The 71,073-nt window shown below is 37.8% G+C and overlaps 6 protein-coding genes and 1 long non-coding RNA gene across 10 annotated transcripts; 4 read left to right on the top strand and 3 right to left on the bottom strand.

Annotated features, from left to right (window-relative positions):
• Positions 1 to 2,531: 2,531 nt before the first annotated feature.
• On the bottom strand, positions 2,532 to 6,307 carry LOC110798136 (pentatricopeptide repeat-containing protein At3g49170, chloroplastic). Its single transcript, XM_022003285.2, has one exon. It carries the CDS (start codon positions 6,272 to 6,274, stop codon positions 3,716 to 3,718), a length of 2,559 nt encoding a protein of 852 aa, XP_021858977.2. The 5' UTR covers positions 6,275 to 6,307; the 3' UTR covers positions 2,532 to 3,715.
• Positions 6,308 to 12,531: 6,224 nt separating this feature from the next.
• LOC110798134 (nibrin homolog) lies at positions 12,532 to 33,588 on the top strand. Of its 4 annotated transcripts, none has more exons than XM_022003283.2 (15): positions 12,532 to 12,696; positions 13,051 to 13,178; positions 16,411 to 16,464; positions 17,939 to 18,200; positions 18,721 to 18,809; positions 20,939 to 21,069; positions 23,048 to 23,094; positions 23,204 to 23,312; positions 25,261 to 25,341; positions 25,433 to 25,574; positions 27,153 to 27,613; positions 29,007 to 29,068; positions 29,213 to 29,312; positions 29,391 to 29,449; positions 31,112 to 33,588. In XM_022003283.2, the coding sequence occupies exons 2-14, from the start codon at positions 13,142 to 13,144 to the stop codon at positions 29,442 to 29,444; spliced, it is 1,629 nt and encodes a 542-aa protein (XP_021858975.2). In that variant the 5' UTR covers positions 12,532 to 12,696; positions 13,051 to 13,141; the 3' UTR covers positions 29,445 to 29,449; positions 31,112 to 33,588. The 4 variants fall into 4 exon arrangements, with proteins under 4 accessions (XP_021858975.2, XP_021858976.2, XP_056686594.1 ...); XM_022003284.2 differs by having other exon boundaries at positions 12,539 to 12,696; positions 27,156 to 27,613; XM_056830615.1 differs by having other exon boundaries at positions 12,560 to 12,696; positions 13,064 to 13,178.
• A 2,348-nt stretch (positions 33,589 to 35,936) lies between these two features.
• LOC130462424 (uncharacterized) lies at positions 35,937 to 46,844 on the top strand. Its single transcript, XR_008922607.1, has 3 exons — positions 35,937 to 41,777; positions 45,089 to 45,153; positions 45,916 to 46,844. It is a non-coding gene; the product is annotated as an uncharacterized lncRNA (long non-coding RNA).
• An 8,758-nt stretch (positions 46,845 to 55,602) lies between these two features.
• On the bottom strand, positions 55,603 to 56,664 carry LOC130463636 (probable nucleoredoxin 2). The gene is made up of 3 exons (XM_056832826.1): positions 56,425 to 56,664; positions 56,276 to 56,341; positions 55,603 to 55,929 (listed from the first exon to the last, which is right to left on the bottom strand). Exons 1-3 carry the CDS (start codon positions 56,662 to 56,664, stop codon positions 55,603 to 55,605), a joined length of 633 nt encoding a protein of 210 aa, XP_056688804.1.
• A 964-nt stretch (positions 56,665 to 57,628) lies between these two features.
• On the top strand, positions 57,629 to 60,260 carry LOC130463980 (uncharacterized). Its single transcript, XM_056833302.1, has 3 exons — positions 57,629 to 58,142; positions 58,329 to 59,352; positions 59,472 to 60,260. Exons 1-3 carry the CDS (start codon positions 57,963 to 57,965, stop codon positions 60,179 to 60,181), a joined length of 1,914 nt encoding a protein of 637 aa, XP_056689280.1. The 5' UTR covers positions 57,629 to 57,962; the 3' UTR covers positions 60,182 to 60,260.
• LOC130463982 (uncharacterized) lies at positions 60,174 to 61,410 on the top strand. Its single transcript, XM_056833304.1, has 2 exons — positions 60,174 to 60,484; positions 60,568 to 61,410. Exons 1-2 carry the CDS (start codon positions 60,209 to 60,211, stop codon positions 61,171 to 61,173), a joined length of 882 nt encoding a protein of 293 aa, XP_056689282.1. The 5' UTR covers positions 60,174 to 60,208; the 3' UTR covers positions 61,174 to 61,410.
• Positions 61,411 to 62,183: 773 nt separating this feature from the next.
• Positions 62,184 to 69,086, bottom strand: LOC130463635 (uncharacterized). Its single transcript, XM_056832825.1, has 2 exons — positions 68,526 to 69,086; positions 62,184 to 68,048 (listed from the first exon to the last, which is right to left on the bottom strand). The coding sequence occupies exons 1-2, from the start codon at positions 69,084 to 69,086 to the stop codon at positions 62,184 to 62,186; spliced, it is 6,426 nt and encodes a 2,141-aa protein (XP_056688803.1).
• Positions 69,087 to 71,073: the final 1,987 nt, after the last annotated feature.

Raw genomic sequence — 71,073 nt, 5'->3', positions numbered from 1 at the left:
CATTCAGTATGTAGTACTCCTTTATATTTTTGTAGAAGTTATTTACAATTACTATTTGCGGCCGTACTTCTTAAGAGTTACAATTCAGTTTTGGTAACCATTACACCTAGGGCTTAGCAAAAATATACGAAAAACCAAAAACTCGAACCTGAACCGGTATCCGATCTGAAAAAGTGGGTACCCGAACCGATATGGTCAGTCCCGAATCGGATATCCGGACCAAAATTCAGGTATTGGATATGATTACGGATATCGTTTTATAAATAACGGGTACCCGATAATGATCCGATAAACCCTTTTTTTAAGTTTTCTCAATTTAAATATTTTTTTCCCAATAGCTCAATATCCTTAATGTTACTAATCAATGTATAATTTTAGTAAACTTTAATTTCATTAGTAATGTAGTCAAAATCATGTACTGATGTTGGTATTTAGTGTTGAATAATGTTACAATAATCTAGTTATAATGTCTAATTTTTTTCAATTGGATATCATAACGGGTACCCGGTATCCGATCCAAAAGTTTGGGTACCTGGAGTACGGGTACCCTAACTTAACGGTTCGGTTCATGGATAGTTGTTGCATTGGTTATCGATTCTCCGATCCAATAATGCTATTGGTTCGGGTACCCGACTCATGCTCACCCCTAATTACACCCATTCTCCAATTGATTTATTATTGGCTAATTCCCTATGCGCCCACTTAAATCATAAATAATTACATTTTTTGTAACTTTTACGTCGACATGCTTTTTTTCTATTTCTTTATTGTCAACTACCTTTACATCATTTTAAGTCAAATTCAAATATATTTCCTTAATATAATACTTGTGTCGATCAACATGTAACTTTTAAAATAATACACGGAGGGAGTATTATTTTCTTCATAGTGAAACCCGTGTGAGACGCTTTTATAATTTTCCCGTGGAAGATGATGTTAAGTATCTAAACATGATTGGTTAGTGTGGATGCCAAATAACTTAGTTGATAAAGTGCTACCCAGGACCTGGATTCAAATCTCATCTACATCATTTGTTGGTTTGCCCTTTATGGCTCTCTATAACTAAAAAAAACAATGATTGACAACTATGGAAATATTCTTCCACGATATATTAGTGTGAACCCAATACTATCGGGTTTTTTTTGTCAGATTGTGGGAAAGTACTTGATTGGAGAATTTTCATTAACCGATATTTATATGTTATTACAATATATGTCAGTTTTAATTAGGGATGTCAACGAGCCGAGCCGAGTATTTGGCTGTTCGAGCTAGGCTTGATAAGAAATTTCCGAGCTCGAGCTCGAGTCGAGCTTAATCGAGTTTTCATTTTCCCTGTTCGAGCTTGGCTCATTTAAATTTTTCGTTGTTCGAGCTTAGCTCACGAGTAGCTTGTTTAAGTTCAAGCTCGAGCCGAGCCGAGCCGAGCTATTAACAAATGAGTTTTTAATAAACGAGCCTTAATGAACAAGCAAGATCGAATTTAAACGATCATATTTATAAACGAAATATTATTTTAAAAAAATTATAAAACATAAAAACATAACCAAACCCAAATAATAAAAAAGTTAACATAGTATACTTACTAATACTATTTTATAAATTATAATCTCCTAAAATCAAAATACTCTAAAATCAAAATCTAACAAAACAATTGCAACTTATGTTTACTTTAAATAAAAATTAGTCATATTTTTTTAGAAATTTAATATAAACGAGCTTGAACGAGCTTTTAATTAAACGAGCTTATAAACGAACACGAACGAGCTTGGAAACGAACATGAACGAGTTGTTCGTGAGCCTAAACGAGCCGAACACTAGGTTGTTCGAGCTAGTATCATTTATTAAACGAGCTTAAATTTTTTGTTCAAACTCGTTTATTTATTAATGAACGAGTTTTGACCGACCTTTAAGCGAGCTTGTTCATAAGTTGTTCACGAACGTATCGGACATCCCTAGTTTTACCTCGTGTGAACTTTTTTTCGCCAGGTTTCATAACTATATTACACATATAAGTGGTTGTGCTATTTATGAACTTTAGAGAGTTAGATCGAGGTATTGCTAGTCTGCTAGTATATCACTTCTTGGCCATGACGAAGAAGAAGATGACAGCAATTTTAATCCACATTAATTCTCATAGTCATACAGTGACTTCAGAAGATATAAAACTGTCAGAATAGGAACTCGAAGCTGTAAAATCAAATACTTCGTATGTAGTACTTCATATATAGTTGAGATCTTGCAGTAGGTTTTGTAAAGCCGAATTTTCCGACTTAATAGAGTTACAAACTGCTGGTTTTAACTCAATGCTATAAGAGTTAAGAAGTACCATATAATCAAGCTCTTTGAGAGTTCTTGGAAATTTTGGTGAACAGCACCAGGGAACTTGCAAATTCGCAACACTTATATTTATTTATACTTCAAGGCTAAAAAAAAACCATATCTAGCTACTGATGTTACGACATTGCAGCCGTATAGACATATTTGCAAGCATATACTTCGTGTTCTTTTGTCATAACTCGAGAAACTATCTTTATATATGTAAACTTAATCTTAAAATGTTCAATATCTGATGAACTGATATTACCAAAATGCTGAATAACTATTACAAGAGTTACATGATAAAGTTGTAACAATATCAATCTACAACATAACATGTACTTCCATTATTCAATTCCTTGATCTGATAAACATAACTTTTCCGAATTCTACACCAAGGAACGGAGGGAGTACATGACTACATGTTATTGAGACTTATGACAGGCTAAATCGTACTCCTATCAAAGATAAACCTAACGTTCACCAACTAAAAATATAGCAAGGGAAGCAGGGATCGTATCCACAGGGAAACATGCGTTCTTTCTACTATTAAATTACTAATCTAGACTACCGGTAACAAGAGGTTGGATTGGGTTGTGTATTAAACTAAAGCAAATAATCAAATCGGATAATAACAATATTAAAGGAATCTAGGGCAGCAGTTCACCATAAATGCAGACCGGGATTGGACAACGAACAATGACAATCAATTAACAATCATAACTAGGAAAACATGCATCTCTCGAATCTTATGAATTCCTTAGGATAGAACAACTAGCGGGCTCTCGCTACGTACTAGAAATAATTCCTATCTACGGGTCTAAAACGACCAATTTCTCATAATCAAACCTGAAACTCAAGGCACAGTCAATAGCACACATTAGTACTAGAAACGGCTCCTAAGAGCACGTTTGATACATAAAAGTACTAAGGGACGGGGGTGAAAACTCTATATAAAACGCATATATCAACTTAACAGAGTGTATGTTAACTCACAGTGACAATCAGAAAAACCAGAGTCAAGCTTTGTCAAGTGAGGAGGACTGACAGTAATTTGTTTATGAGGCAACTTAGAAGAAGTTTCTGTACTTATGAGGGATAATTATCGTTTGTTAGCCCAAATTTCACGTGCTCTTTCATTCAATCTAGAATGATCTAGAATATCTCCAAGTTGTTTCACATAGCAATAACAGAAACATCACAGATGCATGTCATGCATCCCTGTATGAGATTTACATGTCAGTAACTCTGAACACTGGAGTGTGCCGTGTGCATATGGATCATTTTGCAGCATACATCTTGTAAACCTCTCACAAAAATGTGGACTGATCAAGTAGTTTAGAGGAAACAAACAGTGGAATACATATACCTCTTGTCTTCATAAGGCAATCTAATATAATCACCAGTAGTCTCCACAAGAGCATGAACCATTTCTGAAGTGATGAAACCGATTTGAATCCCTCACGACTATTTCTCTTTCTGTTGCCTTTGAAAAGTATTTCATTGCCATATGGCAATCCCCACACACACGTAGGTTTTTGAAGATCCTAATAGGTTTCAACCTCGGCGTGCTTATAAGACCATACACTACAGCCAATTTTTCACTATGCTGTAATACGTACTTCTCCTTTTGCTCCTTTTCAATGTCATGAAGAACAAAATCTGTATTAGGGATATAACCCATCTTTTTTATTTCGTGAATCAAGTCACCCAATTTCTCATATATCTTTTTTGCTTGAGGATGTGACGTATCCCCCACAAAGAACTTGTGCAATTGATTTTCAGTCTCAATCCAGCTGCATCCACCTTCTTTCTGCAAGTTCTTTTCTTTCATTCGTTTTCTGGTCTGTCGCACATCTTCCCACCGACCTTTAGATGCATAGAGATTTGAGAGCAAAGTGTATGAAGCAGGATCGTCAGGATCTTTCTCCATAACCATTTTTGCAGCGTGCTCTCCTATCTCAGTGTTTCCGTGCACTAGGCAGGCTCCCAGCAATGATCTCCAAACAAGAGCATTTGCCATGAATGGCATTGAGTTGATTAATTCCTGAGCTTCTACAAGAAAACCAGATCTTCCAAGCAAATCAACCATGCATGCATAATGTTCCATCGTTGGAACAACTCTGTAATCTCTGTACATTGAATCAAAATGTCTCCATCCTTCAGAAACCAAGCCCACATGGCTACAAGCTGATAGAACAGCAGTGAAAGTGACCTCATTTGGTTTTACACCGTCATGAATCATCTTATCAAACATCTCCAAAGCCTTTCTAGCAAACCCATGTTTTGCAAAACCTGTGATCATTGCTGTCCATGATATAATATTCCGATTTTCCATGTCATTAAACACCGAAAGAGCAGCTTCGATATTGCCACACCTTGAGTACATTGAAATTAATGCGTTGCAGATATGTTGATTTGATTCTAATCCTGCTTTCACAATTTGTCCGTGAATTTGCTCTCCCTTTCTGCCAGCACCAATGGAGGCAATTCCACTTAATAGACTACTGAATGTGTATGCATTTGGCCTCACCTTAGCATTCCCAATTTGGCAAAACAGTTCAAATGCTTCATCAACATTCAGGTTTCTGACATATCCATCCACCATTGCATTATAGGAAACTAGATTCTTCTCAATTTGCACATCAAAGGCTTTCCTTGCTTTCTCCATTGCACCGGATCGGGAAAACATACTAATAAGAGAATTTCCCACACAAATATCTGAAGCATGACCTAGCTTCACTGCTTGGCCATACATCTGTTCACCAATACGTGGATCACAAAGATTTCCGCACGCTTTAATGATACTAGCAAATGTAAAATGATTGGGTGTCACTAGGCCTTTAATCATATCGATGTAAAGTTCAACAGCTTCTCTTTCATGCCCTTCACTTTGAGCGTGTGCTGAGATCATGGCAGTCCAAGACATTACACTATGGTCAAGTATCTGATCAAATATTTTCCTAGCACAAGAAAGAGAATCATGATCACCAGACTTTGAATACATCTCCACTAAACCACATCCAACACTAGCATTATTCATCAACCTGGACCAAACAACTCTAGAATGTAGCTGCTTCCCAAACGAGAACCATTCGAGATCAGAACAAGCAGAAATCACACTGGTAAATGTAAAACAATCCGGCTCACATCCACTCCGTTCCATTTCAAGAAACAATCGAATTGCCTGCTCGGGATAACCCATTTGCACAAATCTTGTAATCATAAGAGTCCATACAACCACATTTCTCTCAGTCATTTTATCAAACACCTTCTTTGCACAATCAATGTCCTGAAAACCCTTCACATACATGTCAATCAACGCACACCCAACACATAAATTATCAAAATTTCCTGTTTTCAATGCAAATCCATGAATTATATCCCCAACCCTAGCCCATTCACCGTTAGAACAAGCCCTAACTGCGGCCACTAAGCAAAATTCATTCGGGCAAAAACCGAAACCCAACATCTCTACAAACATTTGAATAGCCTTCAATTCCATACCATTGATCAAAAAACAGGAAATCATAGCAGTCCAAGATACCAAATTCCTCGTTTTTCCTCCCATTTCATCAAAAATTTCAGTCGCTTTCCGCCAATCCCCGGATTTAGAGTACAAGGTAATGAGCGAATTGAGCGTGACCGAGTCGAGCGCGAGTCCTGTGTCAGTGATTCTGGAGTGAAGGAGCTTTCCAATGTTAAAATCGCGGGTTCTAATGGCGGATTTGAGGAGAAGAGAAAAAGTAGAGAGGTCAGGGTTGAACCCATGCTGGGACATGAGATCAAGAGTGGAGATTGCTTGATGAAGTTGGCCCACATTGGCTTGATGAACCAGACGGCTGTTGAGGTGGTCAAAGGTGGGAACTTTGATTGAAATTGCAGGTGGGTGGTACTGGTTATGGTAGGAAGATGGAGAGAGAAAGTTGGCGGGAGGAAGAAGAGAGAATGTCAACATTGCCTTTCACTGACATTAACGGCTATGTTTCTGGGGTCTCTACGAGTTTGAGAAATTCCTAACGATATTATTGCAAAATTTATAAGGCCCTGTTATTTAGAGCTGAACTGAACTGAATTGAACTGAATGCTCCTGAATTGAACTGAATGCTCCTGAACTGAACTTAATTTGACTGAACTTAACAGTATATATTATCGAAATAAATAATAAATAATAAATAATAAATAATAAGTAAAAAGTAAACAATAATAAATAATAAATAATAAATAATAAATAATAAATAATAAATAATAAATAATAAATAATAAATAATAAATAATAAATAATAAATAATAATAATAAATAATAAATAATAAATAATATATAATAAATAATAAATCGGAGTAATAAATAATAAATCCGGAGTAATAAATAATAAATAATAAATAATAAGTAATAAGTAATAAGTAACAAAAAATAAATAATAAATAATAATAATTAATAATTAATAATTGATCAATAATAATTAATAAATAATAATAAAAATATTAACTAATAACCAAAGAATAATTAATAATTAATAACTAAATAACAATAATCAGTAATTGATTACTCAACAATTACAATAAATGATAAATATAAATAATAATAATAATTCATATTTAATAACTACTCCCTCCGTTTCTTTTTTATCTTCCTGTTTGGAGTTTTGGGTGGAAATTAAGAAACTGGAATCTTTTAATGATTGGGTGTAAGAGTAATGATTGGGTGTAAGAGAAAGTAATAAAGAAATGAAGGAGAGAGAAGATATTTTTATGAAAGTAATAAAAAATCATAAAAGTGGGGTTGGGTGGGTGAATAGGGAAATGTGAATGAATTAAATAAGGGATGGTGGGGAAATTTATGGTAAAAAGTCATGTCCCAAAATAGAAACAGGAAGATCAAATAGAAACGACATTTATAGAAACAGGAAGATCAAAAAGAAATGGAGGGAGTAATAACTAAATAATTAATAACTAATAATCCGTAATTAATAAATAAATAATAATAAATTATATTAATTATTAATAAATAATAAATAATTAGTTATAAATAATAATAATAATAATAAGTAATATAATAATATAAATATAAATATAAATAATAAGTAATATAATAATATTATAATATAAATATAAATAATAAGTAATACAATAATATAAATAATAATATAAGTAATATTAATAATAATAATAATAAAATTATTATTATTATTATTATTATTATTATTAAATTAAATTGAATTAAACTGAATTAAGCTGAACTGAAATTAATGCTCCTGAACTGAACTGAACTGAACTGAACTGAATGCTCCTGAACTGAACTGAACTAAACTGAACTGCCAAATAAGTCCTGAACTTGAAATTAAGCCAAAAAGAACAGGGCCTAAGAAAAATTTGCAAAACTTACTACTAGATCTTTTGGCACGGTTCTTTTTTGCTTAATTGTAGTTTCAGAAATTATTTCACAGTTTAGTTAAGTTTAATTCAATTATTATTATTATTATTATTATTATTATTATTATTATTATTATTATTATTATTATTATTATTATAAAATCAAATGCTAACAAAGTTAATCAAAGTTAAAAAAAGTTAGTGGGAAGTCGAGATACCAATTGGGTCCCACTCCTCTAGCTATAACAAAACCTATCCTCCTGAAGATATGAGCAGCAGCACGATCCCCAATGTCTTGAGTCTTAGAGAACTTCTGAACCTGCTTCAACAACACAACAAGCCAACAACATCCTTATCCAGCCCCTCTGAGAAGAAAATTATTATTATTATTATTATTATTATTATTATTATTATTTTAAATAATCCAACCTTTTGACGATTTTCCATTAATAATAATCAAAAGTTTGATAATTAATGGAAAATCGTCGAAATGATGGATTATTTAAAGTAATTTTTCCTGTATTTTATCCTAATTTGTTTTCTTTCATATTAATTTAATATAAAAATAATTTTTAGTTTGTGGATGTACAATCCTACGTGGACGCTTTAAATGCTCTTTAAGAAACCCCACTATATAAATTTACTAGATTTTAGCCCGTGCAATGCACGGATTTTATTAAATTGTTAAGTTAAACTATTAAAGCAGGCATATTTGCTGACCTATTAGAGCACCATATAGGAAAACTAATGGTTTCGGCCAATGAAAAATAAGATTTCTAATTTTTTGAATTAAAAAAATCGAGTGCCACGTAGATATTTTAATAAATTAATTATTATATTAGTTAATTAGAATATCTACGTGTCACCTAATTATTTATTTATGGCACTTGACTTTTTAATTAAAAAATAATTTTAAAATCTTATTTTTCATTGGCCGAAACTATTAGATTTCCTACGTGGCACTCTAATTTGGATTAGTGTTTGATTTTGGATAGAATTTTACTTCATATATTAGTGTTTTATTTTGGATTGAATTTTATTTTACATTTTTTTTTACGGTTTTTTCATGAAATGCCCCTGAGGTTTGCAAAAACGCACCAAATACCCTCGCGTCTTTTGAATCACATAATATACCCCTATTTTTTCATACTGTTCATGAGATGCACTTGGAGTTAACGGACGTTAGTCCTCCGTTAGCTGCAGTTTACCATTTTGCCCTTAATATATATTTTTCGACCTAAAATCAAAAAAAAAAAAAATCTCAAACTTCTCTCCAAACTCTTCCTTCGATTCCCTAACCTCAAACATATCTCCCTTTCCGATTTCCATGGCGAACCCACTTCAATTCTTCAATTCATTTCACTTTCCTTGGCCTATCTAATCACACCGATTTCCCTTCGAATTCGATTCAACAATTTCCCAATTCATCTCTCAAGTCGATTAAATCGCTCAAGTTGCACAATTTTTCAATTGTTACTGATTCCGATTTGGGGGTTATTTCCCAGTTCATCACAAATTTGGAGGAGTTGGATGTAAGTAATCCAAAGGATGATTACTGCGTTACTGGTGTTTCTGGTGGTGGTGGTGCTGCTTTAGGGATCACTGATGAAGGCGTTGATTTGATTGCTTCGAAGCTCCCTCATCTCAGAAAAGTTAATTTGTCTAGTAATTACTTCATTTCTGATAAATCTCTTATTAATCTTTCTGAGAAATGCTTAAATTTGGAGGAGATTATAGTAAACAATTGCAATTTCGTGACTCAAACTGGGTTTGCTTTGCTTTACAAAATTGCCAGAATTTGAATTCTATATCTGTTCTAGGGATGGATTTGGTTTTTTGAGGTTTAGTTCTGAACATTTCAACCGTATATGGGGATCAGATTCAACAGGGGATAGTGCTGTTGAATTAGATACAGTTCCTGCAATGTATGGAATAGTTCTCAAGTTCTCATCCTCAGCTCCATATGGTTCTATACCATCATATCATATCCCATTTCTTCTTGGCGAATCGGCTTTTGAGATCCCCCACAAGAAAGAGTCATTGGACATTGTCCCAGCTGGAATTCAGTCCAATGAAAAGTCAGTTTCTAGTTCACTTGTTACCATTGAATTGGAACCCCGAGAACCTGTGCCAGGTCTTGTGGATGTTTCCATTAACGCGAATGCAGAAAATGGTCAGGTTGTTAATGGGAAGCTTCAGGGGGTCTCAGTTGGCATCGAGGACATGTTTCTCAAGGCTGCTGCCCCAGCTGAGATTCTAGAAGACACAGTTCCAGGATATTACTCCGCCCTTTTTGATGCTTTGTGGGAGGTATGTGGTGCCTCTTCCAGTGCAGGTCGGGAAACATTTTCACTAAAAGGAGGTAAGGGGTTTGCAGCAATCCATGGAACACAATCAGTTAAGCTTCTCGAAGTTCCTTCAACCTTAGCAATTCGTGTTGTTGAAAGATATTTAGCCCCCTTTGTTGTTGGTGTGATTGGTAGACCGCTGGTGGAGGTTGTGAAGGACGGTGGCTTAATCCAGGATGTGGCATGGATAGATATGTTTTTAGGTTCTGCTAATGAGAATAACTCGGTTGCGAATTTTGATGGTGGTCCACTATATTTGACATACTTTGAAAATGAAGATGGTAAGATCAACATTGGTAAGACAAACATGGGTTGCTTTCTTGTGTTGATATTCCTACCACCCAGGTATCATCTTCTCTTTCGGATGGAAGTTTCTGATATTTCAACATTGGTCCGAATTAGAACAGATCACTGGCCTTGTTTAGCCTACATTGATGATTATTTGGAAGCTCTTTTTTCTTTGTAACCGGGGTTAGTCTTTTCTGCTGCTATATACTCATTCCATTGAGAAAGGAGTATGTTCTGTTCTCTTTTGTTTGCGTTACAGCAGTTGGTTACATATTTTCTGTTCAAATTCTTTTCCCAGATTGTTTTTTACTTGGGAAAATATTCTTTTTGCATCAGAAATAAAAAAATGTATATATTCTAGTGTCAATCATTCACCAGCTGCACTTTTGTACAAGAAATTTATACAATCAGTTCTGAGAGGTGAAATACTTGTATTTTGGTTGTATACTTCTCTGAGAGTATGATGTTAACATGTAATTCTACAATTAGTGTTTAGCTTCTGGCTGTTTGGTTGTCAGGTGCCTTTTGTTTCGAACTTCAGCTGAGATGTGAGATCATTTGATCAAAATCTAACGAAGGCCCAATATGTTATACTTGTATGTTTTTTGTTAGGATTCTGGGTATTGTTCCTTGATTAAGAATCTACAAACTATACAAGCAGCAAGTTTGGATGAAGAAAACATGGTTGTTACGCAACTTTCTTTCTTTTGATAGTATAAAACTTACTGGACTAGCCATTTGAATCAAATTCTGCCGTTTAAAAGCAGTTTGGGTATTTCGTGCAAATAAGTTTACAAGTAGGTGTATATTGTGTAATACGTTTATAAATAGGTGCATTTGATGAATTATAAACATGACTTAACGGAGGACTAACGGAAGGTCGGCTTAGGGGTATTTGGTGCAAACTAAGGCAAAAATAGGGGTATATTATGTGATTCAAAAGACGCGAGGGTATTTGGTGCGTTTTTGCAAACCTCAGGGGCATTTCATGAAAAAACCGTTTTTTTTAATTATTAGAGTATTTGATTTTGGATGGAGTTGTATATATTATTAATTAATTAAAATATCTACATGGAAGCTATTTAATATTTATCTACGTGACACTCGGCTTTGATAATTCAAAAATAAATTTAAAATCTTATTTTTCATTGGCCGAAATCATTAGATTTCCTATGTGGTGCACTAATATTGGATTAGTGTTTGATTTTGGATATAATTTATTTTAGATTAATGTGTGATTTTGGATTGAATTTTATTTTAGATTTATTTTTTAATTATTAAAGTATTTGATTTTGGATGGAGTAATATATTCCTAATTAATTAAAATATCTATGTGGCACCTAATTAGTTATTTTCGTGGAACTCGGCTTTTTTAATTCATAATAAATTAATAATCTTATTTTCATTGGCCGAAACCAATAGATTTCCTACGTGGCGCTCTAATAATTTACGTGGCACCTAATTATTTATCTACGTGACACTCTGCTTTTTTAATTCAAAAATAAATTAGAAATCTTATTTTTCATTGGATGAAACCAATAGATTTCCTATGCGGCGCTCTAATAATTCAGCAACTATATTTATATATATATATATATATATATATATATATATATATAAAATAATAATAATAATAATAATAATAATAATAATAATAAAAGAGTGTACATCTAATTCACAGGTAAATATGCATGTATAGTTCGTTATCCTAACCGTCTTCTCTGCTTCACCATCTCATCTGTCCCTATTATTTTTTTTCACATTTGGTAAAGTTCCTTCTTTTTTTATTTAAAAATGTAACTTACGTTTATTGATAATGCTTTCTCTTTTATTCAAAATATGACATTGGAAAAGTGTGACAGATTTAAAGTCTTAGTGGGAAAGTGCAAAATTTTTAGTGTCTCATAAATTTTAATTATTACAATAATGACTTGCACGATTTTGATCAAATATTAAGTACATTTATACTATAATATAACTTAAAATGTAAATATCCAAAACGTAATACTCCGTTTAATTAAGAAAATTCTCACCCAATTGTATGTTGGTTCAGTGGTGATTGAGACTGAACTTGGTAGGAAAGACCCATGTTATATCCCTCGCAACAACATTTGGGAGAGAACTGAAACCTATCCACCCAGTAGGCACCCACAACTCGCCCCAAATCTGAATTAACTTAAAGGATGAACCTCATGGTAACAATTACCAACAATAAAAAAACAAAAGAAAACAAGGCTCCCAAAACCCAAATCAATTACGATTTACGAGTACTCCGTAGCTGAAACAAAATAAGAGTAAAGGACGAATTGGAGCGCCAACATCAGAAGCAAGTCAAGCAACTCAAGCAAGGCAACTGCTTTCTTTCAACAAGGTAATTCATGGGCGCCAACTGGTTCTTCCATTTTCCATTTCATACTTTTTTAAAATTATTTATTTATTTTAATTTTCAATTTGTAAAATTAGGGTTAAACTTAATAATATTCGCTGCAAACATTGGAATCTCTCTTATTTATTTGGGCATGATTTAGGCTTCTGTTCTTCATCTCTGCTATTATACTTCTGGAACGATGAATTGTTTTAATTCTAACCTACCTCGTAATTTACTTGTATCTAGATGCTAAAATCAATTTTGAAAAAAGGGCTGCTTTAAATTTCCCGCTATTTCAATAAATTGCATGTTCTTGTCAAACTTCCATAATTTACTTGCTATGAAATGGAAATATAGATTTTGGTTGCAGTAGAAGCTAAATTCTTGGAGCTGGCGCTATTGAGCTTGGATTTCGCCAACGAAATTTGGAAGAAATTTGTCGGAAAATATGGTCTGGGGGCTCTTTCCTGTTAACCCACTTTCAGGTTTATAATCCCCCCTTTTTTTTCCTTCTTCTTCTTTTTGGTTAAATAGGGTTTAATTTATAATTGTATGTTCGAAAGTTGTTGGATTTAAGGATTAGAGCCATCATATACTTATTTTAGCTTTCCTTTTTGCTCATTGGATTGTCGTTGTCTGCACCATTTTCCTGTCTTTTCCTGCCGTTTTTATCCTTTGGCTTTTTGGAATCTCGTTGCATCCATGAAATCATTGTCTCAAAGCCATTTATTAAAGTAAAGAATACGAAGCATCACAATCTTATTCTGGTCTTACATGGGCTAGTTAATTTTATAATTATCTTTGTTAATATATATACTGATACTAGATTTTCAATTAGGTTCAAGATGTTCTTTTTCAATTAAACGCAATTCTCATGCAGAATGATGGAAACATTCTTATATATCCAAGAGCAACTAGAAAAAAAAATTATTTGTCATTTGATTGCAGACCAAAACATGCTTAAATCACAACAGTTGACGTATATTCCTTCAAAATAACTTTTGAAATTACAGCTGCATTCACTTCATTTGAAAAAAAGGGGATTCCACTTAACGAGGAGGAAGTTAGGAGAGAATGATAAAAAGAATAGAAGATAAATAGCAATTATGAGCTCAGATCTTCGAATTTAATATATAGAGGACAATTATAAGCTAGGAAATGGTTCTTTTCCTTGTCTCTTGGACAAATGTTTATGGTTAATATATTAATTTTGTACCCTCTCTACAAACTGTCCCTGTCTATAATCGTTAAACCAGTAACCTTTGCTAGAAGCATCTCATTTTGAAGTGAGGAAACATGGGAATGGGATAAATCTCATTGAGAACTATGACGGATATTATTTGGAACAAGGAGAAAGAATTCTTTAATTTGGGGTTCAACTATAATTTTTGGTTACCTTATATCAGTGGGAGTAATATGCTGTCTGTTGATGGTTACGAGCGTGTTTCTAATGGGTATGTACTGGACCATGTTGGTGGCTCCACGTGTGCCCAAAATTAAGGCTACATTTGGTCCTTGGTCCACCATCTAGGATTATGGAGCTTCCAATAAGCAGAAATTATCACATATACTTAAGTAACTGTGATGCAAGTGTTATTCGGAAATCAAAGTTCCCATTTGTTGTCTTTTTTCCTTGTGTATGCGAATTAAATTGCCTAATAGAGGAATGTAAGTTGCTCTTAGTTCCATGTAATTGTTAGTCATGCTATAAAAAGGAGAGGAAGGTATGTTGCACGACGTTGCTTGTAGTTGGCATTGACCTTCAAGAAAGGGAAACATATGCTTCTTGTTTTCATGTTAAACTCAACATATTCCATATACATTTTTAGGAGGTCACAAGTTAACCACCATAACTTGGATCATGAAAAATTAACTCCTATGTTCGTCTAGCTTGAATAGTACGTTGCTGTTTGAGATGGTAGTTTCATATGGAAGGCTAATGTTCATTTAAGGTACATGCTTTCCTATGAATGCTGGTTCGTGTTGTTAAAACATAATTGGTGTACTCTTTCCCAAGCCATCTTACCAGTTCACTTACTGTCTTTTATATGGATTCCTTATCTGTTAAAGATAATTATGCTCCGAGCTCGTGGTTTTATAGTGAGAAGTTCCTTAGAACTTTGTTCAAAAACAAAGGGATAAGGTAAGGGAAGACGGTATGATAAATAGTCATAAAATCAGGATAAAATGAAGTGTAAGGTCTGCTTCCCTACAGTACAGAGCACCTCCTACACCGAGGGATAGGCCCTGAGGTGAAAGATGGAGCCGAATCAATGTGGTCCAATTTTGGCAGGGGCTTTCCGGTGTTACCTAATTTTGTAGATTTTAGAGAACTTGAGTTAATTTATGATAGATGTTTCTGATAAGTACAGCTTGTCTTACTTTGCACTCTTTTGTTGCTGTTAATATTTATATCATTTCTTGCAATGAAAAAGAGAACTTGGGAAGTTCACAAAGAAAGTGAGCCTATTTTAAATAAATGGGGCGTATAATGTCTTTTTGCTTTGTTTATAATGCTTTGGTAACACCATGGCACCAGGCTATGCCATCAAAATAGGAAAGTAGAACGACTTCACTGATAGGTCAATAAGTCACATTTGAATAAAATTTTCTACAGTATTGGTATGAAGCGTAACTAATGGTGGCATATTGGTAGTTTGATACTGCCCCGCTCCGTATTAATCAGAAGATTTTATTTTTTCATCTGTTTCGCATTTAATTGAACACTTCCTTATTTGGAAAGGACCAACTATTGTTATATTGCTACACTAACTCCGCTTATATAAAATATTCCACTCTCCTTTTTCTTACAATATAGGATTGCCGCACTTACTACTCTTTATATTAATCAATTTGCGCAAGCTAATGTTGCGATTAATACGGGACTTGAGGTAGATAAAAGTATAAAACATAACAATTGACGACATTAAGGTCCTTTATTTTTTGGTTGGAGCTTCCAACTAACTTACTATGTTATACTAGTTTCATCCGTTTTTTTTCTCTTTTCCTTTTGGCTTTTTCACCCTGCTACATTTTTCATAAACAAAATACAGATTACGAAGTATGTTTCTTAAGTGCATCTTTCAATCTCATTTTCCTTCTCTCCCTCTCCTCCAGTCTAATTCCCCATCCCCACCCTTATAGTTTATGCACTAATTCTCTATATGAGGAATTGTGTTAGTATTCTTAACTGCTTACTGCTTACTGCTTAGTGCTTACTGCTTAGTCCCTAGTAACTTGCAGAATTCATCCTAGACATGTTTTCTGTTTCAAGATCAAATCCCAGAACTTGTCCCCAATCACCACTGTCGAGATCTAAATTTCCTTATTTGTTATGTTTTATACCAATTTGACCATTGGGAATGTATTTTTTTAAACCTATGTATCAGGTCGGCGCTAAGTTTTATATCATTATGGCTAATTAGCCCTTGGTAACATATACTATATCCTCAAAAGTAAGACACAAAGATTCAACATAAATTTACGGAAGATGCTCCTTTGCAAAATAGTGTATTTAGTTCCCTTTCTCATGTATTTAGTGGATATAATATCGAAGAGAATGCTCCTTTGACACACTTTAAACACTATAGGATTTTATTTGTGTAATATTTTTAGCAGGCATTGGCAAATAAAGACACTGAGCAATAGACATTATACACATTTGAATATCAGATCAATGTTTTTCTAACACATTGTTGTTTCATAATCATGTACCAGGGGAAGAGAAGTACTATATATACACAAAGGGAACATTCAAAGTGGGAAGGAAAGGTACTTTGGAAATGTTTATTACGTCTTGTGTTACGTAGCCGTGTGTATGGGTGTTGACATACCAGAGTGTCAAACTTGTCAAGGCTTAAATTGAGGACAAGGGACACTGCCAAGATTTGGACATGGGTACAGGGATACAACGTTCTAAATTCTCGAATACAGTTTTATCAAGAATAATCTGATTATAAAACATTAAACGAATTTTATTAGGAAATTGAGAATGGGATAACTCTCATGTACAACTTGGTTTGATGTCAAATTTATTTTCTTCTAAACCTTTTAGATCCATGTATATATTGTACCACTATATCCCAGAACTTATAAATTGCTTCTGGTAACTAGATACTTGACCTTGTAACCACACACCCCATACTACTACAAACAACAGTAAAAGCGAGAAGGTGAGAGAGCAAAGAAGACTAGCTGCAAGAAAAACAAATACGACCTACCTTGTTGGTCCATACTTCGTAGCAGTAAGATTGTTGTTTCTTTGTTATCTTGTCAGGCCTCTGGACTGGTTTATGTGGAACGATTCAATGTGAAAAAAAAGCAAACTTAGGAAAATCCAGTTTAAAGGGCGAGCCTCTTTTTTTTTTTGGGTAACCTAGAAAGAAGCGTGTTTCACAAGGCCCTCACAACATTAACCAACTCTCTAAGTTCCTCTCTCCAAACTCACCCGACATCCCCTTAAAGGAAAGTTTGTATACAGGGCAGAACCTAGGTTGCGCACCTGGCAGTTGAGAAATGTGCCATTAGGATGAATCTCTTCGTATGTTCCACTGGTGAATACTATTCAGTTTTCTCAAAATTTAGTTATGTGCACAATTCGTGTGGTAAGTAGATCTACGCTTCTCCTAACGATTTAAGTTCGTTCATAAATCTATAATCTTCTTGAATCCTTCATATTTTCTCCTGTCATTGTGCAAGTATGATCTGTATATTTTCTGTTTACACTTGACTTCTTTATGGAACAAATGGTTATCTTAATTCATTAGAACTTGAGCTTTGGTGCTGTAGTTAGGTAACATTTTTTTGAGGATCTTAAATTTTCTTTTGTTTACACCGATTTTTAGGTTTTTGAGTATATAGTCATCTTCTTTTCTGGGTGTTTGTTAACATTTTATTTCCATTTGTTGATTGGAAGTTTCACTATATAGTTCAGATAATAGGTACCTAATTCGCTAGTTTGGGATTGGTTATGGGTTCATAATTCGCTACCTAATATGTTAAATTGGGTTAAAAATGTACCACAATCATGTTATAATTCTCTTTTCGGTTCGTGGGGGTTTGGGGAATTAGGTAACACTGGTTCAGATGCAGACGGTTAGATTTGTCTGTATGGTTTTGTATATGGTAGGAAAATAAAGTATTACTCGATGTTTTTTTGTAAATCCCATCTATGACATTGTTTGCTGTTTGGTGTCATCTTGACTACAATATCTGTTCTTTTGACTTTTTTTCTTAATACTTGCAGGGTGCGATGTAATATGCAATGATAAAGGTGTCTCACGTATACATGCTGAGATCATTGTAGAAGCAATGGAATCTTTGGAACCTATCGAGAACAGATCATCTAGATTAACCTCTAAAGTTCGGATAAAAGATTCCTCCAAGTATGGAACATTTATTGTAAGAAATTCTGGCATAAAGGAAAAAGTTCATGATTGCCCTGGCAAAGAAACATATTTGAAAGATGGGGACACGGTAAAATTTGGCACCGGGGATCTGACATATAGGTATTCCTTAGTTCCTTAGTTTTTTTTTCTTCTTCTGTTGCTTCCTTTTCTTTGGTTGGTGGGAAGTTTTCTTCTGGTATCTTTAGAAAGAGACAGGTATGCTGATGCATGCTTTATCGCAACTGCATATGAGCAAAGGCCTTTAGTTTTAAATACAAGTTTTAATGCTGTTTGCAACCTATGGAACAAGGTGTCTAGTCTGGTTTTTCTGCCCATTTAAATTTTACAATGTTGTAGAAATGTAGATACTGAAGGCATTACCGAAGAGCTGAGCTTTGTTCTTATTAGTTTTGGTTGATTCTTATGAGCTTTCTCTCATAGTAAGCCTTCTCATACTTTTTGCACCTTAAATGAAGCTATTTTTCTTTTTGTTGGGGCTACTGTATATGTCTGAAATTTTTAATCCTTCTAAGGTTTTTCCATTACATGCTTTGCGCTTCCATTTGTGTACTGTCCCATTGTGAAATCAACCATCCTTGATGTAACGATTTCATTTGCTGTCTTTCTAAAATTTGTGCAGATTTTCGTATGTCCCGCTAATTTTCTACCTTTGCAATTTCACAAGCTCGCAAGGAGTTCCTTTCACTCAAGATAAAATATCCTCTATAGGTTGGTTTATCTTCTATGGTCATTATTTTCTTTATAATGGGTTGCTTTATTATGGATTATAAGTTTGGTGGTGCATGTCTCAATAAGTCAATAGCATTTAGCTCTTTCCTCTGCATTGTTTTGCAAATGTCTTCTTAGTGTTCATACCAATCACACTTGAAACCACTGGTCATTTGACTCATGTGCATCCACACATGCAGGGATCTTGTATATACTTCGTATAAGGTTTCTAGTGTGTGTGTGTGTGAGAGAGAGAGAGAGTGTAGAGTTTATTAACTTAAGTACTGGATTGTGTTAGAATATCTGTGGATTCTCAAGCTATTGAATGTGAACAGAGGAATAAACACTGAAAACTAAAGATATTATCTCAGTTGTCGAGTTAGGAATGGGCCGATCGCAATGGATCAAAGCTACAATAGGGGTGCTTCTCCCTTACCCATACCTACCAGGCCACCACCCACTATACATAGCGAGTAGGGAGTCGAAATCCAAATCTACATGTTACCCTTTAATAAATTTTTAATATGGAGCATTTTAACTTTTATTAAATTCAAATGTTAGTTTGGGCATTGCGCTCCAAATTCAATCCGAAATTCGTCTGTTTTCAGTATCATATTCATTCTATAACAGACTGGATTGGGAGCTTTTCAATCTCACTTGATGTTTGTGAGGGATCCTTGTGGTGTAGGGAAACTTTCACGATATTTTTCCTTTCGTCTTTTAAACTAACTAGATTAGATCCCGTGCACGCACGGATTTTGATAATTTTTTTCACAAAATATTCAACTAAATATCCCCCAAACTACTGCATAGTTATATCATTTTTAACATACTCATTTAAATTTATTCATCTACAATATGCATATTTAAAATGCTAATATGATAATTTGACCAAAAAATTGAGGGATATATTTTCCATTATTAATATAGCGATTTGACTAAAATATTACCAATTTAGAATAATTATTATTACGTCGTATATATTATTGCCGTAATTTATAAACTAAATTTTGTTTCCATACATAAATAGTTTATAAAAAGGTAGAGAATAAAATAAAATAAAATAAAACAGAAACTCTTTTTTGGGAAAGTGGTTTTTGGCGGGAAAAAATCGCACCAGGAATTGATATGTGTCATTCCTGGTGTTTCTTTTAGTATATAGTAATAGATCTTTTTTTTTGGGAGGGGGTGGGAGGGGGGGGGGGGGGGGGGGGGGGGGGCGCTCAAACAAAATTAGCGAATACAGCCACAGATTTAGATATTTTGGTGCTCCTATTCTTGAATAGCTGTAAATCGGGGACCGGTTTCCTCGAACATGCTATTCCTGACTGGAGTTTCTGGGAACTATTGGTCTTTCCATAAACTTGTTTGCAACGTTCCTGGTTAGAGGGAGACAAAGCTTTTTGGAGGTCATAGCACAGACTCTGGTTGCTATAGATTATCACTTAAATTTTAGAAGATAAAAACATTTGAAATTGAAAGGTAACAACTGTTATAGTCTAAATCTAGTGCTTTCAGTAACTAATGGGATACTCAAGAGTAAGTACCTCTAATAGCCAAGTACTCCGTACTTACTAATGATCGCTGATGTTTGCTATTTAGATCAATGCTCAGTCTTCAGTGAGGCTTCAACCTCTTCTCTAGCAGTTACCTTTTACTTTATACTGCTTATGAGCTCTTCTGCTCGGGACTAAATGCAATGTGATTTGACTAGGGGTACTGTTGTAGAGGAAAGCTAGATGCTTTTTTCTCTGTCTGGAACTGTTAACCTCTCTCTTCTTTTACGTCAGATACCCCCCCCCCCCCCCCCCAAAGTAAGATAAATTGTTTTGTCATGAACTGCTTCCTCTGTTTTTTTAGTTTCACCAATTCTCTTTTCCCGGTGAAACTTTGACCTTATATTTCTACTAATTACATACAAAAAAGTTATTATGGGGAATCTTGTCAGATTCATCATGATGTATATTACCAGAATATCAACTTTATACCACATTATTTAAAAAAAGTAGAACTAAAGATGGTAAGTTGCACTTTTGCAGTTCTATCTATTTTCTTTAATTAAGCCTGGTGAACTGACAGGTGTAATTGGGCCATATGCGTCATGAATGACTCATATGCTTCTCTTCTAGGTGCTCGTGTTGCACATAAGTGGACAACAGAATGCACGCATGTAATTGTGGATCCATTCATGCCTGTGAACGAGGAAATAATTGATATCATTTTGTCTAAGAAACCACTAATACCAAGTACTTGGTTGGAGGTATGGTTACTTTCTATTTCTTTTTATTTTTTCAGCCACCAATTACGTTAGTAGAATATATAGTATTATAGTGGTATAGTACAGACTGCAGACATTGAAAAGAAAAGAAAAGAAACAGCCCATTACACCCGGCATGCCTTGCAATATCATGAGCTTGAAGCACAAAAACTCCCCGCTTCCTAATTTAATCGTCAAACCAAGCTTTCCACAAAGTTCATTCGATAAGTTGTTGGCCTATCTGTTACTAATTAATATATTTTACTAAAAAAACAGATCAAATGGAAGAATTTTTGTTTTTTAATGAGAGAGGGCATTGGACCCTAACCTTTGGTAGTGGGGAGAGAGAGATAATAAAATATTAGTGGGTCTATGTCATAAAAGGACGAGTGACCATTAAATTGGGATGGATGTAAAAGAAAAGTGTGACAATCTAATCACACCAAATCTACATGTACAATTCATACTTGTATTCTGGTAAATCATGTGGTTATACTACAAACAAATCTAGCTAATAAACTCATTAGATAAATAACATGCATGCCTAGGCATTAATAACCTTAAAAATGCAGCTTACAAAGTTGTGAATTTTGATGCAAACTAAGTGAGTCTGTAATGAACCCAACTAACAAGGCCCAAGAATAGCAGCCCAACAACAATAGCAACACAACAGAAAACAGGGACAACATAGCAGTTAGTAGGGAATAGTCAGTAGGGGAGGTTAGCATAAATAGAAGAAGAGAGGAAAGAGAAAGTCATGGAATTTTGGTGTTAGGAATAGAGATTTGTAGCCCAAAGCTACTGACTTGGAGATTTGTAGCCTCAAGCTACTACTTTTGTAACCCTAAACTCTATTCTGAGTTCTTCCCTTAATCAAAGCACACAACTGTTCTTCTTGAGTTTTCTTGTATCTGTTGGCTGGGGTTGAGTTCTTTACAGAAACCCATGGAGTCAAAGACAGGTGGAACAACCAAACAGGTTCTACATCATTTTTGCTTTATATCTTCTTTAAAGTTATTTTGAGGGGGCTTTAGTGCACGGACCTTCATCGTTGTGAATGATTTGGATGATGATCAAAGAGCACTTGTGTTCCTATTTTTCTGTCAGCATTGGAGATGCTTGTGGTAGAGGTCGGCCTCTTGTTAACAAAAGTTGCAAAGATCCTTTTCTTTAAAACAATGGCAGTTGCCAATTTTAATTCTGGTGTGGTTGGTGACAATAACCTGTTGGGATGCCTCCTTAATGTCTCCCATTTTAGGTTTGGGGTTGTCAAGAAAATGTACAGACTCTTATTTCCATTAGCATCAAGCTTTGCTTTGATTACCATAAATCACAACTTGTATAGCTAGCCTACCACAGTACCACTACAATCTGAAAGAGCGTGGGTAAACGGTAATCCCACTGTTGAAGAAACAATAGTCCTATAATTTTAAGATGTCTAGAAAATCAATTCTTAACCTAAATAGTACTCTCTTCGTTTCTGAATACTTGCAAAACTTGTGTTTGGGAGTAGTTTTAGGAATGTTTGTGGGTAATGGATCTGCATACCAACCCCCGGGACTGGAGCAATGGATCTGTCTACCAACCCCCTCTTGATGAATCCATGTGAAGCTTGCCCAATTTCGTATCAGAGCATGTCTTGACTTATTCCCATCAATTCATCTGATAGTACATCATATCCAAGAGCTTTGCCCATCGTATAAGCTTTTATCCTTGCAGCGCATATATCAGTTCTTGAGTGTGATATACGTTTACAAAAATTACTTTTTACAGTAAATAGATTCCTTAAAGTAAAGGCATATAAACAACTTGACATTATTTAGAAACTCAAGGGGGTATATTTGAAGCCATTACCTTTTTGCAAGTACCTTTGCGTTCCTAGAATTTTGTACCTAAGATTTGATCAAGTCATAAGTCGTGATCTATAACTTGTGCTCTGTACTCATATTACTTTCTATTAATGATACCCCATGTTTTGCAGATTGTTGCAGGAACTAGGATAAACAATGAAATTCCAAGTTACAGTCAGTAAGCGTCAAGTTTTCCTGCCTTGGGTTTATTTATATGGTGAACTTTTATGTGGTATAAGTCCAAGTAATTGCAAATTGGTTGGTTGACATTGACTCGGTGGTGACAGATACGTTCCGACTTTGACTTTGGATGGTGAATCTGTGATGGTAGCCGATACCAGGACTCGTGAAAATTGTTTAAAAGGATACACTTTTGCGTTGGATTCTGCAAATGAGGTGATCTTTCTACCCTCTGAATACTGCCTTTTAAAATTATGGTTGAAAATTGTTGTGTGATTGAATGCAAGGAACCAACTCTACGATTTAGGTTTTACTCACCATTGTTTCTAGTTGGATTTTAATACTTTAATAGCTTGCATTTATGTTGGGTTTTACCTTTTTTTTGTTATTTTTAGCAAACAATTGGGGCCTGTAAAAAATCATACTCGAGTTGATGAATGAAAAAAGGCTTTGGAAATTTTCTTTGTTTGAAGAAGTTTAAAATTATGAGTTAGTTTATTTTCAGTGAGGCAATTTACAGACCCTTGATTTAGATGACTGAATGAATGAAGTTTACTTACATGACTGAATGAATGAAGTTTACTTTCAATTAGTGTTTAAGAGAGTGAAGTCTACGAACCAATTAATTTGAGAGGTGGGTGAGGGAAGCGTAACTTTCAAATAAAATTCCTTAGAAGTTTTCCACTGAGGGAAGGTGTCTAATTTCTAAGTCTCATACATATGTAAATCAATATCATTAAGGAAACAAATGAGAATTAAAGCCAACTAACAGTGGCAAACGTACAAACAGACAGACCATCAAGCATGAGCCTAAACAAGCTTGCGAATGTCGATGAAACAATGCATTGGACTGTGCCCAGGAGACTTGAAAAGAATCTTAACAAGACCCAATTGCAATTACACCAAGTCGTCAAAATAATGAATTATAAGCATTTTCTTATGGTGGTTTCTCTTCAATGTGGAATTTTAACCTTCATTTACATTGAATCATGTGATTCTCATCCAAAGTCGTGAAATATCTTGTTTAATTTTCCTACCAAGTATTTCAAGATTTGGGCACATTTTAGTAATATCATTCAGAACATTAGTCACATGGTATTAATCTTCTTGGCGGGGGTTTAGAGAGGTCAATATTACATGGTAGTTGGTAAGTCGTTTGATCCAGTATTGACAATAAGTGAAATACAGTTGGGGGTAGGGTTAGCAAGTAAAGCATATTTGGAGCTGATAAATGGTTGAGTTCTGATGAAGTGAAAGACAGATGAATTTTGAGTTATATGGACTTATGGCATTAAGTATGAGCTGTAACTGCAGTAGTGGAAAAAGAGAAATGATGATTCGGAAAAAGAGAATTGATGATTCGGTCTTCAATATTGCATTCTCAAGTAGTCAAGTGTAGTTGAGGGCTTTATCACATAGAGTTTTCCATAACTGGAAGCATTTTCGGATTTTCTTGACTTTCAAAGGGCATTTTTGGGACATAACACAAGAGACTGGCTCATTGGCAGTATCAGATCTTGATTATTCCTGTGTGAAAAGTTTGGATATGAATGTACTATTGAGTAATGTTTAGGAAAATGTGTAATTCCTATGTAGCGTTGTCAGTAAAAGGAGATAATTGCATTGGTAGGTAGGTAGACATGGAAGTTGACTAAAAGAAAAGAAAAAGAATAGGAGAAAGTAAAAATGATAATATGGAAGGAATTAGAAACAAATCTGGATTCATATGTCATGAAGTGGGAGAAGAAACGAGCCGGAGACACCATCATCATATGTACAAAAAATTAGAACTTTCTATCTGGTTTCTGGTTCCAGGAGGGCTACCTGCCTACCCATTAACCAGGTGATACAGATATGTTCACAAAATTACTTCTAGAACTTGATGGATCCCCCTTTTGATGTTTATGGATAAAGTTTTTGGTCATATAGAAATCAGAACATATATACCTCGCCTAGTAGGAAGGCTATTTCTTGGAGACCTTTTGAAATAATGATGCCAAACATTGAGAAAGTGAAATACAGAGGAAAAGAAATCAATGATTTTGCAAGTACTTGTTAAATATTGTTAGGTATTGGTTATTGCTGATTGGTAATTCTGCACTATTTATTCGTTGTCAATGAAGTAATTGCCTCTTATTAACGTTCAGTTCTTTTTCTTTTGCAGTATAGATTTCAAGATAGGGTGCAAAGGTTGTTGGAAATTGCTGGTGCAAAAGTTCTTTCTATTAAAAATTCAATCAGTCAGGTATAATTGTGGCATTTAGTAACTGAAATATATTCTTATCACCCGTTAAGTTTTGCATACCCCAACTGATGAGAATTAAACTTTGTTATAGGACCGAGTGGTGCTTGTAATCCCTGCTGATTCAGCTGAGCGATTCTGCCAGAACAGCACGCTGTCTAAAATAAATGAGATCAAATTGATTGTTGCAGTTATATCAGGGTATCTTGATCCATCAATCCTTGTGTCGTCACCCAGTAAGTTATTTCAACTGTAGGTTACCAGGATGCCTAACTCAAATATTCTATCTGAAAGCGGTATTAAAGTACTACTCTTTACGGAGTATATTTCTGGACTTGTAGAGTTGTAGGTATAAATTTTCTTGTGAATAGTTCTTCGGCTTCCTGTCTACTTATTTCCCTTTAGCGTTTGTTGTTTCCTTTTTGAAGTCGAAACCGTTTGATTAGCAGGAATACATTTTATTGTGCTTTTGGGAAATTTTGTTGAGACTTGAGAGCCTTGGTGAATTTTTCTATCATCAACCTGTATCAAAGTGTTAAATGTACTCCCTTGTTTGTGTGTTTGATACGAGTGCGGTAATAGTTTTATTTTGTCGTGTCAGTTTTGATTTTTCCTTTGGGCTCCCAAAGGCTACCTCCAGCGTCATATATCTGGTTAGATACAATGGCAAAATTTTAAAAATGGCGCTGCTGTAGTAGGATTAGTTTGATGTTTTTTTACTTTACCTCAAGATTTTTCTGATATCACTGTTAAAGGTGTCATTTAAAGAAACGATTTTCACTTTTTCTGCAATTTCACATAACATACTTTAATTGTATTTTACCTCTTGTATGAACTCCGTACATCATCACGTGACGTATGGTTATATTAACATGAGCTGTTCCTGCATCATGATTTCTTGGAATTTCTTTTAGTTTTGGCTTACTGCGTTTAACGACGTTTGGCTTTTCTAAATTTTATGGTATGCTGCTGATCTATACTAATATTTTGAAACAGAAAAAGTTCAATGCCACTTGTCATCTTTTTAAAATTGTATTTGTTTACTTCTTTTTATAAGTTAACATATTTATTTGGCTCTTCTTAAAGGTTTAACTAAAAAAAGGTTTTTTATATTCATAACTTTCATTCATCGATTTATCTATCATTTCTTCATTACCAACTCCTTTGTTACTCTCCCTAAGAAAAAATACGATTATTACTTTCTTTGTCTTTAATAAGTCATATTCAGAAAAGTTGTGGATAAATTGGTTTACGAATGTAAATATAAATTTTACGTAACTGTAAAAAGCAATGCAACACGTGTCGCACAAGCTAATAACTCTGAAGTAGTTTCCTGTTAATTTACTGATACATTATTATTCTTCCATCCTAGAGTAGATTGCACTATTTTCTTTTTCTCGGTTTTCCCAATTACATTGCATACTTCTAATTTCAGCATAGGATTATTATCTCTAGACTCCAGTCACGTCAAAATTTTTCTCTCAATGTAAATATACCCAATATTTCCTATCGCATCTACTTTTTCTCTCCTATCAATGATAAATTACCCACTACCTCGAATCATATCTACTTTATCCCCAATAAAATGGCCCACCATTAGTCCTCTCCTGAAACACTCTATTCTCTCTCTCTCTCTCTCGCTGCAATCTATTCATTGATGATAGCTAACCTAGTTGTTTGTAGTGGTATTCCTGCTTCCTTCTTCCTCTTAAATGATAAGGTAAGAAAGTTAGGGAAATATCTAAGAGAGCACAGCGCAAGATCCTTTTGGAAAATATGCCTGCTTTTGATCAAAATGTGTACTCTTTCTGCAGTAGTAGTTTTGTCTTCATGCTCAACAGACGAGACAGTGGTAGCAGACTCTGATGCAGAAGCAGAAACTGCAACCTCAGATCATATAACTATGACTAATGCAGTAGTTGGACATGCAAGTGATGAGAGTGAAAGGAAAACAGTTAATAAACATACTGGTTCTCTGAGTGAAGATGCTCTACTTACAGATTTATTGCTGCAGAATAATACAAAAACAGTCAGAGGAAAGGAGGCTACTGAACGCAAAAATATTGACAAGAAATCTGCAAATCAAGGAGACAGTAATGTTCAGAGGTTTTTTGAGCCAAAGAGGGAAGTAACCATTGCCAGGAACAATGATTTGAAAAGTTCAAACTCAGATATTCTTTATAGCCAAAATTTAATTGTCAGAGGTACTAATATACAAGTCTCAACTGGTACTGTGGCAGACGGTGGAGTTGTTAATTTCAAGCGATTTAGAAAGGTTAGTTCTTGTGCTAATGCCTCATCTTTCTTTTCTTCTTGAGTCTGTGCAGCTCAGATACTTCTTCTTTTCTGAGACTGTTCCAATTAATTTTGCAAATATAACTATATAATACCCTGTAAATAGTCAGTTCAATCATGGATACACATCCACATCGGACTTGTTCCTGATAGAGCATATTCCTGAGCATTTTGCTTGCTTTCTTTTTGTTTGTAGTTTTCTTTTTCCACTTCGGATTACACAAGGATGTGTTTGTTGCTTCTACTAGTTTTTTTTCCCTTTTCTGATCGGTGGGAGGGGCTCGGTGGGGGTGGGGGCATTGAGGAATGGGAAGGGGTGTATAGGAAAGTCCTGATGTAACTACAGGTTTGGAGAGGTGGACGAACAGGGATTGGGACTATGTAGGAAAATCCATCCACCTTCTCTGCAAGGAATGAACTATGAAAGCCTGGCCACATGCTCATTGTGTCTCTTTAGTGGAAACCAAGCTACTTTTGTGGTATTTGGTCCATTATTGGGCACAAAAATTGAAGGATATCTCATGATTTTTACCCCAGTTTTTTTTCTCATCATAAAGATGAGAATTTTAGGGATTTGGTATTTGATATTAATAGAAAATTATTCTGAACGTGGCTGTTGTTGACGCTTAAAAATTTACGTCAATCGGATTAAGGAAAGTTTCTCTAAATAGGGGACATCATGAGAAAGATGTGGATCCATGATGTTTGCATGGTTAATATCCAATCCCTTGTGTAATTTGTATGTACAATCTCATCTGAACCTTTACTTGGTTAGCTAGATTCTTCACTGGGGAGCTACCATCTGGAATTTGCAAAATAAAGTTTTGACCCAAGTTTTGTATCGGCTATTAGCCGGTTAGTTTCTGGCACAATTGTTTAGAAGATGAGCTTTGAGGGGGAATGAAAAACTAGAAAGAAAGGCACATACAAGGGAGGCTTCTCCAAAGCTTGGATTTCTACACTATATTTTCTCCAGCTAATCTGGTCCTTAACTCAAAAGATGTTCCTGTATTGGGTTATGCTTGTCCACGGTTGTTGAAATAATTGTTTAATTTTCTAGTTCTTTTTAGAATTACTTTGACGACAAAACGTGTATGTACTGGAGCAAATTCAATTATTTAGTGAAGAGTCATTACTGGGAAGTGTGGGAACACACATATTCTGTGTCTTTTTGTGTATTATTCTTGTTTTGACGTGAGTAGGTTGTTTGCCTTCGTTTCAATAAATTGCCTAAATGCTTTTTCTTTTTTCTAATAGGTTTCTGAACTCCATTCTAGAATATTTTCCGTGCTTTAGTAGTTATTATTTTTTCCGCATCATGATGACTCCCTTTATTGTGATGTATAACATTTAGCTCTTTGATGGCTCTGCAGACTGATATTCAGTCGGGGAATAGCTTTAGCAACTTCGTGTCATTTTCAAAATATCCATATACGTAAGCTGCATCAGATATTTTACCTTCGATATTGTTATTTTTTACTGAATATTCTTAAATATTTGCTTTAGCTGCTATATACTTATATAGCTGTGGAGACTAGGTTTTTTAAGGCCTGACATCTGTTATGCAACTTTGTGCCAGTGATTCTGACTATGATAAGGAAGTAAGTGAATATGTGAAGGACGAGAAAAGGAGGAAGCAGATGGAGTCTATGGCGGAGGACTTGTTCAACACTGAAAGGGTGAGTTGTTTAGCCTGTTGGTGTAATTATCTTGAAGTCAAACACACTGATGGTGAAATTTGTTCCTTGTGGATATAGGGGCGGCGTCGTGGAGTTGCTGGTTCTATTCAAGGACTTCTGAGTCGTAGCTGATGAAGGTATGATCTCTATGTTTTTCTGTATGCAAAGTTAGTTCTCCAGACCCGGAGCATATTTTTCTGGTGGTATTTGTCATTGTTTTTTCTATTGAGAGAATCAATTCTACATGTTGAGGGAAAATATACCCTATTAATGTAAAATGCGGACTTTCTTATAATGCAAAGCGATGGAAACTTTGAAGTTTGTATAATGCATGGAGCCATGAAGGTTTTCACTCTGAGTAGTAGTGTTTCTCAAAATCCGTTATCCTTTTGTGCATTTTAAGTACAAGACTAGTTGCAAAAACAAAGATTATAAAAAAATAAATTGAACTTGTATCATCGAAAATTTGGTTGCATAATGTGGAAAATGGATAGTATGCCTGTAAAATCTACTGTTTCTTCTTGCATACTAATTCATCCATAACCTAACGCCTTCAGTATGAGTTTTCTAATTTGATTATTTCTCAAGTGTTTGTTTTGATAATATTAATAGATACAGGCTTTTACTTGATCAATGCCGACTCTTAGAGGTTATGGAGTACATCGTTTCATCGTCAAACTTATTTGAAATGCGTTGCGTTTGATGCCATTTTTTTGGACTTGTATGTCTAGAAGCTTTGGTCAATGCTGACTCTTTGAAGTTGTAGCATTTAGTTATGAACATTATTTGAAATGCATTGAGTTTGTTTTGATAATTGTTGTTATTGGTAGATACAGTCTTTTATCGTTTGAAGTAGTTTTTCAAGAAGCCTTGATCTATGTCGACTCTTAAAATTACTCCACCTTTTTGTCAAATCTTTTTGAAAATGGTTGTGTTGATGCGATATTTGTGAACTAGTATTTCTACAAGCTTTGATCAATTCCGGCTCTTTGAAGTTGTAGCATTTAATTGTAAAAATGATGAAAATGCATTGTGTTTGGCGTCATTTATATATTAGTACATTGTTGCTAGGCAAATTTGTCAATTACAACCCAATAAAGTTCTCTATTTGCCAATTACAACCTAAAACTTCTATTTTTGCAAATTACAACCTTAAACTCATCCATCCATTTTAAATTACAACCCGATGTCATTTTCCATCAATAAACGCCGGAATATGATGTCATAATGTTATTAAAATAATAATTACATAATCTATAAAATAAAAAAAAATCGATTTTTTTTAATTCTTATTTTTCGATTTATTTTGTTTTAATTCTTGTTTTTCCCTCTCTTCTTGACTTTGGGTTATAATTTAAAATGGATGTATAAGTTTAAGGTTGTAATTGACAAAATTAGAAGTTTGAGGTTGTAATTAACAAATATGGAACTTTGTTAGATTGTATTTGCCAAATTTTCCTTGTTGCTCAAACCTTGAATGTTCTTTTGCTTCTTTGTGGTACATTTTAGTAAAGGCTACATTGATAAATACATTGTTGAATGTAATGTGATAAATAATTTGTATGATCTACAATGTGACCTGTCCTAGCGTTCTTAGTGTTCAAGTATGAAGTTATTCGTTATCAGAGCTACTCGTGTGAGTCGTGTCTATGTTTTCTTCCATCTTTCAATGCATCAATGATTTCATAGTCTCAAGTTTACTAAAATTTCCTTGAACAAGTACCGCGTGTATTATTTTTTTTTCCTATGAAGTATGTTTTTATCTTTGCAACTGACTTTGAAGTGCAATTCCCATCCAGGTCCGTACTCCAGCATTGTACGTGGGGGGTCAACCTAGTTGCTAGATTATCCTAGAGACAAATGAACGGCAGAGTGTATATGGGGCGGAGACTGCATGCTCAGCTTGTTTCAAGCATACATTTGTACGGATAAGAGGTGAAATTCTGCATATCTTGGCATGGATGGTTATTGTTTCCAATAGAATAGGGGGGTATTTGTGTGTACTTATTTATGTGTTACAGTGTACAAGTTCTCTGCAGTCAAGTTTTTCATTTGTTTTTTACTTCCTTTTTCGTTAAAGTTAAGTTTATTATGGATACCAAAGAATCAATTTGAAATCAAGGCAACCGTCACTGAAACCCCAGCATTTTGGACCTAGTGGCCAATTCAACGGGAGAAATCCAGTTCATGTTTTGTTAATAGTCTTGGAAAGAGTAGCAGAGAATTGGTTCGTGGAAAATCTGTTTGGTGTCTAGAGGGAACTTTTTCGTGTTTGGATGAAATGCGATGGAAAGTGAGGACTAAGGCCTTTTTTTCATATTATTTCCATCTTATTTCATAAATAATAAGTTCAAGTATGGTTTAATAATAGTTTAGATGGGATAGTAAGGGATACCACAAGTTATATGCACAATGCATGGTATATTTTGATAATCAGTTGACTCCCTAAAACTCGAAGTAGAGTTTAAGTGTCGCCCGCCCTGAACAAATAGGGCCACAAGTAGTCTGGGAAAGACAGGTCAATCGAGGCTCCTAGGTCAATTAAGGAGAAAATGGTATAAAAAGTTATTCTAGGACCCTTGAATAAAAGTACGAGAAATAAAACGAGCGATCTTTCGATTATTAAGTTATTTTAGCTTGTTTTTCTTCTAACTAATGAGATTTACCAACCTTGTTCATAGAGTAATAGAGTATGGACTACTCCCTAATCCTAATTTTTTCTGTAACTTTTAATTAAAATTAAAAATTTATTACTAAAAAAAATTAATATATGAAAAAAAGGTTGATGGATATATTATTTTGTTTATCGATTATGGTTTTATTAACTTTTATATTATGTAAAAAATGTTGAGGAATAAATATTTCAAAGGTAATTAAATAATTACCTTTATACATTATTATTGGTATTGAAGAAATAATTTTTATTAAAATTAAAAATTTATTACTAAAAAATACTCCATCTGTTCCTAATTGTCTGATTTTGAGAAAAAAAAAACATGGTTATTAAAAAAATTGAAAATGTGTAAGAAAAACAATAATTAAGGGTGTTTTTATGCGGGAGGGGGTAAAGTAGATTGTTTATTGATAAAGGCCCTGTTCGGCAAAATTAGCGGTAGCGGGTAGCGGTTAAAGTAGCGAGTAGCGGTGAATAGTAGCGGGTAACGGTTAGCTGTCAAAGTAGCGGTAACTAATATGAGTGTTCGGTAAAAGTAGCGGTTGATATTATAAAAATAAAAATAAAAGCAAGAATATTATTTAAAACTTTATTATAAATTTGTCAAACGCTACCCGCTACCTTAAACGCTACTAATTTTAACGTTTGACAAAAGCTACCCAACCGCTACCTCAACCGCTAACCGTTACCTAAATCGCTACTTTACCAAACACATACAAATTTTACAAGTAGCGTCTTGACTAGGTTAAAATGCTACCCGCTACCTCAAACGCTACCGCCGAACACGCCCAAAGTATACATAAAAGTGAATGTGAATGAAAAAATGAGAACAGAGTAAAAATATAAATCATGATTTATGGGAAAAGAGAAAAGATGTGGTCAAAAGAGAACATCCAATTTGAAATACAGTACACTTATTTATAACCAGAGGAATTAGATAAATTTTACATATAAAGGAGTAATTTTTAAACATTTTGAGTTACTTTTTGCTTGTGCAGTATTTATTGTTGTAATTAAGAATTAGTGCTTCGTAATTAACAACATTATCTTTTGAAATTTCCCTTTTTAAAGTACTGTAATGTCTGTAAACATATGTTCTCGTATCGTGATTCGTGTCTCAATCTAGTTCTGACACAACTCCCTTCACCCACTCGTCAGTCGTCACTTCCCAAATTTCCAACCTCTGTTTCATTTCTGAGATCCAACCAAAACGCCAAATTAAACTCCATCCTCATAACAAATCTGAACCCCAAATCCTCCTCCAATGGGTTTCCGCCTTCTCTACTCCATTTTCTTCTTTTCTCTATCCTGCACCGCCTTCACTTTCCTATATTTCACCCTTGCTCCCATCTTCTACCTCACCTTCTGATCCACTTATCCCTCCACGCCGGAAAACCACTTTCCCGAGGTAATTAGTGGTTTTCCGGCGGGACCTATTGGGCTTTGCAAATGAGTTGATATGAGCACCGTTCCGATTTCGGGTTTTTGTTGTATGATAGGATTGCTCATTTGGGTGTTTGTCTTTGCCCCTTTTTCTAATTTAACTTTTATGGGGAAATTTGTTGATGTATTTTTTTTTGGTGTTGAAGATAATTGACTCTATACTGTTGTTGGCTTTTGTTCTTGATTTCAATTCCTAACTCGATCCTTTTGTTCTGCTCCCTATATATTATTTGCTGCTTTTAATTTTTTTTTAACTTTTTCGGTTGGTCGAAATTCGAAACTGAATCTGTTTGTGACTTCGAGTTTGGAAAAAATATGAATCCTCAGCTTCTTCAAATTAGGAAGAACAACAGTATAGTATCATCACTAGTTGGCAAATTCTAAACAAGATTACTACTACGTAAAATGACTGCAAAACGGAAAATACAAGTAGTGGATGCAACAATGGTACAAGGACCACCATCAGAATCAGTCTGAATTTTTCAATGTTTTGTCCGTTCATTTCTATACCACAAGTAAAGAATCTAACAATTTTATCTTATGTTTGCTCTAACAATTTCATCATGAGTACCAAGCCTTGCTTGACCTAGTTGTAAAAGGCGGCATCATAATCTCAAGGATCATTAGAAGCTATTTGGAGTTGAGGATCTCTTATAATCGCTCTTTCACTTCTAATGAGTCTGATCTATAAAGCTGGGTATAAATACTTGGCGAGGTATAGGGATGAAAATATCCAGTGGATGATCCATTAATTCGGTCATCCATTATAATTAAATGGGTGAAAACCCGAATTAAATGGATGAAAAGCGAGTGATGGGTGAAGCGGGTGATGGATGCGGGTCGGATGCGGGTGATGTTTTTATCCATCACCCGTTTATCACCCGAACCGTCACCCATTTATTTTAAATATAGTATTTATATTAATATTTAAACATAAAATGTGTATAAATCTATTATGTATTAAAGTTAGTGCTTATTTAATTTTCTTTGTTGTTATAAGTTATGCGTGATAAGAATTAATTATATGTTTTGGAAATAAGTGAAGGTATGTAACCTTTTTCTTTTCGTTAATTATTATGCATATTATTAGATGGTGAATTTTTAAAAGTTAATAATTTTCACTCGAATATCACCTGATCCACCCGGTTCACCCGCGGGTGATGGATGGACGGAATGCGGGTGATGAATAAAGCGGGTGACGGATGGACCGGGTGGAACGGATAGAAGCGGGTGATAGATGCGGGTGATGCTCCACCCGACCCAAATCCCACCCATTTCAGTTTAGTAGGGTCTGTGGAGGACAAATAACTACGAAATCCATTGTAAAACACTAATATTAAGATCGTTTCTCTTCCATCAGGAAACAGGATTATAAATCAAAATTGTAATTTCTTCTTCGAGCGATGCAATTACAATTTTTCAAAACAAGCTCTAAAAAAAGTTCCGATTTCATTACAAAAAGATAGATAATCACTACACTTATTTATCCTTATAGTCAGAATCTGTAAGTTAGGCAAGCTTGGGAAAAAAATCCACCAATTCTCTCAAGTAAGTCCAATACATAACACCCACGAAAATATGTTTCAGATGACTAAACCAATCTAGCCGTTTCCCTAGTGCTATAAGAAGACGAAGCCAAGCGTAGCAGTAGGACACGTTCACTTAAGCATTCTAGCAATTGATAAGCAATCATTGTATTTTGATTATCGCGTATTATTTCCTTTTTACTTAGATTATTCTTAGGTATTATAGTGGATTGGTAGCCTCATCGTTACCCGTAGGTTTTTCTCCCTACTCCTTGGTTTTCCGCGTCACCATTTCCTTGTGTCGTTTCTCTTTTTCTCGCTTTCTTTATCTTTTACCTAGCTAGTGTTGACCTAAGCCAAGTGCTGGCTGTTAGACGAAATTTGGCATAAACAGTTTGGCGCCGTCTGCAGGGACATTAACTAGGTTTCCTTCAAAAATTCTCTCAAAGAAAATAATCCTTTCCAAAAATGTCTTCCGGAGATATGACACTCGAGGAGATCCGGACCGCCTATGTCAAGGCCCAAGCAGAGCTGGCTCAGCAAAAAGCAGAGAAAGAGAGGCTCGCTTCAGAAAATGTGTCCTCTAAAGCTTCTGTTGAGAACCTCCAAAAGGAGCTAGAATCTGCAAAAATCTCGAAGTACAAGTATCGCTTCAAATCCAACAGAAGAGCCCATTAGCTGATGTTCGAGTTCGGCGACGAAGAAGAAGTGACCGCATTCGACGAAGAAGAGATAGTAGGAGATGGTGGGATCCCTGACCCCTTAACCCGTCGCCTGAAGTTCCTGGAGAAACAGAGTTCGCTGATGCTGAAGCTGATGTCCTACTGCCGGGGGCACCAACATCGGTGGAGACCGAGCCGACCAACGAGTATGCTGCATCACCCTTCTGCAAGGAGATCGCCAGAGTGACAATCTCACACCAATTGAGGATCCCCGTCTGGACCACCCTTTATGATGGAACGTCTGACCCATACCACCACGTCAACGTCTACAAGCAGCGGATGTGGCAGATCGGTATCCCATGAGACATAGTCGAACTTGTCATGTGCAAATCATTCGGAAGTACCTTCACTGGTCCAACGCTAGAATGGCTTATGAATACCAATACCACCCTTGGATATGTTGCCTTCCTCGCCGACCTGATCAATGCCTTTTACCAGCAGTCGTCAGCTAGGGTAGCAAACTAGTGACCTTTATTGGTTGGTCCAAGATCCCACCGAGTCGGTACGTAATTATTTCAGTCGATTTAATTGTGAAAAAAATTATTATTAAAAACTGTGATGTCAAGACAGCTATTAAAGCCTTCAAAAGAGGTCTCTTCCCTAATTCGGAGTTGTACCGGGAAATCACCAAATGTGCTTGTGCAATGTTCGAAGAGATTAGGTCCAGAGCTTGCACCCAAATGCGCCTGGAGGATGATGAAGCAATCCGGGCATCAGCACCACGACCAGCAGGGGGCAACAACGACAGAAGATTGTACACCCAGAGGAACAACAATTGGCGACACCAACCATAGAATCGCCAAAACTAGGTACAAAATGTCAATCAATATGATGATACTAACAATGGTTACAGGAATGAGTAGGCCGACTACCCAGACATCTCAGAGCACAGTTTCAAAGTCAACATCAGAGGCGTCGTCACGCTCTTCAAAACGTTGGTGGGAACGTCAGGTGGCCCAGAAAGAGCGATAAGCCAGACTCCATGAAGAACATGAGCAAATGGTGTGAGTTCCACCGCGACAACGACCACAGAACCGAGGATTGCATCTCCCTCAAAAAGGAGCTTGCATATCTGTTGACGCGGGGGCTCTTAACGAAGCTGCTAAGAGACAAAGGGAAGGAGGCCTACAACAAGGAAAAGACCAACCAGGCCAACCCAACGCCTATTAGCGACCGACCGGAATCACTGCAGTATAATAAAGTGGTAAATGTTATTTCCAGTGGCTCAGATATTTGTGGACTAACCTCATATGCAGCTAAAAGGATAAAAAGAGGAGAACCTAGAGCCGTCAAAGAGGGGCAGAACGAGGATGAGATCGCACTCGACAAATGCCTTACAACTATGTCAATCACCTTTGACGACTCAGATTCAGTCTACGCACACCAGGAGCATCACGACGGATTGGTGATATCACTCCCCATCGGAAACGCTCAGATCAAAAGGATATTGATCGAAATTGAAAGTTCCGCAAATGTGTTGTTTCTCGAAGCTCTACAGGAGATGGGGATCGCCAAGAAGATCATAGTCAAGAGGTCAACAATTTTGGTAGGGTTCAGTGGAGAGTCGATGCGCACAGTAGGGAAGATATCCTTCCCAGGTACGCAGAAGACGTCAACATGATGACCAAATTCAACGTTGTAGACTGCCCATCAGCATACAACGTCATTTTGGGAAAGCCCTGGATCCACAAGATGAAAGCAGTTCCATCCACCTACCACCAATCAATCAAATTCCCTACCAAGTGGGGAGTCATGGAAATCAAAGGACAACAACGCGAGGCCGAACGCTGCTACGAGACTGCACTTAAGCCATCAAAGTCATCCATCTAGCAATTACAGCAAGGGTCGACAACAGATGATCCAGACGACCAACAGATTGACGAGATTGTGTCATACCCAGCTAAGCCAGATTAGGTCGTAAGGATCGGAGCGTCGCTCCCTCACGACATCAGAAGTCAGATAGTGGCGTTCCTAAGAGAAAACCTGGACTACTTCGCCTGGTCGCACGAAGATATGACAGGAATCAACCCACACGTCATCATCCATAAGCTCGACGTCGACCCCAACTTCAAACCAGCCAAGCATAAGTGACGAAAGTTCGCACCCGAAACAAACAAGATCATAGATGAAGAGGTCTAGGAATTGATCGAGACATGGAAGATTCGAGAACTCAAGCATCCGGATTGGTTAGCAAATGTAGTCGTCGTTAGGGGTGCTCATAAAAAACCGTAACCGCGAACCGTACCGAAAATAGAAAAAATCGGACTAAACGGGCGGTAAACCGAACCGAAAAAATAACATAAGTGGTTACGGTAACTGAATCGACAAAATTATCGTTTAAACGGGTCAGTTACGGTTATAAATTTTGACAAAACGATTAACCGAAAAAACTGAATTTTTTTTAAAAAAACTTATTCAATTTAATTTAGTTGGAGGTGACAAAATCACTAAATTATAAGTAAAGTAGTTTTGTGCGCTGCTAGCTCAATTAGGTACTTAATTCTTAGGCACTTAGCCCATGAGTTCATTATTGCAAAAATTAGTACGTGACTTCGTAATTTTGTTCGAACATATGAACTTGTGTAATTTTTGACATTGTTTGGACTTATTTTTGTTTTACTTGATCTTCTATTTAAAAATGTTATTTCTTGTATAAAAAATAATTCGATAAATGAGATCCAAAATAGAAATAAAAAATTGAATATCGGTTTATGGTTAACCGTGTAACTGTACCGAAACCGCGGTTAACCGTTTACACGGTAACCGGTTTAAACAGTACGGTTACGGTTCATGAAAATGCCGAATCGAAAATTTCGGTTACCAAATCGAATCAAGATTCGGGACGGTTAACCACCCATGAACACCACTAGTCGTCGTCATTAAAAAGAACGATAAGTGGAGGGTTTGCATAGACTTCACCGACATCAACAAAGCATGCCCCAAGGATCCCTTTCCTTTGCCGCACATGGACGCCATGGTGGACGCCACAACCGGTCACGAATTGCTGACATTTATGGACGTTTATTCTGGATATAATCAGATCCTCTTGCACCCAGAGGATCAAGAAAAAACAGCTTTTGTAACAGACAGAGGAATATATTGTTATAAAGTCATGCCTTTTGGTCTTAAGAATGCAGTGCGACGTACTAGCGACTGGTCAACAAGATGTTCAAAGATAAGCTTGGAGACACGATGGAAGTTTACATTGACAACATGTTGGTGAAATCGAAGAAAGCAGGCGACCACGTGGAACACCTACGCCCATCCTTTTAAATATTAAGGAAATACGATATGAAACTAAACCTTACTAAATGTTCTTTTGGAGTGTCTGTAGGAAAGTTCTTGGGCTACATCGTCACCTAACGAGGAATCGAAGCAAGCCCAGACCAAGTACGAGCGATCATCAACATTCAGTCACCAAGAAACATAAAAGAGGTACAACGCTTGATAAGACGAGTGGCAACATTAAATCGTTTCATCTCGAGGTCGTCATACAAATGTCGACTATTTTATGATGTCTTGCGGAAAAATAAAGGATTCGTCTGGTCTGACGACCACGAAGAGGCTTTGCAAAATCTTAAAAAATACTTGATGCCATTACCCCTCATGTCCAAGCCAAAGGAAGGGGAAGTCTTACAACTTTACCTTGCCGTCAGTCCAGTAGCAGTGAACGCAGTGCTAGCCCGAGAAAATGAGACACATCAGCTACCCATCTACTAAATTAGTAAGTCTCTGTTAGACGCAGAGACCAATTACTCTTCTCTAGAAAAACTCGTTTTAGCACTCGTCACTGCTGCCAAGAAGCTAAGGCATTACTTTGAAACCCACCAAATGGTGGCCGGTGATGACTAACCACCCCCAATAAGTTTGTGATGCGTAGGCCAGAACTTACAGGTCGCATGGAAAAATGGACGATGGCGTTGGGAGGATTCGACATCAAATACCAGCCAAGGACATCAGTGAAGTCGCAAGCACTAGTTGAACTTGTGGCCGACTTCATCCCCGACTTGGAAAAGGTACCAAAGACGAAGTAGAACACATCAACAACGTAGACAAAGGTGGAGCATGAACACTATTCGTCGACGAATCTTTAAACAAAGGTGGAGCAGGGTTAGGCGTCATGCTGAAACCACCACAAGGGGACATGATATCACATGCCATATGTTGCGACTTCAGGGCGACAAATAATGAAGCAGATTACGAGGCGCTGATCGCTGGAATGACACTAGCAGAGAACCTAGGAGCGACAAGACTTAACATTTTCAGAGATTCCCAATTGATCGTCAACGAAATGGAGACTATGAAGCCAAAGACCTCAAAATGACCCTATACCTTGAAGCAGCAAAAAAGGAAACCACAAAATTCAACCCATTTTCCATAAAACAAGTCCCAAGAGACAAAAACACACAAGCCAACGCACTCGCAAACCTAGGATCAACGCTGAGAAAGTCACCCTTGTCAACCATACCCTTAGTACACCTGTTGTCGCCAACTATTGATAAAGAAAATCCACCAGACAACAACCTCGTCATAACAACCACAAACACAGAAAGTTGGACAAAATCCATCCCCGATTACCTCCTCCATGAAACCCTTCCTAACGACAAGCTCGAAGCCGGAAACATCCTATTTAAAGCTTCACGCTATGCTATTTTGCAGGGTGTCCTTTTTAAGAAATCGGCCAACGGAACGATGATGAGATGCACAGACAAAGCAGAATGGGAAGGGCTACTCCAACAATACCACGAAGGATAATTTGGAAGTCACGAAGGCGATCGAACTCTATCAATCAAAGTCAAGAGGAACGGGTACTACTGGTCGACAATGTTCAAAGACGCCATGAGCTACGTCGCCAAGTGCGATAAATTCCAAAGGCACGCAAGTATGATACACAAACCATCTGAATTACTACATCCCACTTTGACACCTTGCCCTTTCATGAAATGGGGAATGGATATCGTTGGAAAACTGCCCGTCGCCTTAGGACAAAAGGTCTTTATGTTAGCACTAACATATTACTTTTCTAAGTGGATAGAAGCAGGTGAATACTAACAAGTAAGAGACGAAGAAGTTTGCTTGTTTATCTGGAATAACATAATATGTAGGTTTGGTGTACCATCAGAAATCGTATGCGACAACGGATCCAAATTCATAAGCGACAAGATGATAGCTTTCTGCAAAACGTGGAACATCGAGCTGAAAACATCAACGCCAAGTACCCCCAAGAAAACGGTAAAGCAAAGTCGAGCAACAAGACGGTCGCCGGGTCGTTAAAGAAGCGACTAGATATAAAGAAGGGGCGTTGGGAAGAGGAATTTCCCTCCATCCTATGGGCCAATAGGACGACACCTAGGACGGCGACGGGGCAGATGCCTTTCTCACTTGTCTATGGGTGTGAAGCAGTACTACCCCCGGAAGTGAAATTGCCCAGTGCGAGACACGGGTTGATGACACAGGAGTAGAACGACGTGGAGCTAAGGGAGAACCTCGACGACACAGAAGAACTTAGAGAAGAAGCATTGATAAGGATGACGTCTTAACAACAGATCGTCGCGAAGTGTTTCAACAAGAACGTCAAGGAAAATATCTTCAAACAGGGCGACTGGGTACTGCACAAAGTGTTTCAGAACACTAGGGAATCAAATGCAAGTAACCTGACACCAGCTTGGGAAGGACCATACCTGATCGACAAGATAATCGGCAAAGGAGCATACAGACTTGCCACTAAGGATGAAAAGTTGGTCCCTCGAAGATGGAACACCACCAACCTTAAACTCTATCACTTTTGAAGCTTTCGTCGTTCACAATTTTATCAGTTTTATCGCTTTCATTTCATTACTCTTTTTTTACATACTTTATAGCTTTCCATTTTTTCTCAACTATTACTGACTTAGGCATCGGAGGGCCGTTGGCACCCCCGACCGCCTATTCTTCTAGTGACCAATGTTTGCCTTGCAGGAACAACGATCGACAAAGGCATGCGTCATCAACAAACGACGACTACACCAAATAATGCCACGTCAATATGGTCATGACCATTAAACTTATTGGATCCCAACAACGACGCGTCGCCACAAAGCGCGACCATTTAACAACGCAGGTACTATGTTTATGTGCACATACTTCGAACTTTGAGTACCCTAGAGGTGACATCTATAACACTGCGTACGACAACGAAAACGCACGAAACATAGAAATCCACACAACACCTTTCTTTTAGCCAAGTACATGCAAGAAAAATAAACACAAAGCACCCATTCATATAAACATCGAAACGCGCGACCTCTAGGGCTACAAATTTATTCCAAACTGTCACCAGTACATACGGCAAAGCTTTACCAAAAGAAAAATGTTCAAACACCTCGCCGTCGCCTTCGACGACGAGTAAAAACATCAAAAAACCAAAAGAAATCATAGTCAGTTGAAACTAAAATAACTACAACTATTACAACTAAGCTTGCTTAGTTGGAGCCTCCTCCTCCTGATCTTGGGGCACGTTGCCATCGACGAACGCCTCAATCTCCTTGTTAGGAAACTATACAATTCTTTTGGGTTTGACATATTATTTAGTTTGTTAATAATTTGGTTTCCTAGTTTAATTAGAATTGTAATTAGGAAACTAGATATGTTTTGGTATGTAACAATATCTAGAATTATTTAGACTTGGAGAGCAAGTATAATTCAAGTAGAAGAGGTTTCTAGTTTAGCCTATAAAAGGGGGTTTAGGCCTAACTAGAAAATAAGAGAAAAAATACATTGGTGAGAGGAACCATCAATTGAGGGGTTATTGTGTTACTTTGCAGGAACTTAATAATACGATAATATTTGAGGGGAGGCAATCTAACTTTTCCTCACAAACACTTGTGTTTTTTTTCTTTCTATTTGTTCTATATTGTATTTACGAATTTTTCCCTAATCGTTTGTGGCACGCGTTTGGTTGTAACAAACTGGTGTCAAGAGCTGGGTTTTAGCCATGGATGATTTATGAAACAAGTATAAGGTAGAAGATTTTGATGGGAAGACGAATTTCTCATTGTGGCAAAGTATAATTAAGGATATTCTTATACATCAAGGTTTTCGCAAGACTTTGGCAGATAAGAAACCTGATTCGTTGGACACGGACAAGTGGGAGGATATGCAACTACGGGCTACTAGTACAATCAGATTGGCTCTTGCACCGGAGATCAAGTACAACGTCTTAGAGAATAATAATCCAAAAGGGTTGTGGGACAAATTGATTAAGATGTACGCATCTAAGTCATTGGCCAACAAGTTATTCTTGAAGAAGGACCTCTATTCACTCGAGATGGAGGAAGACATCGCACTACAAGATTATCTAAATAAGTTTAATGGCTTCATCACCCAATTGGCGAGTTTAGATGTGAAAATAGAGGAGGAGGACAAGCCAATTTTATTGTTGACATCTCTCCCTAAAAGATATAACTCTGTGATAACTAGTTTACTTGTAGGAAAGACAACAATTGCTTTGGATGATACTGTGGTGGCGTTATTCGAGGCGGAGAGGTTCATGAAGCAAGCGGATCGTCATCAATCAATGGAAGAGCAGGATTGGTAGCGGAGGGTAGTAGCAATAAATGAAAAAGCAAGAAGAAGGCGAGCAATACAAACCCTAACATCAAGTGTTGGCACTGTGACGACTGACGAGGTTAGACACATTCAATCAAAGTGTTCTAGGTACAAGGAAGACTTGATGGCGTTGAGGAATGGAAGGGCTGGAGGTGCTGCTACAATTGTTATTGATGAGGATATGGTTGTCATGGTGGAGGAGAGTAAAGACACAAAAGAGGGTTGGATTTTGGATTCGGGATGCTCAAAACATGTTTGTGGTAGGAATGAGTGGTTTATTTCTTATAAACAAAGTGATGGGTTGTGTGTTACCTTGCATATGGGGAAGAGGTTAAGGTTGAGAGTATAGGTGAGGTTGAGATCAAGACTCGTGATGAGAGTACTAAAAAATTACGAGTGGTAAGGTATATTTTGAGACTTAATCGTAATCTCATATTGTAATCCCCGTAAATTTATAAATGTTATTAATATATTTTAACGTATAGTTAATTATATTTAAATAGAATTTACAAATTTTATTAAGAAATATATAATTAACGTATATTTATTTAATTTAGTTACATTCTAAATATTTAACCGATTTATGCAATCAAAAATAATTTTAAGAATCTTATTTTGAAAAGAATTTTAATTACGAAAACACGTTTGAATTTGGAAAACAATCCTAATCTGTTTCGGATTCAAACATTAAAACACAATTATAAATCCTTGCCCAATTAGTAAATCCCACAAGTAAATAAAACCCCAAACCTTATTCTCTCACCTCTCAACTCACAAACCCAAAAACAAAACTACGTACGTTCATTTTTTCCTTCCTCCTTTCACGTGAATATGCTCAAACCCAAACACTCTCCTTGCTTGCTTGTGCGCCGCCGCCGTCGAGCCACCACCACCGGCGTTCCTGCCGCCCCTCCGTCGTCCGGTAACTCCTCACCTTCTCCCCCTCGTGTTTCCTTCTTTCTCTCTTTCGTTTTTCTCTCCTTAATCGTTGGTTCTGTTTTGCTTGTTTCTCTCGCAAGCCCAGCCACCTTGCTGCTCCGCCACTACAGACTAGTGCCGTAGCGGCCGCCGACCACCTACCCCGTCGAACACCGCACCAGTCGCCGCTGCTTCACAGTCAGGCTCGATGTTTCTTGCTCTCCCTCCCCACGTCAATTCCCCTTCCATTTCTTCTTTGCTTGCTTCACCATCAGCACAACCACCACCGTCGCTGCCACCTGACAGCCGTGCCGCGCCGCACTCCTGCACCCGCGCCGCACCTCCTTGCCCCCCGCTGCTGCCCTGCCCATCCGGCGCCCTTTCTCTTCACTCTCTTCCTTATTTGGTTAATTCTTAAACCCTTAAAACTAATTAATTTTTTATTAATTTAATTAATGTCTTCTTGAATTAAATATATAGTTTTTATAATTCAATTACGAATTTCAGATTTATATGTTTTACATAATTGAATTATTAAATTTCAGATTACATATTTTGATTGAAACAAGAATTTGAATTATTTAAGGCATGAACTTTAAGTTTTAATGGTTTTAAATCATGATAGAATGATTAGGAATTGTCAAAACTATTATTTTTATGTTCTAAGCATGATAATTTTATTTTCGTAAAGCTTTAAACGATTTTATATCGCTGGATATTTAAAGATGTTTTATAGAGTTTTTAATGAATTTCAATCATTAATTCAATAATTATTATGCTAGGAGATTAAATATCCAATTTTTGAGTGTGAGGAAGGTTCTAAATATGTTTAGGATGTATTTAGAATACTTTATTATTGTTGTGAATTATTGGAAGTTAATTGGGAATCTTTATTGGTTGTTTTAGGCGGAGAATTCTCTGTAGGGGACTTTTGAAATCGTTAAAGTGGCCTATTAATTTGTTTACACAAGGTACGTACATACCTGTGTGTTTGTGGATGTGTCCTATTGTTGAAACTATGTTGAATGTAATTATGAACTGGCTTATGTTGAAATTTCATGTTCAATGTCGTTGAATGAATGCGTTGATCATAGAACTTTATTATGAGAATTATAACATGTTAGAATGGATGATTGTTGCAAGCATGTCAGTTGGGAACTTTTTATATATTATTTTATATATTGGTTTAGATCAATTGATCGTTGTTCCCTTTTAGCATTTCACTACTTTATAAGGGTCGAGGACCTTGTTTCGTAAGTTGATACTTTACACCTATATAAAGGTGGTTAACAATTGTTAAAGGAAAGGTTGAATTAATTGGAATGAGTTCTTGATTGATAACTTTGTGATCGCTTACTTAATTCCAAGATAAAAACAGTTGTGAATACTTGTTGATTGTATGATTTATGTGATTGACGAGTCATAACAAAGTATTAATTGGTAAATCATGTAAAGTGAAACTGAATAGCAATAGCTTTAGACTGTGCACGTTTGAAGTGACGGACAATCAGGAGTTGGGGGTTCATGGTTGTAGCCTATGGATTTTTCTGGGACCGGATTGATCACCGCGTTCTATTTTATTGATGAATCATATTTGTATAGGGTATTTTAGGCGCATTTAGGTTTCATTTCTAGGCATTCGTCTCATTTTAGTTGCATTTAGAGTCGCATTTGCATAAGTGGTCATTATTGTACTCTATTACACCTCGTTCGTGTTTTCTTTAATATTTCAGGTGATTTTACGATCATTTGGATGCTTTCGGAGTGTTCAAAGTTGATTTGGATGATGAACGGATGGGATGTTGACTTGAGGATCATTACATGTCTCTATGAATAATTTTGAGTCAACAACGAAGCTAAACGTTATTTTTCTAAGCATAAAAACGGACAAGCGTTCACTCTTTTGATGATATCTCAAGTTCTATATATCGGAATGAGATAATTTTGATTGGGCTAGAAAATAGAGTTAAAGAGCTTTCCAACGATAGGTCACACGTCCCTAGAGGCATTGTAGAACAAGAGTTATGACATAAACGCTTCGCCCAACTATGCAGCGAGGGATCACTCGCCTCCAGCGAGGGATGTCCCTTGCGCTAGTCCCCTTGCTGCCCACACCAACTCACCGCGCACCAGCAGCCAGCGAGCGATGCCTCGCCATCAGTGAGGATGCCCGCACAGCCTTCGTCTCGCGCATCAACCCCCCAGCTAGCGCTCGATCGGCCCAGCGAGGGATCTCGCGCTCCCCTCTACCATTCTCGACACGCACGCACATTAGCTTGCCCAGCAAGGGATCGCCCGCCTACAGCGAGAGATGTGCCTACTACACGCCTACAATGCTGCCCCGTCGTGCTACACTTCGCGTCTCTTGGATGGCTCGATCGCGCTCGGGTTTCATTGCCACGTCATCTTCCATCGACCAATCATTGACGACTTCCATCTTTATTTTCTTATTTATTTATTTATTTATTTTATTTTAGAAAATAGGAGCATATAAATACTCAAGGGAATGCTTTTATTTTCCTTCATGTTATTATTTCCTTAGAATTTCATTTTCATGTTTCTTTTCTCTCTTCTCTTTTTCATGAACCCTAGTTTTTCTACATACTCCATCAATGTAATCCTTTGAGGTATAATTGATTTTTCTCTTTATTTTATTTGTTGCTTTTAATTATGTTTTCATTCTTAGATTTGATTTTCATTGTTCGTTTCATGATTGAGTAGTTCGCTTTCTAGGGTTTGGGAATCCTTGTTTATATTATGAATCCTTATTATTATTGTTGATGGTTTGACTATTCATTGATATTTCTAGTTGATTAGGTTTATATTGTTAATCTTTGCAATCTGATCAATTGTTTGATTAAATCATGCTAATAGGATTTAGAATCGAAAGATCGAATTTTAGAGGCTTACCTACAACTAGCAATTCTGATTATGTTAGCGATCGTACTGCATATGTTGAATTGAGAGTGTTAAGACCCGGCCGTAGGATTAACTTATGCTCTAGATAATTTGAATATTTGAATTGTTGATGATGTTTTGATTGATTCTGAACTATGAACATGGTGAACCGTTGCCCTAGATCTTTTAGTTTATTTTTCTATTTATTTTAGCTTAAACATTCAATCCTAAATTTCGTGACATTGTTAGTTTCGCCATACCTTGAAAGCTAGATTTAAATAGCCATCTCTCTGTGGATTCGACCCTGCTTACCCTACTGCATTGTTAGGAGGTTTCGCTAGGATTTTATTTTTGACGGGTGTACGACAGCCTATCATTTATTTAAAAGGTTCCTTGATATCGCAGGTCACTGAGGTTACGGAGTCGCGCCCGTACCTCGTCTTCCTTAGCGAAGGCTTCTGGTTAGACAACTCGGTACATTGACTATTTCAATTAAAATAATATTAATGTTATAAAAGTCTAGTCTAGTCTAGTCCAGTCCAGTCAACATGTGGTCTTCAAGCTAATATGTTTAGGTTGTCCTTGCTTATGTTTTATTAGTGTCATGTTAGGAATATTTATTCATTGATTTAGTATGTGGTACTCAGCTTTGCTGAGTACGTGCGTTGTTTGTGTGTGTTGATCATGGCTATGCCTTATTGATATTGTGATGACCCATTTTAGTGAGCAGTCTCTAAGGATCAATAAGCATTGTCCATCTACAGGTTTGAAGATGATGCATCATTGGGTTCAGGATCGGAGAGCTTGTACTTTAGTTTTGATTTGTTAAAGTAACTTTGGTTTGTTTAAATTGGACTTTAAACTAGTTGAATCAGTTGCGTTGACTTTATTTTCGTTGGTTGGTTTTGGGATTTGACTCTGTAGTTAACTATTTATAATTTAAAGTTAGTTTATGTTTTCCGCAGCAAAATTCTGAATAAGCCGTTACGTTTTCAGACGGGCGATAATATTTTAATAATTCTTTATAGTTATATTTATTAAAAAGGTTATTCTAGAAAATGGAGAATTGTCGGGGTGTTACACATATATTTGGGTTGTTTGGATGGCTTGGGTTATGCTATTCATATTGAGGGTGGTCGTTTGGAGGTCTATAAGGCTAGGAGTGTGATCTTGAGGGGATGACGTAATAAACACAATCTCTTCATACTTGAAAGAAGTAATGGGTGACATATTTTGGATCAAGGGAAGACAAACTTCGAAAGCTGTTCGTTGGTTCGTGAGGATATTAAGTTAAGTTTAAGGGAAGGTTTGTTAGAAAATAAACAAAACTTAATTAAACTTGATATGTTTTGGTATGTAACAATTTCTATAATTATTTAGACTTGAAGATCAAGTATAATTTTATAAGATGAGGTTTCTACTCCAGCTTATAAAAGGTGTTTAGGCGTAACTAGAAAATAAGAAGGAAAATACATCGGAGAGAGGAATAATCAATTGAAGGGTTATTGTGTTATTTTCCAGGAACTTAATAATACGGTAATATTTGAGGCGGAGAAAATCTAAATTTCCTCACAAGCACTTGTGTGTTTAATTATTGTTTTTTTGCTATTTGTTGTATAATGTATTTGCGGGTTTGTCTCTAAATCGTTTATGGCACGCGTTTGACTGTAGCAAATAAGTATCTACATCTAACATCTTATCAAGTGATCTTATCTTCAACAAGTACTACGTTTTGATTGGAGAGCTTGTAATCAACAAGTATACGTAATCATTTGTTGGGAAAAAAATGATATTTTCTGCATAGCATGATCGATATGTTTAGCTTGAGCCGCCCGCATAGACTTGTTGGCGAAAGGAGGAGTACCAGCGTTAGCCCTTAGCCACGAAACAGATCACCTCTTTATTATATTATTATTATATATACCCTCTCATCCTTGACAACATTTCACAATTATCATCAACAAAGAAAACAAAAACAAAAACAAAATAATAATAATAATAATAATAGATGAAGAGCTTTGTGATAATTATGTTGATCATGACGACCTTGTTGGTTGAAATATCAATGGGGCAGGAGGGTGGATGCAAGAAGAGTAGTGATTGTCCCCCTCCGTATCAGTGCTGTAGCAGGTTTGGGTTCTGTGGCCTAAGAAGTATTGCTCTTTATTGCGTCGATTCCATGCAGGAAGTTGAGACCAATCAGCCATCTACTGATATTCCTCAAACTCGCAAAATTAATGCTGCTAAACCTGCAGCTCCATAAAGTTAACACTGATGACCATGGGTTGATGGGCCGGGCCAGGTTTGCCGATGAGCAAAGTCACTTTGTCTTAATTACCATAAATAATTTTATATGAGAGTACGTACGTAGTACGTCCTTTCTACGTTACGTTGTATACTTGTATGATCGAGTCTGTTATAGATTTATATGATCTGAATAAATGTTACGGAGTACCTGGGTTCCAATGTTGTATTGTACTATATATGTGTCATGCTCATATTTTAATAAATCGACCATTTATCAAATTAGCTACTATGACACAATTATACACCAGATAGCTAGTTAATTTATGAAGAATTATACTAGATCAATCAACCGCAAATACAAAAAATCAAAACGACATGTATTAGACATAATTTAAATGGAGGCCGGTTAGATAACAAATTCATGTGAAAGTCCACAATAACTCTATTGTAAATTTCTAACGTTAATCGTTAGTTCGTTACCAATTGTGACGTTTTACAACCTAAGTGTCCAAGACTACGTGCACTCCTAGACCCCAAAACAATACAACGTAAACTAGTTAGTACTGATCATGCCTAGAGAGTAAAATTCGGCCATTTAAATTCAGATATTGACTGAACTTCTCCAGTCACGCACGTCAGCAACACGTATGGCTTTATTTTACTAACCATATCCAACTAAAAACCCGGACTTATGACTTTTGTTTTGCTAACCCTCATAGTTTCAAATTCTCTCCTCTCAAATCCATTAAAAACTGACAAAGCCACACATTCGGGTTTTTAATTGAGTGTGATTAGCATAATAAAGTCAGACGTACTGCTCACGTGCAAGTCAATAGTCGGAGAAACTCAGTCAATGTCGGAAACTTGCCTTTGTTTGTTTTTCGAAAAAAAAAATTACATTAAGGTGGAATTTCACAAAAAAAAAAATATAAAGTCATTTATCGTAAAATTTGGGTTATAAAATATCATTTTTGACAAATTTGTCTTTTTTTCTTATGCGGATGAACATATATTAAAGGCTAAACATTAACACACATACAAAAAAAACAATTGAGGTAAATTAAAAACAAAAACTTTGCAAAAAAACTGATGAAGATCGAAGGTAAATATGGTTATTTATCATGAGCATCAGAGCATGATGGTGGACGGTGGGATGAGCATCAATGACAGAAAAGTCGCGGGTCCGCCGGTCCGGGAATGCAAAAAGTCTCGGTAGCGACTGCTTCCAGGATAACATCAGTCTTAAAACCAAATAATAGTACTCCGATCCACTCGTATTTTATTTTGGAAGTTACAATTATTTTATTTTGGAAGTTACAATTACTACTTGCGGGCCGCATTTTGTCAACTGTGTCACTTATGGACATTACTACATCTACCCACTGGGTAGATAACCCACTACTAATAGAACATTAAAAAACAATTAATAAAGCTGATGTGGATTTCACTATCACACTCTCTATTAGTGGTGGGTAGTTTACCCGGTGGGTAGATAAAGTTTTTTCCGTCACTTATATCATTATTATACATTAAATTCAGCTAAGGTTTCCGATTTTATTGTTGTTTTACATTATTATAAAAATTATATGTTAAGTTTGACTCCTATGTATAATTTCTGATTCCGCCACTTGTACATAAGCGTTTACACATGTACATTCATATGTGATATATGTGGTGATATATAAGAATAGTGCATTTGTGTAGATGAGAATTGAAGCAAAGAAAAGTAAGAGTGCACGTGTGGCGGCCGGACTGAGAGAGTGAGAGACTAGAGAGTATTATCATGTACTACCTCCGTTCCTAAATGATCTTTACGGTTACTATTTGCACGGTAATTAAGGAATTTTGGTGAACATGTGATGGTGGGGTAACAAATGGAAAATGAGTGGCTATAAATTGTCCAACAATGTAAGTGGGTGGAAACTAATATTAAAGTATTGTGAGTGGGTAAGTTATGGTGGGCCAAATAAGAGTAAAAATGGAATAAAGTAGGATTGTAAAGAACTTTCAGGAACGGACTAAAACGAAAAGCGTAAAAAACTTTTAGGAACGGAAGTAGTAATGTAGTATAGTTAGTGTAAACTAGTCGTACGTCTAAAAGGATCAATTATTCATGGTGGCCTGGCTAATTGCTAAGTAGGATTAAATGCGATGTAAAAATTGCAATTTGATAGGTTGAAATAGGGTGACAAGCGGTGGTCATACCCCTTTTCATTTACAAGTTAATGTAGCATGGAATAGACAACATATTGAAACAATGTGATCTTTAACATCAGCTACAGAGGATACAATAGCTCACTCTGGATCATGTGCCTAGGGCATGTCACATTCTGCGGCACAGGCTGAAGCTATTGCGTGTCTAAATGGAATGTAATGGGCTATCTCTTGCTCGATTGACCCGATCTTAATTTTAACTAATTAACCCTTCTATCCTTGTATTGTCTTTATAAAAGCATCAAACACTAGATATTCATCAACGTTGGACGATTGACATGATTCGACAATTGGATAGGTTTTTCTGTAGTTGCGTTATCTATAAGGTCAATCTAGAACAGGTCCAAGAAACACATGATCGTGCAAGGAATTGAATACAGTTCAAGAGGGGTTTTCTCGGGCTACTTTTGCTAAAGAGCCGGATTAGCTTAGTTTTTTGTTTCGTTTGTTGTAATTTCCTACAAGTCAACAAAAAAAAAATTGATGTTAAAAATCTAGATATTAATTATTTGTATATCAATAAATGAATAATCAGTACAAATATCCTCACATGATCGATATGATCTTGAGCCGCCTGCATTGACTAATTGACTTCTTGACTAATGGATGGAGAAACTATCCGCCATAGAAACTTACTTACACACATTTCAGCCTCAGATTGATGACGAGCATGATGGTGGATGATATTGGTTGGAGCGTTATTAGCGATTTAGCGGCTTATAGCGTCTTCTATCCATTTGGGAACTAAACTGATCCTTCTGAATAATAGGAATTAAACTGAATTTTTTGGCAAAGTTTAAGGACGGTCAGTATCCTTAATTTACTCATCTTAAAACCAAATATGTTACTCAATTCCTCCATATTATTTTAAGAGTTACAATTATTACTTGGTGGGAGCCTCAACGGCAGCAATATTTTGTTATTTCCTGAACAAGGAACCAACGTTGTGTATTTTTTATGTGCGCCCATGACTTGAGCTAGTATTTCAGATTCCTGTGTGATGCTATTTTGAGATTTAAACATTATATACGTAGTATTTGAGTTCTATCTTTCATAAAACACTAGTCTTATATGCACGCGATTTGTACGAAAATATATATAAAAATAATAGAATTATGTTATGTAGAAAAAATTGTTCGTAAAGTTTCTCTACAGAAAAATTAGACATTAAGTAGGGGTTGTATTTTTATTACTGAATTATTTGTTTCACTGGATTTTGTTTAAAATATTTAAATTAAAATCTATATATATATTTGCTAGGAGGCATATTTGCTGAACTATTAGAGGGCCACGTAGAATTACTAATGGTTTCGACCAATGAAAAATAACATTTCTAATTTATTTTTCAATTAAAAAAATTGAGTGCCACGTAGATAATTAATTAGGCACCACATAGATATTTTAATTAATTAATTACTAGTATATACAACTCCATCCAAAATCAAACACTCTAATAATTAAAACATAAATCTAAAATAAAATTCAATCCAAAATCAAACACTAATCTAAAATAAAATTCAATCAAAAATCAAACACTAATCTAAAATAAAATTCAATCCAAAATCAAACACTAATCCAATATTAGAGCGCCGAGTAGAAAATCTAATGGTTTTTGGCGAATGAAAAATAAGATTTCAAAACTTTTATGAATTAAAAAAGTCGAGTGTCACGCAGATAAATAATTAGGTGACACGTAGATATTTTTATTAATTAATTACGAATACTACATATATACAATTCCATCTAAAATCAACCACTTTAACGATTAAAAAAATAAATCTAAAATGAAATTCAATCCAACATCAAACACTTATCTAATATAATATATAAAATATAACAGTTGATATATATAACAGTTTTGTTTTAACTTAACAATTTAATAGAATCCGTGCATCGCGTGTGCTAAAATCTAGTATGATTTATTTGTGACAATATAAAAATGTGGCATAATAAAGTACTTTGAAAAGAAAAAATAAAGTATGTGATCAATAAGGATTATATTCTTTTGAATGTAAATATTAGCGAAAATGTGGATTCCGACTTATTTTAGGGATTTGTTCTTGTGTGGTATTATGAGAACCATGTCTAGGTCAGAGAGTAAGAATATTTTTTATACAAAGTTCACCAATCCACATCTTACACTTGTTGAGTTTTATATGAGATTCGAAAGTACATTAGATGTTCAGCGCCATACTCAAGGTACGTGAAAATGATAATTGTTCTAAACAAAGACTTCCTGAGTGCAAGACATGTAGTGCCATAGAGAAATTTGCTTCTCAAGTTTACATTACTTCTGTTTCTTATGATCTGACTTTCAAGATGAGGTAGAAATATCTTGCTTCTCATGTGGTCTTGATGGTTTTAAGAAAGAATATGGATTGGAAATTTAGAATGTCAGAGAAGGTTGTCGAATTCGCAAGTTCGATATTTTTTGCAATGTTGAACATTAGATACTAGCTGCTTATGCAAGACATTTGAAATACAAGGGCTTCCTTGTATGCATATGGTTTGGGTTTAGAAAGAAAAACAGATGGATAAAATTCATGAAGCTTATGTTCTTAATCGATGGAGTACAAATGTACAATGGCATGTAAAAAGTCTATTTTTGATTTACAAGGCAATGTGTTGGAGCAATAGGCTCAAGCAGTAGATAAGAAAAGACTGTTGAATTATTTGTGGTGTGAAATCCACTCTTGTGTGAGTTTGGCACAAGGTAATGAACTGAAACTTTCTTCTCTTGTGAAAAATCTTCGAGCACTGAGGTTAGATTTGGAATCCCAAAGTAGTAGTGTTGCTGAATCGAGTAGTAGTGTTTATAGCAAAGTCCAAGACATTGAGTTGCGTATTGGAGCTAGTGTGCCTACTGAAATTTTGATCAAACCTCCTAAAGTCTCAAAGAACAAAGGGACGGGGGTTCATGTTTATGGTACCGACCGAAAGTGATAAAAGGTTGAAAAGTGATAAAGAAAAAGATGTTGAGCAAAGTAAGAAGAAGAAGAGGTTGTGTAAAGGATGTAGAAGATGGGTACCATGATATTCGTAATTGTCCCGAAAATGAAAAATGAAAATGTAAGTTAATACTTATTGTTTTGAAATATTCTTTTTTAGTTTTGTTTGATGTTCTTATTTATTATGTTCCAAAATGCATTGCTCTGTGTTCTAATTAATCCTGTTGTGTATTGTTTTTTTTTTATTATTATTATTCTTCCGGGTTTTTATGTTCTGGTTATATGATTTCACGATGTTCCATATGACAAGCCTTGTGTTCTATATTCAGGTACTGTATGTTCCACACTTCATTCCTTTATTTTTTTCATATTTATTTTAAATATTAATGTTACTCTTTTTTTTTCAGGTTGTTACTATCAAGTTCACCAATTTATTTTAGATAATAGACTCTTTATTTTATTTTTTTACTCACACAATTGTTATTTTAGGGGTGACATTTGTTACTTTGTAATATTTTTTTGGGTTTTTATTAAAGATACATTTAATATATGATTCCTTTTTTATTTTTAGACTTCTTTTGTCTTAGAATATTTGCCTGAAATTTTAGAACATAACCATCCAATTTTAAAACATGTCCGATTAACTTTTGATATTTCAACATTATTTTATGTAGTAATTCCATGTGTTCAAAATATGCTTCCGGGTTTCAGAATGTCATATTAGAGCATGTCTCGAAAGGATTAGAACCTGCCAATTTATCATTTGAAACATGGTAAATTAATTGTAAATTAACACGCATAGAACCCATGATTAATAAAAAAAATTAAATCAAATCCAACAATCAAATCAACGATATAAAATATAAACTATTAAACTTTTCAAATATTATCCAAAATATCCAAACAAGCAAGTAACGACTATTCTGTGACATAAGATTTACACACTAACAGGGTACTAGGATCTCTATCGACCATTATACATACTACAAAACAAACTAAATGCATAAGCTGCTATTCTCTGTTGGACCCGATTGTTGACTTGGCTATTCTCTCAAGATATATAACGATGTAGATTCCAGATGAAAGTTTCAAGAGTATCCCTAATAAAAGATCTCAGCGTAGTCTGGCTGAGTACAAAGTTGAATCATGCATGACATCTTCGCGTAGAATTTTGTCATTCTCAAGAAATAGAAATGGAAAAGCATCAGGTCCATAAATGTCGAGATGATGTTGAACATGTAATGCACAAATCCGGCCATCTGGTCCAAAATGAACTAGCGTATCACATGTCGCCTCCTCGAATATTTTGTTTTGCAGGGTAGTTGAATGATCAAGGTTAAAGGGACATACCAACCAAGGCATTGATTCAACAACTGCATCATCTTCAACTTGACATCCGCGAACAAATATTGTTCCGAGTATAGAACTGGGACGCTCTGCCTGGAGATATTGCCCTGTCAGACAGAACGAACGTAAGCTAACCTCGGGGGTTTAACCGAGAAAACCCCTCCGATGCCTAAGTCAGCAAGTGAAATGATATTCTAGAGAGAGAAAGTAGAGAGGGTTAAGAATTGTACTTGTATTGAACGTGTCCGCAAATGAATGGGGACGGTAGTATTTATAGGCGTACTATTCAGTACTTTGGCCTATTCAGATGTCGCCGCGTGTACGTTGGTGATGTACTTATTATTTGTCCTTTTGCTTAACGACATATATCCGTTGTCGTCTAGCAGGCCGTTGTCCCGCAGCGCGGTCCTTGAGGGTTCGTATTACTTTCAGTAATTACCTCTTGTGATTGCTCCGCTTGGAAGGTCCTGCCAGATGATCGATGGTCTGATAGGACATGATCGGTCTGATAGGTTACTTTTACTCCCGTACAAATATGATTTCAAATTTATCATACTTTGGCTTAATGGCTTGATACCATGCATTTACTTCATGGTAAAATTTACTGTCACGAAGCGAATCAATGTAAACAAGTATATTCCAGCCTCTGAGATCTGCCAAAGAGATTGTCTCCTTGCCACAAAGAACATAGTCTCGTGGCCCATAAACCAACAATGACTCCAAGGTGAGTTTCTTCACTCTTTGAATTTCTTTTAGGACAAAATTCTCTCTACGAAATGGATATCCATCAACCTTGAAAGTGATGACCACTCCTGCATCAGGGTCCATATATTCACCATGTGGTCCTATGATAATTGTTCCGGTATGATTTGGGAACGGTTGGAGATGTCTTGCTGGTTGAGTGCTACTGTTATCCTGTTGATATCCTGCGCAGATAACAAAGATGAACTAGCCTCGAGGGTGATTCGAGGATCCCCCCTCCGATGCTAAAGTCAGATATGATGAGTGATAAGTATTTTGGTTTTAGTGGAAATGATTGTGTTTGCGTACCTTTTGTCATAAATGAAGCCCATATATATAGGCGCGGGTCGGGCGTACGGACAAATGGGTCCTACCCGATTGATAGCGACCCGTTGACCTCTTGGTTTGGTCACGTGCCTCCCCCCTACCGGCTTGTAAGAGATGCTGGTAGGGAATAATAACTGCTGATAAGGATTAATAATAACTGGTCACGTGCCTCCTTAACAGTTTGGCGATGCTACCAGCCAGCTGGTAGCATACCCGTACAACTAGCCCCCTCGGAGTGAGCATATCTGTCTTGACTGATGTGCTTGCTCTGAAAATAGTGCTCTCCCTACAACTAGCCCCCTCAGACTGCGCGCTTTCCGCGAAATGCTGGTGTGTTTATGTGTTAAGTGCTGATTAGCTTTCTCGTAGTGAATACCACCTGTAATTTCGCTGAAACTAAGCAGATAGGGTGTCCTGCTCCCTCTTACCGATATGCTCCTTTGGGGATGCTTGGACGCTGACTAGTCCCTTTGAGATTTTGGATGCTGACTAGCCCCCTTGAGGTTTTGGATGCTGACTAGCCCCCTTGAGATTTTGGATGCTGACTAGCCCCCTTGAGGTTTTGGATGTGACTAGCCCCCTTGAGGTTTTGGATGCTGACTAGCCCCCTTGAGATTTTGGATTTTTTTTTTTTTTTTTTTTTTTTTTTAGGAAGTATTTTGAATTTGTACCGCTTAAATTTATTCCACGTGTGATGCATCTGCGTGCTATGCGACGCGTGTCGCTTTATCATTTTATTTCAATGGCTGAGATTTGCTCTGTCCCTTCAACTGCCTTTAACTGTCAAATCGCCCGTTTTCCTCGATTTTTGACTATTTAACTTTCTTTTCTTAAAACATCAAAACACTTTCGCTCTTTTCTTCAAACTTTTCTCTCTCTTTCTCAAATCTTCTCCTTTGTTCCTGCGAGTTATTTTTTCGGCGTTGTTTCTGTTGCTGACTGCGGTGCTTGCGGAAGTGTTGTACCTCGGTTCTGGGCTGCTAAATTTCCGTTGTGCGAGAAGGTATAGTCTTTTTTGTTTTTGTTTCTTCCTTCGTATAGGTTTATATTTGGGTGCAATGTCGAGTGAGCGAGATAGTGATAATGTGTTGAGTGGGGCTGGGTATGACGATGTTGACCCTGCGTCTACCTCTGAGGATGTCAATTTTGAGGATGATGATAAGCCGTCTGCCTCTGACTATTTTGAGCCGTCTTACGAGGATGCTGCAAAGGAATTACAGGCTCACATGCGCAAACAGGTACGAGCCGACATTCGTCATGATTTGAATTTAGTAGATAATTGCGAAACAATCCCGACAGTGGATGCTCCCTCTATTGCCCTTGAGTACGAACTTCGATCATGGACGCAATTTATGGACCCTGCCGGTAAAGGATATGGTGACTATGGCACTAATTTTGGCAATGTTGTTGTGTCTCTCAACCAGGATGCCGTCAGGGGTGCCCATCTAGAGGACGTGGCTGGTGGGAGCCGTCAGATGGATGAAGGGGAGGTTAGCAGTCATGCTAACGATGTTGCGGGATCCGATAACTCCGCCGGTAGCGTTGGGGGAGATGATGAGGATGCAGGGGATTCAATTTTGGAGTCTGATGATGATATTGGCCGGTTGTGGGATGATGGTGAAGACGTGACCTCTCTGTGTGAGCAGGTTTTGAGAGAAGGGGATCTGGATGTGGAACCAGATTCCGATACGGAGGAGATGAGCTACAGGGTTGAGAGTCCTCCTCCTGCTGGTAGTGCCGTTTACAAAGCTAAAATAATCAAATCTTTCCGTGATAGGGCTATCAAAGACGACCATCCGCGCTGGGCCAAAGAGTATTTGAAACTGCCCAAAGGGTACCGTCTCGTGATTCCTGCTGAGGGGAGTGTGATTTTGGATTGTCGTCCTGATCATATCGGCGTGTATGCCCATCATCTAGATTTCGGCCTCCGATTTCCTCTTCATCCTTTTATAGAGAAGGTATTCCGGGCTTGGAATGTATGTTTGGCGCAGGTAACGCCTCAGGTAGTGAGGAATGTTGTGGCTTTTACCTGGCTGCTATCTTTTAAACAATGGCCCCAAACCATTAATCTGTTTAGGCGGCTGATTTGGTTGAAAAAGTACAAGAAGAAGTCTGGATGGTGGTCTTTTTACACCAAGGCAAGCAAAATGACAGTCAACCCCAAGCTGTCTAGCTGTAAAGATTGGGAAAAGAAGTTCTACTGGTTGAGAGTGCCTTCTGACCCCATTCGGACTCGCTTTCATCTCCCCCGTCCTCATATGAACCATTACCCCATTCGGGAGTTGGGTTTCAGGGAGAAAAGGGCCCACCAGTTTGTGTCCTGTTTGCATGTTGACACCGGTTTGCAGAAGTCTGTGACCGTTCCTAAGTACTGGTTGCCTCCTGCTAAGTATATTTTGGGAAATGGGCCGCTGTCTGCAGTTGGCTTGTGCCACACCCATACTCTTGGTATGGTCGTGGGGCTGATAGCTATATCCCCCTCTTATGTTGTTTAAGTATGCTTTTCTTGTTTTGTACGCATTGTTGTTTGTCTGTGTTTAAATCTTTTGTTTGTTTCTTCTTACCAGGTCTGCATACTCTCAACTTTGCTATTCTCGGTTTGGGCAAAGACGGTCGTCCTACTACCAACAACCCTCCCAATCCGAAAGGTGTGTTTTCTACTCTGTCGACCTACGCAACCCAAGCCAACAAAAAGCGTGGTTCGACTCGGGAGGAGGTTGCGAGTGAGTCTCCTGCTAAGAAGACAAAAAGATTAAGCTCCATACCAGCTCCCAAACCACTTTCCATCCGTGCGCCTACTGGAGTTGTTTTCAAAACGACTCATACTGCTCCTGACAACCCTGCTCCAAGACCTGTCTTCAAGACCGTCCATACTGCTCCTGACATGGCTGGAGGTTTTAAAAGTTTGGATTGCGGTCGTGGTGCTGCCCTTACTGGCAGGCGTCCTCGCGATCGTAACCAACCCTTCACTCGGGTGAATCGGTCTCGAGTGGACGGTACTACGCAGCCTGCCCCTGATAAGTCTCAGCAGAAGTCTCCTGAGAAAGGTTTTGAATCAGCTGCCGATGTGAACATCGCAGGCCAAGGGGGTGATGCTGTTGCGGATGTTGAGCCGATAGCCCAACCAGACTTGATGGTTGTGGATCTTATGACTCCAACCCGTCAGAACCAAGAGCAAGAGGTAAATGATACTGATGTTGCTGGTATGGGCCAGAAGACTCCTCCTCTCATGCCTCCTACTCTTCATACTTCTTCTGGGTATGTTCGCCCTAGCTAGAGTGCTGGTACCAGCTCTGGTCTGAACATGGGTGTCTTTGTCCGTCCTGGGGAGTGGATTGAGAAGACTCCGATTTGCCTATCCCCCAGGAAGATGAAGTACTTTGAGGTTCCTCCTGGTGAGCCTGATGAACCCTGGAACCCTAAAATCGATCTTCTTCGTGGTGAGTCGATACTCACCGACGACTGCAAAGGGGGTGGTTGTATGGGTTGGAGGGCTTTGAAGGATCTGGCTACTCCTCGCGACAATCCTGCTGCTGAGATTGACGCGCCGGCTGCCCAACATATGAATGATATGCTCAAGGTATGCAATCGGTGTTGTTTTTATGGTATGCTTTTTGTATATACATGCAATCGGTGTTGTTTTTGACGAATTGTCTTTTGTAGGCCTGCAACTCTGCTGTGGAGCTTGTGAAGCTGTACCTCTGCTACCAGGAGCAGAATGAAGACCTTCAGAAAAGGCAGGCTGATCTGGAGAAGCAGGTGAGTGACGCCAAGCAAGATCTGGACCAAAAAACTTCTGAGCTGAAAAGGGTGAAGCAACGCAACGAAGAGTTGGAGAATGTTGCGAACAAGCTGGAGGCAGAGGAGGCCAAGAACAAAGAGCTGTCTGAGAAGTTGCTGGAGGCGGATGAGAAGGCCAAAGCTGCTTACAAAACCGGTGCTCGGGATGGTGCCTTGCGATTTTCTCGGTCCCAGACCTATAGTAAGCGTATCACGGATAGTCATAACGGTGGCTGGTTTGCTGCCCACCGTTGTGGCGTTCATGGTATTGGCCTTACCAAGGAGGACTGTGAGGATATTGAGTATGCTTTCCTGGTGGAGGAAAAGCACAAGGTACCAACCGGTTTGGAGTCACAGATCATTCCGGAGGAGATCATTCAGAATGCTGATCCCTTGACTCTCCCTCCCATTGAGCTGAAGGAAGAAGACTACCTGGATCCTGCCCTGCTGTCTTCCAGTACCAACCAGACGGATTATCAACAAGTTTGAAGGTGCGGGCAGTCATCACCGGTATCATCCTGTGGTTCATCTGGCGTTGCTGCTTTTAAAGATTAGTTTATTTTTTTAGACGCACTTTTGGTATCAGCTGTTTGTGGCACTTTTTGCCCTGGGATATTTTATGTTTTGTTTTTGTAAACTTTACCTTGTGCCATTTTTTATCAGCTAACAAATGTCAGTTTTGGTGTTGGCTGTCGAATTTGCTTTATTCAGATGGTGTTGCTCTTATGCTTATGATATTGTGTTGTTTGTTTTATTTTTCTATTTCATGCTTGCCCTTATTTATGCAATTGTGCTGTTTGAATCTGGTACTTTACCCCGAGTCAGCAAGCTGATAGTAGCCTTGCTGACTTACTTTAAGGGTTTTGAATCATGATGTTTGACTATACATTACCCCGAGTCAGCAAGCTGATAGTAGCCTTGCTGACCTACTTTAAGGGTTTGATTCGTATCACCCCGAGTCAGCAAGCTGATAGTAGCCTTGCTGACCTACTTTAAGGGTTTGAATCACGATTTTTGATTATACATTACCCCGAGTCAGCAAGCTGATAGTAGCCTTGCTGACCTACTTTAAGGGTTTGATTCGTATCACCCCGAGTCAGCAAGCTGATAGTAGCCTTGCTGACCTACTTTAAGGGTTTGAATCACGATTTTTGATTATACATTACCCCGAGTCAGCAAGCTGATAGTAGCCTTGCTGACCTACTTTAAGGGTTTGATTCGTATCACCCCGAGTCAGCAAGCTGATAGTAGCCTTGCTGACCTACTTTAAGGGTTTGAATCACGATTTTTTGATTATACATTACCCCGAGTCAGCAAGCTGATAGTAGCCTTGCTGACCTACTTTAAGGGTTTGATTCGTATCACCCCGAGTCAGCAAGCTGATAGTAGCCTTGCTGACCTACTTTAAGGGTTTGATTCTTCTGCTTTGAATTCCTCGACTTTCTTTCATTTCATGGACCATAACAGGCCTGGCTCAATCGGCCTTTTTGGGTTAGTGACTACACATAAAACTTTCTAAGGACGCTGGCGTTCCATGAATTTTTTAGTGCTGTTCCACCCATATCCATCAGCCTAAAAGCTCCTGGTACGATTTCTTCCCATATCTGATAAGGCCCCTCCCAGTTTGGGGTTAACTTCCCTTGGACCTTTGCCTTGCCTGTAGCTGCAGTTCTGCGGAGCACCAGGTCTCCTACCTCAAGTTGTCTGAGTTTTACTCTTTTGTTGTAGGCATTGCTTATGCGCTGCTTGTAAGCCGCCGATCTGATTTCTGCTCTGAGTCTGATCTCTGGTAGAAGATCCAGCTCCTGCTTTAACAGTTTACCGTTCTTGTTTTCTTCATAATGCTGGATCCTGAATGTAGGTAACCCTACTTCTGCTGGTATCACTGCTTCTGATCCGAAACATAGACGGAATGGGCTCTCTCCCGTTGCTTCCTTAACGGTGGTTCTATTTCCCCAAAGTATCTCTGGAACAATATCGGCCCAACCAGCCTTATAGTCGTCTAGCTTCTTTCTCATTGCTGCCATTATCTGTTTGTTGGCAGCTTCTGCCTGTCCATTGCTTTGGGGATGACAAACAGAAGAGTAGGCAAACTTGACTTTGTACGTACTCAAAAAACTTTGAACTGGTGAGCAATCAAACTGTACCCCATGGTCCATCACGATTGCCATTGGTAATCCGAACCTGGTGATTATACCTTTCCATATGAACTTTTTGACCTGATTTGCAGTTATCTTTGCCAGCGGCTCTGCTTCTATCCACTTGGTGAAATAATCGACTGCCACTATCAGATATTTTCTTCCACCGGATGCCGTTGTGAATGGTCCCAGAATGTCCATTCCCCACTGGGCGAACGGTATTGGATTTAGGATTGGCATGAGATCGTTTGCAGGACGATTAATGACTGCTGAAAAAACTTGACATTTTTCACATTTCTTGACGTACTTTTGTGCGTCTGTTAGCATTGTCGGCCAGTAGTATCCTTGCCTTTGGCATTTCAGTGCAAGGGTTTTTCCTCCCTGATGATTTCCACACACTCCTTCATGTACTTCTTCTATCAGTCGTGCCGATTCGTATGCTGATATGCATCGTAACAGAGGCAAGCTAAAACCCCGTTTGTAGAGTTGGCCTCTGATGATTACGAACCAGCATGAGTTTCTAATCAACCTTCTTGCTTCCGTTTTTTCTGCAGGCAGGGTTCCATCTCTCTTGTATGCCCACAAGGTGTCATACCATTCAGGTTGGCTCGTGATTACCATGACCTGATTTGCCAATACTTCAGTGCTCCTTCGGTGCATGACCTCCATCATTACTGATTTTACCAGAGCACTTGAGCTGGCCAGTTTTGACAGGGAGTCTGCCAACATGTTCTCTGATCGGGGTACTAATTTTATTTCGAAGCTTTCCAACTGTGCCGCTGACTGTTTAAGCTTTTCGGCGTATCGTTTCATGGATTCTTCCTTCGTTTCATATTCTCCTGAGAACTGGTTTGCTACCAGCTGTGAGTCGGTTGTAAGCCTGAGCCTACGAGCACCAGCTGCCGTGCAGATCTGTATGCCAGCGATTGCGGCCTCGTATTCTGCCTCGTTGTTTGATGCCTGGAAAGAGAACTTAATAGCATACTCGAACTGGTCTCCTTCCGGTGAGGTAACTATTACCCCCGCTCCTGACCCTGATTTGGTGACCGAGCCGTCTACTGCTACTTCCCATATTCCTTCCTTTATTTCCTCCTCCTGGTATGATGCTTCGACTATGAAGTCAGACAGTGCTTGGGCCTTTATAGCCATTCTGGGCCGATATTCCATGTGAAACTCTGATAGTTCAATCGCCCATTTTAGGAGTCTACCTGATGTGTCCATTTTTTGCATTGCTTTTTCCAGTGGGTAGTTTGTGAGGACTTGGATCCCGTGTGCATCAAAGTACGGTCTCAACTTTCTGGCTGCAATCAACACTGCCAACCCCAATTTTTCTATCAAGGAGTACCTCGTTTCTGCTTCTTGCAGGATGTGGCTGACAAAGTACACCGGTATCTGTGTTTTATCTTTCTCTATGATCAGAACTGCTGCTACTGTGTGTTGAGAAGCAGATATGTACAGCTGCAGCGTGTCCCCTTCCTCTGGTCGAGCTATTGTGGGTAGGACTTGCAGGTGCCGTTTTACTGCCTCAAAGGCTGCTCTTTCTGTTTCTCCCCACTTGAATTTCTTGTTTTGTTTTAACACGTTGAAAAAGGGCAACGCCCTATCTGCTGATTTGCTAATGAACCGAGTCAATGCAGCCATTCTTCCTGTTAACTTTTGCACGTCTTTTATGCAACCGGGTTCTGGTAGATTCATAATTGCATCTACCTTATCTGGATTGGCATCGATTCCCCTTTCGCTTACTAGGAAACCCAGGAACTTTCCTGATCGGACCCCGAATACACATTTCTTGGGGTTTAACTTCATCCTGAACCTCCTCAGAGTTTCGAAAGTTTCTCTCAAGTCGTCGATGTGGTCACTGGCCAATCGGCTTTTAACTATTGAGTCATCCACATACACCTCTATGTTCCTCCCTTTCTGGGAAGCAAATACCCTATCCACCAACTTCTGGTAGGTTGCTCCTGCATTCTTCAACCCAAATGGCATAGCCTTATAGCTGTATACCCCTGAATCTGTGATGAAGGCGGCCTTCTTTCTATCGGCTTTACACAAGCTGACTTGGTGATACCCTGAGAAGGCATCCAGGAAACTCAAAAGAGCGTGGCCACTTGTTGAATCTACCAGCCTATCGATTCGTGGCAATGGATAGCAGTCCTTGGGGCACGCCCCATTCAGATTGGTAAAATCTACGCACATTCGCCAACTGCCATTTGACTTTTTTACCATGACTACGTTGGCCAACCATTTGGGGTAATCACAAACTTCTATGAACCCTGCTTCCAGCAGCTTTTCCACTTCTTCTTTTATTGCAGCATTTTTTTCACTGGAGAAATTTCTCTTCTTTTGCTTTACCGGCCTGACTGACTTGTCTACATTCAGACGATGCACTATGATGTCTGGGCTGATACCGGGCATTTCATCTGCCGAGAAGGCAAAGACATCTGCATTTTCTCGTAACAGGCCGATGAGATTGACCTGCTGATCTGCCTCCATATCGGCACCTATTCGTACCGTTCTTTCTGGAACTCCTTCTACTAATTCAATTTCCCGAGTTTCTCCATCTGCAGCTGGCCTTGGGATGCAAACCGGCCTTTCATCAAAATTTTCCATGCTCAAGTCCCCTCTCTTTCTTTTGGTTGGCATGTTTGCTTCTCGGGCAAGGTTGGTTTTCGGCACCATCCTTCCTGGTGCCTTTATCGCTGTCAGATAACACGATCTGGCAGTCTCCTGACTGCCATGTACCCTTTCTGTTCTTTCCAGATTTGAGAGATATATCATGGTCAAATGATATGTGGACACCACCGCCTGTGCGTCATGAATGAATGGTCGACCAATTATTACGTTATACGCTGCTGGTACTTTTATCACCAAAAAGTCGACCATTAAGTCTCTGGCTGATGATCCTCTACCTACTTGAACCGGTAGACGGATACTGCCTTCTGGATAGACGCTGGCTCCAGAGAATCCGATAACGGGATAGCTCACCCTTGTTAACTCTCCGTGATCTATGTTCAGCTGGGTGAAAGCTTCCCAGAATATGATGTTCGCAGAGCTGCCTCCATCAATCAGGCATCTCTTGACGGGGAAGTTTGCTATCTCGAGTTCCAATACCAGCGGGTCATCATGGGGATATATAATGCCGCGACAATCGTCCGAGGTGAACGTGATGACCGGTAGGGGGATTGGTTCCGGCCATTTCCTTGCGCTATGGTAACTCACCAAATGCCTGTGCTCCTCTAGATTTCTTATTGCCCCGCTGACTGTACCTCCATGCACGGGCCCTCCAGAGATCACCCAAACCGTGGGTCTTTTTCCCCTGTCGGCCCCATCTTTGCCTGTTTCCGGTAATGACCGGATTTCTTTCCGGGATGGTGGTGCCTGTTCAATCCTACCAGTGGGCTGTGCATACCCTGGCTGAGTAGGTGTATATGGGGCATGACTATGTGAACTGCCCTGCCTGTTATTTCCTCCCAGGCCTTCCTGTCGGACCCTGTACTGGGATAGGTATCCCCTTCTTACCAGCTCTTCGATGTTATCCTTGAGCTCTTTGCAATGCTCCGTGTAATGACCATGATCATTATGAAAAGCACAAAAGTTCTTATTGTTACCTGGGGCATCCATCGGTAACGGTTTCCTCCACGCTGCCGATTTATTTACTGCGTAGATAGTGGCCCTGGCGGTGTTCAGGGGAGTGTACACCTGGTAAGCCCCTACCGGCTGTTGTCTGTTCGGATATCCTCCTCTCTGCTGATGGCCCTCCTTTCTACCGTTATCTTTCCGGTAATTGTGCTGCTGTATGGGAACATGATCCTTCTTGGCCGATTGTACTGCCTGATTTCCCCCCATGGGTGATATTAGCATCAGCTCATCACTCCTGATATACTCGTTTGCTTTTCTCAAGGCCTCCCCCAGCGAGGTAAATGACTTTCTTCCCAGGTACCTTTTGAACTCGCATTCCTGCATCCCTCTCAACAGAGCCAAGACGGCTATTTCTTGCTGTAAATCTGGTATTGTGATGGATTCGTTGTGGAAACGAGTAAGGTATTCTCTCAGCGGCTCCTTCGGCCTTTGTGAGATTGACATCAGCTCTCCAGATGTTTTCTTTCGTTCAACCTTGCTAATGAATCGCCTCACAAAGTCCTCTTGGATCTGCCGAAAACTGAATATCGATCCGGCCGGCAACTTCTTATACCAATCGGCTGCCACCCCTGATAATGTGGTTTGGAACACTTTGCACCACATGGCATCTGAGTCAGAATACAGCATCATGTGTTGTTCGAAAGCGGTGGAGTGATTTTCGGGGTCTGTGGTTCCGTTGTATTTGCACGTCGGCATCTTTACTTTCTCCATAGGTTGCTCCAGTATACCCCTGCAGAGTGGGGAGTCTTTGGGGTGTATGGTTCGCCTCATCGGCTCCTGGTGAGGTAGATATCCTTCATATCTATTCCAACCTGGTTGTGGAGACTGTACGATGTACTCTTCGTGATACGGTGTCGATTCCCTACCAGCAGGAAACGACCCTTCTTGCTCTGACACCGACTCCCGGCGTCTAGTGGACCTTTCTCTGCGCCGAGAGCTATGCCTTTTTCTTCTACCCGGATTTTCACTCTGTACAAGTATTGGTTCAGGTTGTGCTGGCAGTACCACTTCATGCTCTAGGGTTTCGTAGAGATTTCTAACCGGCATCACACCCGGGCGGTTGCCGGTAACCACGATCTGATTTCCCTCCGTCCTCCTTGAGGACAGTTCAGCCATTGCTTTCATGACGGCCGACGCCGTCAGCAGCTGTTGTGGTGTGAACCTTTGGGACAACGCCGAGAGGTTGCTCTGAATCTGTGGGGGTGATGGGGAATCTTGTGCCCTTTCTTCCATGGACGTTTCGTCCTCTATGATCACGTCGTTCGGGTCTTCAAAACCCGGGGGGGCAATGCTTATCTGTGACTTGAGTGTTTTTGGGGGAGGATCTGTAAGTGGTGTGACTTGGCTGGTTGAGACAGGTAAGAGAGAAGGTTTGACTGCGGGTTGTGCCACTGATGTTGGTGTGATCACTGCTGATTGTGGGAGATTGTTGTTTTTTCTAGGTTTTTTGTTGTTGGTATCCATGGTGGCTGATTTACTTGACAAGGTTGGGAGATCCCCTCCTTCTAGCGCCAATTGTTCCGGTATGATTTGGGAACGGTTGGAGATGTCTTGCTGGTTGAGTGCTACTGTTATCCTGTTGATATCCTGCGCAGATAACAAAGATGAACTAGCCTCGAGGGTGATTCGAGGATCCCCCCTCCGATGCTAAAGTCAGATATGATGAGTGATAAGTATTTTGGTTTTAGTGGAAATGATTGTGTTTGCGTACCTTTTGTCATAAATGAAGCCCATATATATAGGCGCGGGTCGGGCGTACGGACAAATGGGTCCTACCCGATTGATAGCGACCCGTTGACCTCTTGGTTTGGTCACGTGCCTCCCCCCTACCGGCTTGTAAGAGATGCTGGTAGGGAATAATAACTGCTGATAAGGATTAATAATAACTGGTCACGTGCCTCCTTAACAGTTTGGCGATGCTACCAGCCAGCTGGTAGCATACCCGTACAATAATCACCTTATTAAATTCGTAAGCACGGCTATATTGACGGAGCCTGAGGTTTTGAAGGGAAGACACCACCAATCATTTATCTTGTGCTTCTGCAAAACACCGTCTATATTCACCTTGAAAGCCACTGGGTCAACGCAGTACATATAGGGCGTCAAGTAGACCACCACAATCTCAAATGGAAGTTGCCGTGTTCTGCATTCTTGATAGACCTTATGGTGTTTGATGATGGATTCTGCTTCGATGCACAAGTACAACCCAACAACCTTCTTGCTTAGTTCAGCGACAGTCACCTGCTCTTCTGAATTAATCTTATACAGAACATCAGAGGGATTGCACCCCAAGAGTCCCTCAAGGGTATAATTGTCCCATATATGCCGCCCTTTTAATTGACTTTTCCACAAATCCTCATCAGTAAAAGGGAAAGCTTCAGCTCCATATTCAAGCCTTTGGCCGAGACTACCCCAGCATATAACACTTCTCTTTATATCTTTATCCAAAATGAGACACTGCATAACACGATCATCAACGAGGTCAAGGTACTTGCATATAAAGTCACGACGTTCCGAGTCATGGAAAGGTACTACAATACACGAACCAGGGAACCCAGATAGGAAACGATCAAAGATCATCTCATGAAAATTGGCCATACTATTCATCTTTGCAACCACTACCATCTCAAATTGGCCAGTATTCTGGGATCACTACCTTCAACTGTCTGGCTATAGGACATTTTACTAGCCGGGAATTTTTCAGAGTTGTCTTTCTTGGAAAAGTTTCTGCAGCTGCTCTATTACAATAGAATATTCATGGATCAAAATGTTTCTCTCAATATTCACAAGAACACATTTAAAACTACCAGGATCACCCAAACCAAGGGACTTGCATAAAAAGTCACGAAGAGGGGAAGGAGGTAACGACATCGCAGAATTTCTTCTCAAAATTAGCTAGTTTGTTCATCTTTAAAGCCACTATCATTTCGCAATCGTCACTAACGGAATAAAAATCAGAATATGCAGTTTCCAGATCTTTAGGATAGAGTGAATAGAGTAAATCATAGGCTTTTCCACTAGAAGGCAAGTGGAAACAACAAAACAGAATGTATTTGTCTGTAATGCTCCCCTTGATATGAGTATCTGCATAAATCACCACCACTACAGTATCGTATTATATCAAAATCCAACTTATTCTCAACATCACCGATACCAATACAGGAGGGTGGTATTATTTCAGACCGTACATCAAAATCCATCTCATTCTCATCAATCGAAACATCCATCCTGGAAATTTTTGTAATCAAACCTGTTTTAAATGTAATCCAATTAATCAAAACAAACTACACAATAAAAGTATAAAACCAAATACCAAAAAAATATTGCATAAAAGACTTAACGAGATTTGATTGAAACCCTAAATTTTAACCCAAAACTTCACGAGATTTAATTGAAACCCAAAATTTTAATCCAAAATATCACAAGAATCAATTGATATAGAAACCGTACAATTTATATAAAAAACTTCACGAGATTTGAGATTTGGTTGGCATGAAAACCCAAAATTTTAACCCCAAACACACTAGATTTGATTGAAACAGAGCAATATCATTGCGAAGTTTTATTGAAACAGACTAGATTTGATTGAAACAGACTGGTAGAAAGTGCGAAGTTTTTTTTTTGATTTTGAGGCGCATGAGCGACGAGCAATATAAATATAAATGGGGCTGGGGATTTGAACCTGAAACCTATTGTACATAGGCCCTTCGTCTTAATCACTAAGCCAAAATATCATTAGTCTTTTTTTTTTTTTTTGAAGGAAGGCCAAAACATCATTAGTTAGAAGGGAAAAGTATTTAGGAAGTAATAAAAGGGTACTGAATACAGGTTTTAGTACACTAGATGACCCGATATTTAATAGCAATTAACTATAGTAAACCCGGTCCATGCTATGGACCAGGGTATTATAATCTTTGTGTTGTTGCGTGCGAGAAGTTGCGTGTAACTGTCACGTGCTTTCCTAATTATATATATGTTTTTTTTTTTATTTCTTTTTTTCCCGGCTTTTGAACTTCTCACTCAACTTCTCTATCTAAACTGCTTTCGAACTTCTCTCTGAATTTCTCTCTCCATTTCAAATTTAATTTCAGTGATTATTTTGATCAATTTGCATCAAATTACTCTTCCAATTTGCATCAAATTACTCTTTCCAAATGGTGAAGAAGGCGGCACCGAAGAATCCGGCAGCGAAGAAACCGGCAGTGAAGAAACCTGAAGTCGATAATGTCGTCGCTGAAGTGGCAGTTGACGGTCCTCGAAGGCAAGGAAGACGGCCAAATCCTGTTCGTGAAATAATTCCTGGTAATTTGAACTTACTTTTTGTTTGATTTTGAATTATTGAATTGTTTGTGGTTTTGTTGAAATTAGGGTTAGTGTTTCATGAAGTTACTGTTTCAAAGATATAGTTACCTTTTATTTTATTTTACGAAGTTTTTAAGTGATTTTATTAGTGACTGGAATGTTCTAGTGCTAGTAGTTTTTTAGAGTAATTAAATTTTGTAAAAGGTTACTATATGTTTTAAACAGTAACTATGTTTTTAAAATAGTTACTATCTTTTTTAGAAAGTAAATATAACTTTAAAACAGTAACTATGTTTTTAAAATAGTTACT

Source organism: Spinacia oleracea, chromosome 6, assembly GCF_020520425.1.
Source record: "Spinacia oleracea cultivar Varoflay chromosome 6, BTI_SOV_V1, whole genome shotgun sequence".
Classification (NCBI taxonomy): domain Eukaryota; kingdom Viridiplantae; phylum Streptophyta; class Magnoliopsida; order Caryophyllales; family Amaranthaceae; genus Spinacia; species Spinacia oleracea.
The sequence above is the reverse complement of the archived record's forward strand: the minus strand, read 5'-3'. Positions and strand labels throughout refer to the sequence as shown.

What these genes read in the sequence shown, in the direction of transcription:
- LOC110798136 (XM_022003285.2), bottom strand. Translation starts at nt 6,274, where the DNA reads ATGTTGACATTCTCTCTTCTTCCTCCCGCCAACTTTCTCTCTCCATCT.
- LOC110798134 (XM_022003283.2), top strand. Translation starts at nt 13,142, where the DNA reads ATGGTCTGGGGGCTCTTTCCTGTTAACCCACTTTCAG. An exon ending in ACCGGGGATCTGACATATAG is followed by an intron (nt 18,201 to 18,720) that starts GTATTCCTTAGT and finishes AAATTTGTGCAG; the next exon opens with ATTTTCGTATGTCCCGCTAA. An exon ending in GAAATTCCAAGTTACAGTCA is followed by an intron (nt 23,095 to 23,203) that starts GTAAGCGTCAAG and finishes CGGTGGTGACAG; the next exon opens with ATACGTTCCGACTTTGACTT.
- LOC130463636 (XM_056832826.1), bottom strand. Translation starts at nt 56,664, where the DNA reads ATGGACCCTGATGCAGGAGTGGTCATCACTTTCAAGGTTGATGGATAT. An exon ending in ACAGTAAATTTTACCATGAA is followed by an intron (nt 56,342 to 56,424) that starts GTAAATGCATGG and finishes GTAACCTATCAG; the next exon opens with ACCGATCATGTCCTATCAGA. An exon ending in AAGCGGAGCAATCACAAGAG is followed by an intron (nt 55,930 to 56,275) that starts GTAATTACTGAA and finishes CAATATCTCCAG; the next exon opens with GCAGAGCGTCCCAGTTCTAT.
- LOC130463980 (XM_056833302.1), top strand. Translation starts at nt 57,963, where the DNA reads ATGTCGAGTGAGCGAGATAGTGATAATGTGTTGAGTGGGGCTGGGTAT. An exon ending in AGGCTCACATGCGCAAACAG is followed by an intron (nt 58,143 to 58,328) that starts GTACGAGCCGAC and finishes TCTCTCAACCAG; the next exon opens with GATGCCGTCAGGGGTGCCCA. An exon ending in GTGCCACACCCATACTCTTG is followed by an intron (nt 59,353 to 59,471) that starts GTATGGTCGTGG and finishes TCTTCTTACCAG; the next exon opens with GTCTGCATACTCTCAACTTT.
- LOC130463982 (XM_056833304.1), top strand. Translation starts at nt 60,209, where the DNA reads ATGGGTGTCTTTGTCCGTCCTGGGGAGTGGATTGAGAAGACTCCGATT. An exon ending in ATATGAATGATATGCTCAAG is followed by an intron (nt 60,485 to 60,567) that starts GTATGCAATCGG and finishes TGTCTTTTGTAG; the next exon opens with GCCTGCAACTCTGCTGTGGA.
- LOC130463635 (XM_056832825.1), bottom strand. Translation starts at nt 69,086, where the DNA reads ATGGTAGTGGTTGCAAAGATGAATAGTATGGCCAATTTTCATGAGATG. An exon ending in TTGACCCAGTGGCTTTCAAG is followed by an intron (nt 68,049 to 68,525) that starts GTGAATATAGAC and finishes TTATCTGCGCAG; the next exon opens with GATATCAACAGGATAACAGT.